Source organism: Salvia hispanica, chromosome 5 (genome assembly GCF_023119035.1).
Source record: "Salvia hispanica cultivar TCC Black 2014 chromosome 5, UniMelb_Shisp_WGS_1.0, whole genome shotgun sequence".
Classification (NCBI taxonomy): Eukaryota; Viridiplantae; Streptophyta; class Magnoliopsida; order Lamiales; family Lamiaceae; genus Salvia; species Salvia hispanica.
In genome coordinates this window covers 33,164,074-33,225,021 of record NC_062969.1, presented here as the reverse complement: position 1 = coordinate 33,225,021, position 60,948 = coordinate 33,164,074, and the positions used below count along the sequence as shown (strand labels likewise).

At 37.0% G+C, this 60,948-nt stretch overlaps 3 protein-coding genes and 1 pseudogene across 3 annotated transcripts; 3 read left to right on the top strand and 1 right to left on the bottom strand.

Moving 5' to 3' along the window:
• Window positions 1-10,351: 10,351 nt before the first annotated feature.
• Window positions 10,352-11,948, top strand: LOC125189880. Its single transcript, XM_048087105.1, has 3 exons — window positions 10,352-10,841; window positions 10,972-11,112; window positions 11,176-11,948. The coding sequence occupies exons 1-3, from the start codon at window positions 10,352-10,354 to the stop codon at window positions 11,946-11,948; spliced, it is 1,404 nt and encodes a 467-aa protein (XP_047943062.1).
• Window positions 11,949-34,984: 23,036 nt separating this feature from the next.
• LOC125189878 lies at window positions 34,985-43,584 on the top strand (annotated as a pseudogene).
• A 3,410-nt stretch (window positions 43,585-46,994) lies between these two features.
• Window positions 46,995-48,568, bottom strand: LOC125187655. The gene is made up of 2 exons (XM_048084283.1): window positions 48,487-48,568; window positions 46,995-47,576 (listed from the first exon to the last, which is right to left on the bottom strand). Exon 2 carries the CDS (start codon window positions 47,571-47,573, stop codon window positions 47,223-47,225), a length of 351 nt encoding a protein of 116 aa, XP_047940240.1. The 5' UTR covers window positions 47,574-47,576; window positions 48,487-48,568; the 3' UTR covers window positions 46,995-47,222.
• Window positions 48,569-51,086: 2,518 nt separating this feature from the next.
• LOC125189877 (DNA topoisomerase 2-binding protein 1) lies at window positions 51,087-56,118 on the top strand. The gene is given in 11 exon segments (XM_048087104.1): window positions 51,087-51,334; window positions 51,432-51,474; window positions 51,704-51,825; window positions 52,375-52,482; window positions 53,920-54,064; window positions 54,135-54,269; window positions 54,809-54,901; window positions 55,053-55,530; window positions 55,811-55,886; window positions 55,888-55,954; window positions 56,045-56,118. Coding segments are annotated over 11 exon segments (1,518 nt in total). The 5' UTR covers window positions 51,087-51,157.
• The last annotated feature ends 4,830 nt before the right edge of the window (window positions 56,119-60,948 follow it).

Below are 60,948 nucleotides of genomic sequence, written 5' to 3'. Positions count from 1 at the left end.
TTCATTGTCAAATAATGCAATAATTCACCATATATTCATAGTTTACTTATTAGTCTCTTATTCCATAATTAATTATAATTCATCGAGTTCATAATTCACATATTTACATATAATCACATAGAGCACATAAGGAAATTTAATTTTCACATAAAAGCACATAAGAGAATTAGGCCTTTTAAGTGTTGAGCATGCTACCTGGACTGCGTTTATATCCAAACCATTCCGATTGTCGTTTCTTCTTTCGCCGATCTTTTTTTTCCTATCCTATGCAAACATATGGGTTTAGCTACTTTATAGCATCATAACACACATAAGTTTATAAGGAAAGGATACTACTATAAACTAAACCCTTTCCTCTTTGCTTATTTAATATCCTAAATGTAAAGCAATTCCATGATTCATCATCTAACTTCTAATATATCACCTGCACTGGACTGATTTCTTGTTAACATGCTATACTCATTCAACAAGCTTTAGAGGCGTAACCCGATATTTTCATATACCCCAGGAAAGTCTAGTTTAAGAAGCAACAAGAAGAAAGTGAAAGTGAACCGCCCCAACGTACCATCCAAGTCTGGCTCCTAAAGGAGCCAGACCCAGAATTGAATTCCCCCAGTTGACCAAGTAAATTTTATATTTCAGTCATTTCATTTTTGTTTATTTTATATATATCCATGTTGCTTGTGCTGAGCATGTGTAATTGTTTTCTTGTGTGTTCTTGATACGATCATGGAGGTCGTGCGTCAAGGATTTCAGCTACAGCTGGATTCAACCGAAAACCGTCCTATTGAGATGATATCCGAAAGCTATGAAACTGCCACCATTGTCTTCGTCTTGGAAACGGCTTCGCGTGGGTATCTTGAACATCCCAATCGGAGTCCGAATGAGGGAGTTATGGCGGTTTTACGGAAGTCGCGGAGAGAAGGCCGGGAGCTTCGGGAAAAACGCCCGACCGGGCGTTTTGGGCCAACTTTATATTTTTGGACCCATAGTATAAATACCTCTTGATGTCATTTCTTTTCCTTAGGTTTTTGCTGAATTATATGCTTGAGAGCTTTGTTTCCTCTTGGAGAGGGTTTCTATCCAATTCCTAGATTTAGGTTGCTTGAATCCATCAATTGCTAGTTCAAGCATGGGATTTCCATCAATTGCTAGTTCAAGCATGGATCAAGTAGAGGTATGCTTTGAGGTTTGTGGTTCCCTTGAAGATCTAGCCATGGATGCATGTTAGTTATGTTGTAAGTGCCTTAGCTTGCTTCATCAATGACTATGTATCACAATTTCCACCCTATCCAATGTTATTTCCTTCTTGTTTATCTTAGCTTCCTTATTTCTTGTTGGGTTGCCCTTTATTGATAAAATAGAAAATCAATTCTCAAAAAAAAATACCTAGATCAAGCATCCAAATTGGGTAAATTCTTGGGAAATGGATCACAAAATACATGGATCCACATCATTTGGTATCTAGAGCCTAGTACCCACTAGGTGTTTGATCTTTTGTTGCTTTGGGTTGGGTTATTTTTCCTTTTGGTCTTTTGTTTTTGCTCTGTTTTGTTGGGATGATCGGATTGATCAATTGTACTTAGATTAAGCTGAAATTTGGTGTGTATGATCTATGTTATGTGACCTACGTACCTGCAAAATTTCATCAAAAAATTCCTTCGTTTGCCTAGTTAACCGTGGAGATTAACATCATTGCCCTGTTTTGGCATAGTTGGGGAAAACCATACAAAACATATCCAATCATCAAATCTGACTATATATGGCCATTTTTCCCTTGATCTAGACTTGTTTGGGAATCTATCCACCAAAATTCATCCAAATTGGGCGCGGGAATCAATACCAAAAAAAATCATAAAGATCAGCCAAATTTCAGCAAAAGTGTCACCCCTTGTTTGTTTTTCTTTGACTTGCATCTTGCTAATATGTGTTTATGGCTTTGTCTTCTTGATTTTGTTGACCAAGGAGTATACCTTGATTGATCCACCTCAAGCACTTAAATCTTGGAATTGGAGTTGTGAGTGTGAGTGAATCCACCTTTCTCACAATATTCTAAGCCTTTGTCGAGAGTTATTGGGGAGTGATTTGAGGGGGGTTTGGGACATCAAGGTTGAGTTCATCTTCTTAAATTCTACTTTCTTTTATTACTAACCTCTAGGACTAGTTCCTAGTGTTTGTTTGATTTGTAGGTACTTACTCTATGCCTCCTCGCACCCGGTCCAACAAAATGGCGGGGACAAGTGCGGAAGGGGAGGAAACAAGCATGACTCACCCTATACCCGATGGGGACCTTGTGAGCATGATGGCCCGAATGATGAAGGAATTCAAACAAGAGATGATGATCCAAATGGATGTGCGAGCAAAAGACTCCATTGCTCGATCAAAAGAATCCGAAGCCCGCATGCTTGCCGCCCAAAACACATTATTTGAGGAGTTCAACACCTTGAAGGGAGGCCGCACATCTAGGACTCCTACTTCTAGGGGTAACCATCTACCTAATGTTGCCCCGGAGGAGATGATGGAAGAAGTGGTGTATGAGGGATGGCAACGGGGGAATGATAGAAATAGAGTCAATCACATGGAGAATGATCGGTTTGGGGGAAGAAATGGTGCTCATGGCCATTTTAAAGGTGACTATGAATCAAGGTACCATGGAGATGGGCTTGATAGAGGATATAGTGGGAAACGAGCTCCCAAGTCTCATGGAGAGTGGCATTCTAAGAGGGTGAGAGATCATGTTAGCCATAACGGGTTTGAGAGGCCAATTGAAGAAGAAGTCTCATATAAAGCTCGATTGAGGCCTACCTACCCACATGGTGGTGTTGACACAAACCAAAGAGGTAACTCATCAAGTAATTTGACTACATCCTCTTCTTTCCATATCTCACATAAGTCTCTTGATGTATATGGAAATATCTCCTCTTCGATGAGCTTAATCCAAATTAGTAGAGAAAAAGAACGAGAGAGAGAGAAAAGGCTTGAGATTGAATGTGAGTCTAAAAAGCCAAGAGAGCGTGACAAAAGACAAGAGTGTGAGGTGCAAAAGTCAAGAGAGAGTGGTGGGGGTGAGAGAAAAGAAAAATATCAAATGAGAGAAAAACCACAAGCACAAGTGAGTAAAGGGTGCTTGTTAGATTCTAAGGTCAACCTTGGGTGGGCACCAAATGATCCTTTGCCTCTTGCCCTTGGTGAGGAAACTAAACCCTTACCCACTAACACTTCTTCTATGTCTTTTTGTGTTCATGAATTTGTAGGAAATTTAATTGAAGGCATGGAAGTGAGGCATCATGTTGTACATGGCTTGGAAACTACTCACCCGGAGAAGGAACAAGAGGAACGAGGGCAAGTGGATGAACTCCTTGCCCAAGGTTCAAGTGCACTATCCTTATCTCCTTGTGATGTTTCATTGAATGAGATTATATTAGAGAAGCCCCTTTGTGTTGATAAATTTGTTATTGATGTCTTGTGTAAAAAGTGGTCTCATGAGCTTGAAACTTTGAATGCTAAATCTACCTTTGCACCATATATTGATCCTTTCTTGGTAAAATCAAGCATTGAGAGACATGACATTTCTCTTGTGGCTTCTACCTTGAATGTTGGAGTGACTTCCTTGTATGCTAAGATGCCTAAGCTTTCATTTGTTGGTAATTTTGAGCTTCATGTGTATGTGGGTGAGGATAGTAAGACCAAGAAGAGTAACGTGGATAATGACTTTAGAACTTGGTGTTTGCTATGTCTTCATTGCAAAGTGGTTAAACCCTTCAATGGGATTGGAGTGTTCTATGGCCGTTTTGTGAAGGATTTTTCCACTCATATGTCTCTTGTTGATGGTGTTGTGATTAATGACATAAAATTGCATCGTTCTCATGTTTGTGGTATTATTTTAAAATTGTTGGAGCATTTGTGTGGGGGTAATTTGGAAACATTTCTCTTGATACTTGATGTTGCTTCTCATAAGTTCCCCATGCATGATGTTGTTCTTACTCTACATGTTGTGCATGAAGGTATATGGATGCATTGCTCATATATTTTTGATCATTTCTTGAAATTGTTGGGACAATTGAGTGAGATCCCTTGTAATAAACTTGGTTTGTTGGTTGAGACACTTTCTTGCAAACTTAATGTGAATTATCATAAACCTCCTCTATATCCTGACCTAGAGTTTGTCAATTTATGGAAGAGAACTTCTTATTTGAGCAAGAATGGTGTGTTAATGATTGAAAATGATTGTTCGTTGCATGAGCGTGAGAATAAGATTTTTGTGCTTAGGCCTCTCTTGATAACTTTCCATTTTGCACCATATGAGGACCCTTTCTTGTATATGCCTTGTCTTGATGAGAATGCCAAATCTTTTGTGAAGATGTTGAAGGACATGGGTATAGATAATGTGGAAATGTTTGAGGCAAAAAGAGTCAAATTGTGTGAAGCTTGTGTCTGGCATAATACTTGTTTTCATTGCATGACAATCAAGCCGTTTAGTGGGGTTGGTATCTTTTATTGTCATTTTGTCAAAGACTATGCATCACATGGTTTTGTTTGGGACTTCAATGTAAAAGATTGCCTGGGTATTTGTTTCAACATAGCTTATGTATTAGTTTTGAGCTTGTTAGAGTGTGTCCACCGTCGTGGTATGGTGACTTCTATTAGAGTCGTTAGTGGTCTTAATCTCTATCATCCTACATGGATATTTGATTTGATCTCGTGCTATTTTATAGGTGTACGGAATCCGGATTTGAGGGCAAATCCTTTCCAAGAAGGGGAGGATGATATGACCACGGGTGCTCGACGTCAAGGGTCCTCCCTTCGGCGTGAACCATGGGTTGATTGGGGCCCAAGGATGAAAGAGAAGACATGCCAAGGATCCAATAAAGCTAGAGGGCCTCCCGAGGATGCGAGGAATAGAGAAGGCTCGGATTTGAGGACAAATCCTTTCCAAGAAGGGGAGGATGATACGATCATGGAGGCCGTGCGTCAAGGATTTCAGCTACAGCTGGATTCAACCGAAAACCGTCCTATCGAGATGATATCCGAAAGCTATGAAACTGCCACCATTGTCTTTGTCTTGGAAACGGCTTCGCGTGGGTATCTTGCACATCCCAATCGGAGTCCGAATGAGGGAGTTATGGTGGTTTTACGGAAGTCGCGCAGAGAAGGCCGGGAGCTTCGGGAAAAACGCCCGACCGGGCGTTTTGTGGGCCAACTTTCTATTTTTGGACCCATAGTATAAATACCTCTTGATGTCATTTCTTTTCCTTAGGTTTTTGCTGAATTATATGCTTGAGAGCTTTGTTTCCTCTTGGAGAGGGTTTCTATCCAATTCCTAGATTTAGGTTGCTTGAATCCATCAATTGCTAGTTCAAGCATGGGATTTCCATCAATTGCTAGTTCAAGCATGGATCAAGTAGAGGTATGCTTTGAGGTTTGTGGTTCCCTTGAAGATCTAGCCATGGATGCATGTTAGTTATGTTGTAAGTGCCTTAGCTTGCTTCATCAATGACTATGTATCACAATTTCCACCCTATCCAATGTTATTTCCTTCTTGTTTATCTTAGCTTCCTTATTTCTTGTTGGGTTGCCCTTTATTGATAAAATAGAAAATCAATTCTCACAAAAAATACCTAGATCAAGCATCCAAATTGGGTAAATTCTTGGGAAATGGATCACAAAATACATGGATCCACATCAGTTCTCCCATTTAGCCCAATCTATGGTCTGAGTGTGAGAAGTTTATGTGTTCCTTCAGCATGTGTTTTCTCTGTGATAAGGTGGTTATCTCCCACTTAGCCCAATTCTTGGTCTAAGTGTGAAAAGTTTTTGTTTAGATTCCGTATGTTATTTCCTGTTTTATGTCTTTGTTTTCTCTCACTTAGCCCGTTGCTCGGTCTAAGTGTGAGAAGTTTTATTGTGTTTTTTTATTATGTGCACCAACTCCCTCATTTCCCCCCTTCACTAGGATAGCTTGGGAACAAGCTGGAGTGAAGTGGGAGGGGGTGGGAGAGTTAGTGCAGTGTGTGCTCAGCATGTGTTAGAGTCTCTAAGTCTAGGATTTAGTTTTCTTTTTAGGATCTATGTGTTAGCATGAACTGGTGATAATAATAAGGCAAGATTCTCTTAGTAAAAGTAATTGAGAATAGGATGCATGCAACTTTGAGACCTCTTTCTTTTAAAAGTTGAAATCGGTTGGAGGAGGCAAGAATGATAGAAGCTGCCTTAACTAACCTAATTGTGAAGCCCCACTACTGATGTAAGTTAAAAGTCTTAACATTGAGTGCTAACATGATAAAAGGGGTTGCTACCTGATGCTTAGAGAGAAGAATTTAGAAAGGAGATTAAAAAAAAAAGGTTTCATACCTAGAGGTATAAGCAGGACAAAGTCCAGAGGAGGAAAGAAAAAATAAATAAAAATAATCTAGAGGTATAAGCTGGACGAAGTCCAGGAAAAAGAGGCGAAGAAACAATTATCATTTGCTTTCCAGTTTACTTTTCGTACTTTCCGAGTCCTCGCTGTTCGAGGCTCGGCTCTGTTTCGTTATTGTCGTTGAATACTCCGTATTTTGGAATGGATGTCGCTACTTTTGTTTTGTTTACCTTATTGCTGTGTTGTGGGTTTGATTTACTGATTATTGTTGGTTGATTTGAGTTTGGAGTTGGATTGTGAGAAATTTGTTGTTGACTGGTTGAATCTACGTAAACTTGTGAGGATCGGTGATAAACATGGGATTTGGATGTTTTTAAGGCCTAGATTTGGCTCGTTTTAAATTTCAATCTTGCAAATTATGTTCTTAAATTGCATATATTATATATTTTCGTATTTTGATGTGTTTGTTGATAAATGATAGAAAAAGATAGAAAAAATGGTGCAAAAAGGCCAAGGTACACAGCCTCTGTTCGAGACCATCTGCCAACTAGTTTGAAGTCCAATCAGTGCTTAATACATAACATTCTCTTCATTTTCGAAAGATCTTCGCGTGGGTACCTTGAACATCTAAATCGGAGTTCTGTGGAGAAAGTTATGGCCATTTTACGAATGTTGCGCAGTGCAGTCAAAAGCTGGTGGAAATTTAGGCGGAAATTCACGGAAGAAAAGAAATTACTATATTGGGAAGCCAAATCTCTCCTATTTCTTGTAGGCCACGAAAATTATCAAAAATAAACTTTTTTCCATCCTATAAATACCTCTAACCTAATTCATAATCTTCATCTCAGAGCCTCCAATCCTCTCCATCCCTATACTTCTTCCATCCCATATTCCACATATTATTGTTCCATCTTCCATTGGAGCGGAACTCTGCAGATCCAGGCAAGAGAAGACTGAAGATTGCATAATTCAACCTTGGGTTTTGTGTTTTGTTTTGTTTTTCTTCATATCTAGTACTTTTTGTTGTTTTACTTGTCTATGAGTATTAAACATCTTTTGTAGAATTTTTGGTAACATGCTATGATTATAAGTTATTTATTCAATTGTTTTTCCTTGGTAGCTCTTGTAGTTATTTCGATTTCTCTTGTGCTTATACATTTGTTTGATTGGCCATCTTATGAATGCATGTGGATTTTACTACAAGAACTGAGAAGTGAGTAATCTAATTTGAAAGAGGAGAAATTGACGTCTTTGCCAATATAATCGAGAGATTTGAGCCTTTGAATGAAGCAAATTTATCTTAGGAGCTTTTAGGAGTTGTTGCCTTAGTTCTAGGAAGGACACTTCGGTTCTAGGTAGCAATCTACAAATTGTATGCTTCGAGAGAAGATATAATTTTACATCTGTGATAGCTTAGTAACTCTAGAAACCGTAATTCAAGGAAGTCTTTTGGATATTAGCTTTTTGATTGTGGTTCCTAAACTTCTACATTCTTCAGCATGTTTTATATATTATTTTTTATTTATTTTTTAATGTTTTTTTAGATATGTATTTATTTCTAGTTTAAAAATTCCAAACCCAAAAATCTCGTGTCTCTAAATAGTATATGATGCTTAGTATATGATAGACAGTTGCAATCTTATTCCATGTGTTCGATATCTCGGTACTGACCTTTAGCTATACTAGATCTACCTTGTATACTTGCAAGTATTTTTAGTGCTAATAAATAGTGCATCAATCGGAGATGGAAATGATGTTTGATTGTTGTGGATGGCTTGGATCCGGAGTGGATTAAGCGTCCCATGGATGGATCTACTGATTTCGCTTGATTTTGTTGTTTAAATTCTGCATTCTTGTTTGCCTCATCTAGTAGTCGCAGATCCGCATTAGTTTTACCTGTTCTTCGTTTCTATCGGTTTAATTTTGTTCACCTTGTTTCGATCTTCGTTTTGCTCTGTTTTTCACTGGTTGTTTCATGATAAAAGTTGGAGAAGTTGATGTCGCTGTTAGTTAGTCCTTAGGTTAGTTATTTTGCAGCTTTTCAGTCGTACTATGCCATTTTGGGGAATGGTCCCCACGTCTAAAGATCCAGTAATTGCCTTGCTTTATTCTGTTTATGCATGCTAAAGATCCCGTCTAGATCTAGCTGTTAAGATAAGTTCTTTAAATTCCAAAGTCTAGGATGTAAGTCTCAACCCCAAAAATTGCGTGGCAGCAGCCAAAAATAGTTTCCGGGTCTTTGAACATGTTTACTTACGCATCCATCTCTGTGGATTCGATCCCTACTTCCTTGTACTAATCTTTTAGCTAAAGCGGGTTGAGGGTTTTGAAGGGGGTTAAGGTAGTGATTGTGTGCCCAACGACAGATAGCTCAAGATTCTCTGAGTTCCTAGACCCAGCGTCTAGAGGATTTTCTGGATCGAGGGATTTTAATTTTGAACACTCTTTCGCTGACCATTAAACTCACAGCTCTTCAAATGGCGCCGTTGCGCTGGGGATGGATGGCGTAGTTTGTTTACGTGTTTGAGAATTTAGTGTATATAGTTTTAATTTCTGTTATTTGTTTTTCTTGACAGTTTATAAGCAAGGGCTCACGATTTGGGAACTGGAGTAACCCGTCTGGGTCGAGGGACGCTCAAGTCAGGTGGCAGGTTAAGGAATCAACATCCACAGTCACCACCAGATCAGGGTTTACGACAGTAGATCCATTTCCATTCGAATCAGAAAGTGAGAAGGAGTGGAACTCGTCACGAGAAGAGGACCCGAAGTCGTCTACAGAAACAGAGCACTCCGAAACCGAGGAGGAGGAAGACATAGATATAGCACACCTGGAGGATCCCGACCCGGAGATAGGTTCACTCACCGCGCATCTGGACAGTGAACCCGCCCATGCCATAGTCTCGAACCAGCGCCAGAGGACTATTGATATCAAGACAAATGTGTTGGGTGTTTTACCTACATTCTCTGGACGAAGGAATGAATGTCCTTACGAATTCCTAAACGAGTTTAGTAAGCTGTGAAGTATCCAAAAGCGACCCAACGATGCCACTGAGGAGGACTACCGCCTGCGTGCAGTCCCATTTACCCTTAAGGGGGAGGCTAATACTTGGCTGCTGAGGCTTCCACCAGACTCGATCAACACATGGAAGGATTTCAAACTGGAATTCCTGGACTATTTCTTCCCGTCCAACAAAACAAATGCCCTAAAGAAGGAGATTCAGGAATGCAAGCAGGATTACGATGAGTCCTTGAGTCAGTACTGGTCTCGTTTTAAGGGGCTGCTCGACGCCTACCCCAATCATAGGATGATGGAGGCTGAGACTTTTTACTTGTTCTATGAAGGAGCTAATCCTGAGTCGAAGGACTTAATGAATTCCTCGAGCGGTGGGAATTTTACAAAGAACAAGGCAAGTGAAGCACGTGAGATTTTGGGAAGGCTGATCGACGCAAAGAAGGCATACGACCACCCACGTATCATGAGGAGAGGTTCAGCTAACGCAATCAAGGAACAAGAAGGAGAAGGAGTTGGGGACATGATAGATCGGTTGGAGAAGGCACTTCTGAGTGCGATTAAGAAAAAGAATTCCCCGACCTCGCAGGAGAAAGAGAAACCGCCAGGTCCAGAGGAAAATCAACTCCAGCTCTGTTATGGTCCACCGTCCGATGGAGAGTTCCAAGCCCAGGTATATGCAGTGGGAAATTGGAATCAAAATAATCAGAATACAAGCTGGAATCAGTGGAGGATTAAGGAGGCACCATGGAGAGAACGCCACCATGGGGAAATAATCAGAATTTCCACACCAGAGGAACGCCACTGGAAATAATCAGAATTTCCAGCATACACACCAGGGAAATCAAGAGTCAGGGAGCCAGTTCGGCAACAATCAAGGAGGTTAGGGAAACAATCGCCCGAACTAGGGGAGTGGACCGAGCCACAATCAGGGGTCAAGTGCAAATCAATCGAACTATAAACCTTCGAGGAATCTGGATGATATGGTACATGACCTAGTCAGCTCTCAACAATACATGCAGAACAATATGCATACAAACAATGATGTGGTACACAAAATTGAAGATACACAACAGGAGCAGAAGTCTGCCATGGATATGTTGGCCAAGCAAATGTCGCAATTGGCCACGTCATTGAATGAGATGAGGGGACACGAGGGAAGGATACCAGCTTCAGTAAAACCACCTGATCTTGCAAATATTAGTCAGATAACTTTGAGGTCAGGACGGGGCTATGAAGGTCCGGTGATGAAAGAAGATGAGAGTACACCTCTTTTGACGAGCAAGGAAGGCAGGAAACTGACCCCTGACCTAGAGGATACTGAGATAAGGAATATCAGAGTGGAAGACGGTCTTCAAAAAGGGGACCTGGAGAAACCACTACCTCGAATGGCTGATCCATTTTTCTTAGACCAAGAGCCTGGAGTGGAGGTTGAGGAAGAAAGGAAAAAAGTCAGAGAATCGTCCGTCCCAGGTCCAGCAGGAACGTTGAAACGCATGAAGCCATTCCCTCATCGGGGGGGAAGCCAAAAAGAAGAAGGACGACACCGAAGACTTCATGGAGATTTTTGGCAAACTGGAGATCAACCTGCCCTTCCTACAAGCTTTGAAGCTTCCTATATTCAGTAAATTCATTAAGGAGTTCATAGCGGGAAAAACCAAGCCCGACGGGAAGATAGTAATTGGAGAAAATGTGTCGGTTGTGATACAGAAGAGGAGGATGCCATCAAAATGCACAGACCCAGGTATGTTCACTTTGCCCATTTCTCTGGGTGACATAAAAATTGAGCATGCGATGTGTGATCTAGGAGCCTCGATAAATGTGTTACCACTTTCGATATATAAGAAGTTGATAGAGGTAAGTCTGGTTGATACGAAAGTAGTAATTCAGTTAGCCGATAGAACATGCATTTCACCCGAAGGTGTGCTGGAGAATGTGATAGTAAAAGTGCATGATTTCCTGTACCCAGCTGATTTCCATGTAATAAAAATGAGTGATACTGAATCTGCTGAGTCTAGCGGAGTGCTTTCAGGAAGGCCATTCTTACGCACCGCTAAGACTATTATTGATGTGTTTGACGGTACTATATGCCTAGACTATCATAGAGAGAAATACACCTTTAACATTGATGAAGCTATGAAAAAACCATTGGATGTGGAAAATTTGCATGTTGTTGATGTTATTAACCCCCTGGTCCAGGAGTACCTTGAGATCGAATTAATGCAGGAACAGTTTAACAATTTGGAGCTGAGTCAGTCTGTTGACAAGGAGGTAGCAGGATGGTGTGAAACCCTATTAACTCGGAACCTGACAGACGAACAGATTAATGAAGCGATCATGGCATTTTGCAACCAACCACTGTCATTCGAGTCTACGGGGTCTATTCAAGTGAGGGGCCCAGACGAGGGAACTGACTTGGGTGAAATGGCAACAGGAGGTCTGGAGAAAAACCCCCTGCCCCAGGAAGCCATCACACCAAAGAAGGAGTTGAAGAAACTACCCGAGACCCTAAAGTATGCCTACCTTGGGGAAGATGAAACATTCCCAGTGATAATCAACAGCCACTTGACAGCGGAATAGGAGAATGATCTACTGGAAGTAATCCGGAGGAACAAAAAGGCCATAGGGTGGACGCTCTGCGACCTGGTGGGAATCAGCCCCGACCTTTGCATGCATCACATCCGACTGGAAGAGGGGGCAAAGGCGCGTAGAGACCCGCAGCGTAAGCTAAACCCAAACATGAGGGAAGAGGTTCTGAAGGAAGTTTTGAAGTTGCTATCCTTGGGGATTATTTACTCCATTCCAGACAGCGAATGGGTCAGCCCAGTTCACATGGTGCCAAAGAAGTTGGGAATGCAAGTTATTGAAAATGACAAGAATGAGTTGGTACCTACTAGATTGGTGACTGGATGGAGAATGTGCATTGATTACCGGAAGCTTAATGAAGCCACCAAAAAGGATCACTTTCCTTTACCTTTCATTGACCAGATGTTGGAAAGATTGGCTGGAAAGCAATATTTTTGCTTCCTAGACGGATACAGTGGATACTTCCAGATATATGTGGATCCTGAAGATCAGGAGAAGACAACCTTTACCTGCCCGTTTGGCACTTATGCGTATAGAAGAATGCCGTTTGGATTATGCAATGCACCGGGTACATTCCAGTGTTGTATGATGAGCATCTTCTCAGATCTGTTGGAGGTATGCATTGAAATTTTTATGGATGATTTCACGGTGTATGGGAATTCCTTCGATGCGTGCTTGGCCAATTTGGATCTGGTATTGAGAAGGTGTCAGGAGAAGAATTTAGTCCTAAACTTCGAGAAATGCCATTTTATAGTACCCGAAGGAATAGTCCTCGGTCATGTAGTCTCTGAGAGAGGGATTCAAGTGGATAAAGCCAAGGTGGATGTAATCTCGAAGCTGCCCTACCCCACGAATCAGAAGAAGGATAGAGGGTTCCTGGGTCATAAAGGCTTTTATAGGAGGTTCATCAAAGATTTCGCAAAAATTGTCCAACCGCTTACGCATCTCTTGCACAATGATGTGGAGTTTGATTTTGATGAAGGGTGTAAGAAGGCGTTCCAAATACTGAAGGATAGACTTGTTTTCCCCCCGATAATCCGCGCGCCAGACTGGAATTACCCCTTTGAAGTAATGTGCGATGCAAGTGATTTTCCAGTGGGAGCGGTCCTATGTCAGAGGATTGACGGGAAAAGCTATGTCATCTTTTATGCCTCGAAGATCCTCAACCAGGCTCAGAAGAACTATGATACCAGAGAAAAAGAAATGTTAGCAGTGGTATACTCATTCGAGAAATTTTGACCGTATCTATTAGGGTCGAAAGTAATAGTCTACACTGATCACGTTGTGATTAAGTATCTCCTGGCAAGAGGGAGTCTAAGCCAAGGTTGATTAGATGGTTGCTGTTGCTGCAAGAATTCGATTGGGAGGTAAAAGATAAGAAAGGGACGAAGAACAAAGTTGCAGATCATTTAAGCCGAATATTCCAAGGGGATACGGATGAAGCTATACCTGATGCCTTCCCCGAGGAACATCTTTATTATATATGGAAGTCTGCTAGACCTATTGACTGGGAAGCAGTGTTGACAGTAACAGGTCTAGGAACATCAGACAGGGGGAAGCGCCCGATGAAAGCATGGCCATGGTTTGCTGACTTGGCTAATTACTGTTGGGACTACCGCAGCGGAAGACACGGAAAACAAACAGGTCCCTAACGGATCTATTTAGGTGATTATGCATTCGACTCCAATTTCATGCAATAAACATAGATCTATAGATATAACATCAAATAAACACATAATCATGCAATTTGATGTAAATTCGATTGTTACCTCTTCTTGATCCATCATAGGATCGAAGTTGCTAGCTGCACCACCCGGAGATCCTTGGTTTATCGACCGTGAATCTTCCAACCTATTCCCTTGTCCTTGGTTATTCATCCGTGTGGGCGGATCTTGAACAACCAAAATAGTCTTGATGAGATCTAGGAGGAACACTACACCAAACTATCTATCTCGATTCAATTCTATGGATTTGAATGAACAAGACAAGATCAAACCAAAAACCCTAGCTCCCTATTTCTTGGAGGCTCGAAAATCGAGCCAAATGAGGGAGAGAGAGGCCACGCTAGTGGCGGCTAGGGTTAGGGTTGAGAGGTGTGACTTGTGGTATACTAGGGTTTCCACATCTTATCACTATTTATAATGGACTTGTTGAGCTAGGATGGGGATCCATGGAATGACTTAGATGTTGGGCTCACCCATTAGATAAATTTCTAATTAAATCAAATGACCCATGATTTAATATATTATCAATGGAATATTATTTTGTTCCACTAAAGAATAATATTGCACTCCCATATAAATCACCAAATTACAAATAACTTGGGTCTATTTTATTTTATAATATTTCCCGCGTTTAAGATTATCTTGATCCGTCAATTTAATTCTTTTGTCTACTATGTGACTAGAATTAAATTAATTCTCCAAAGAGTTTTTCTAGTTTGAAACTTTATTTATTATTCGTGGAATAAATTCCAACTGCGCAGTTTTCTGAATAATAAATTCCTTTTTCAAACACTTCTTGGGGATCACTCATTAGGGATTTAATCATACCACACTGGGTACGCGAATTCTATGAAATAATATTCCAATATATTCAATTACTACCACGCAAGATATCATGAACTTGAGTTACGTACAAACTCTCACATTGATAAGTCAAAGTGGCGTTTGATTGAATAAACAATATTGATATTAATATCATAGAGTAGAAAATACTAAACTTTCTGAAATATATTCTTACAGTAGATAGCAATAAAGAATACATTCCATATTAGATCCTTTCAGTGCTTTACCACACCGGTGTTACTAATCTCGTCTTAGGTAAGAGAGAATTATCACAAACACCGCAACCGTACCAATAGGTAGCCAAAGCCTATCTAGGATGTGAATACGTTTTTCTTCTTACTATATCTGGCCAAGTCCCCTATTGGAAAACTCATGAGAAGATTCATCGAATTTTCCTACTTGACCTTCTTAGTAAAAAGCCTTAGACTTGTTTATCATATTTCAATAATAAACCATTATATTATATTATTTATTCTCATAATTAGGTAAACAAGTGGACGTGGCGTTTCTCGTATACATGCACAAGCTGACTGTACAAAGGCATGTACGCTCGAAGCATCTTTTAGTATACAAACTCCAACAATTACTTAGTCACAGGAGAAATGTCAGGTTCCCAAGAAATTTCTCGGGCCCAGAAAATGAAGCTGAAGAGTGAAGCCAAATACTACTTCTGGGATGATCCCTACCTCTGGAGGATGTGCTCAGACCAGGTTATCCGACGATGCATCCCAGAGTGGGAACAGAAAGATGTCTTAAACCACTGCCATGCCTTAGCCTGTGGAGGTCATTTTGGACCTAGGAAAACTGCCAGGAAGGTTTTGGACAGTGGATTTTATTGGCCGACTCTGAACAAGGACTCTTTTGAATTGTGTCAAGTCTGTGAAAGATGTCAACTGACCGGGGGAATTTCTAGAAGAGATGAGATGCCGCAGAATCCAATAATAGTTTGTGAAATTTTCGATGTTTGGGGCATGGACTTTATGGGCCCTTTCCCATCTTCATATGGGAATACGTACATCTTGGTTGCAGTGGATTATGTATCCAAATGGATAGAAGCAAAGGCTACACCCACTTGTGAGTCAAAGGAGGTAGCTAAATTTCTGCGGACTAATTTTTTCAATTGGTATAGGGTGCCCAGAGCCATCATCTTGGACCAGGGAACGCACTTTTTTAACCGCACAATAGAAGCTTTTATGAGAAAATATGGTGTACATCATCGGCTATCTACACCATATCACCCCCAGTCGAATGGTCAAGCTGAAGTCTCGAACAGAGAAATCAAAAACATCTTGGAAAAGACGGTGAACACCACAAGGAAAGATTGGAGTAAGCACCTCGACAATGCTCTCTGGGCGTACAGGACTGCTTACAAAACACCGATCGGGATGTCACCGCATAGATTGGTGTTCGGGAAAATGTGCCATTTACCCGTGGAGGTGGAACATAAAGCTTACTGGGACATTAAAGATGAATATGAAGGCGTCGGCCTGTGAAGAAGAACGAAAGCTGCAGCTACAAGAATTGGAGGAGCTAAGACTGGAGGCATTCGACTCGGCCATGTGGTATAAAGAAAGAACCAAACTCTGGCATGGTAAGAACCTCCGGGTCAAGGAACTTCGAGTAGGGAAGAAAGTACTTCTTTTTCAATCGGCTGAAGCTAATGCCTGGTAAGTTGAAATCCAAGTGGATAGAGCCATACACGATCATTGGCCTTCGAGCAAATGGAGCAGTAGAGATTCAACGAAGCGCCCCAAACTCAGTTCCTTTCCTAGTCCATGGGCACAGAGTGAAGGTATACAGAGATAATGCAGATCTGCATGTGGTGGAAGAGACGCCACTACATGCATCTGCTATTATTTCTTAAAGTGGTCAGGCAAGTGGATATCCTCAATGAATTCCTAGGTCAGATAAAATGGGGAACGGAAGTTTATTTGTACACTGACCTAGGAAATCTTGAGGATACTCATTTGCTATGTAAATAGTTCAGTTGCTTTTTAACACAAGAAAATCCAAACAAATTAAAAAAATATTTAATCTTCCAAAAATATTTTCCGAAGCACCAAACTCCCTGGGGAAATTGTTTTGTCACTCATGATCTTTGACCCGAGAATTTGGTGTTTCATTTCTTTTGTTTTATGAGTTGCTAGGGGGAGGAAGAGTCTTGCAAATTGGAGGGAAGACGGTTGCTTTTGGAATTTCGCTTTTCGAGGAACGTACGGATGCTTACATCATATCGCAACCATTCGCCTGCCACTCTGAAAGGCCCAAAGACATTTTTCAAATCAGAAATCAACCGATCACTTCTCTCTCTACTCTCACAATTCTCTCTCTCTCAATAATTTCTCCCCAAAATTGTTTCAAACCCTAACCAAATCTACCCCAGAAATTGTGAGTTTTGCAGGTAACTATGAAGAAAGCACAGGATACCACCGTGAAGAAGGGAGACCCCATAGCCAAACTACCGTCCGGCGAGTCGTCCAGACAACCGCCGGCTCAACTGATTTTCTCAGCGCTCGATATACGCTCAGAATGGAACCCGATTTCTGTTCCAGACTCCTCTGCCGTCAAAAATCCCAAGGAGGAAGCATTCTTGAAAGAGGTGGAGGAGAAGTTCGGAAGTAAAGAGGAGGCCAAGAGACTTTTCTCCCGATTTTCGATGTTCCGTCAGCAATCGCAGGCAATTCCTGAAGAATCAGCGGCGCAACCACCGAGTTCAAACCTAGAGGATTCCAAAACCCTAGATCCGACACATGCAGAACATTGTAGAACAGGGAAATGGTGGCAGCGGAACCGGGGAGGAAAGCGTCAGTGGATTTGCGGATGAAATTGATAGGATGGCGGTGGATTACTCTTTGGATGGAGTCGCAAGGGAAGGTAACGCAACTGCTTTACAGTCGGTGGAGGGGGAAACCCCTGTGGTTATATTTGTGGAGGGGGAAACCCCTGTTTCTAAGAATGTGGAGGGAGAAACCCCGAGTTTGTATGTGGAGGGGGGAACCCCGTTTGATTTTGAGGGGGAAACCCCGACTTTGCTCGTTGAGGGGGAAACCCCAATTGTGTCTGAGGGAGAAATCCCTAACAAACCTGAGGAGGAGACTCCGAATAAATCTACGGGGGAAACCCCAATTATGTGTGCTGAGGGAGAAATCCCTAGGAATTCTGGAGGGGACGAGGTCCCCATTGTTGTTGTAGGACAGAGGCCCAGGGAGGACGGGCAGTTGGAAGTAGTAGATCTGGAGGAGGTGCCAGAGGACTCACCGGTAGATCTGCGGAAGTCAAGGAGAATAGCACGGAGAAGCATGCTAGATGAAATCGATGAAGGCAACCAGTCGAGGGAATCAGGGTTCCTGGCCCCAGGAGCAACGAGTGTGCAGGAGGGAGAAACTCCTGAGTCTGAGGAGGAAGTGGATGCCGCAGAAGAGCGTCGAATGGCCAAGGAGCGCGAGAGGAAAGGAAAGACAGCCATTACTCATCGGCCTAGGAAGTCACAGAGGCTCCTCTCAGTCAGGGAATCTCCTCGTGCGTTGCCCAAAGCTCCTAGACCTGGTAAAGCCGACAGTGAGACAGAGGAAGAGTCTGAAGAAGAAGAGGAGGTCCCCAACTATGAGCGAGAGGAGATCTGGACCACAAAGAAGCTCTTGGGAGCTACGGCTAAGTTCAACGACCCAAGGAGAACACAAACGCATAAGGATCGAAGTGCAGTAGGGAAACTGGCCAAATCGGGGAAGAGATATGACAGGGACTCTCTGAGGCAGATAGAATCCGAGGAAGAATTCCTTGGCCACATCAAGGGAATAGGCTTCGAGTGGCTCCTGAACCATAGCGAACAGGAGGTTCCAGTGGAAGCGGCCCGGGAATTTTTCTCCACTTTCCGATTCAAGGCAACTACCGATCCGGATGCGAACTCCATCTCCTTCCGTCTTTTCACCATCGAGCATACAATGAGTGTAAGGGAGTGGTCTCTTAGGATGGGGCTATTTACAAATCCTAAGGATGACGAGGGCATTTGGGATGATAGAGTATACGGCCCACCAAGAGACACCCCTGCATTTTCATCACAAACTGCCTGGGAATATTTGACACACGCTAGGAGTGGGACTTTCAAAACCAGCGTATCAAAAGGGATCCACATCACTGATCATCTCCTCCGTTTTGCCTAGAAATTCATTGGTTACAATCTGATGGGAACGGCCAGTTCCAGCATCACCACCACAGAGCTCTACTTTACATGGTGCATGTCTAAATGCATCAAAGTTCACCTTGGGTATTGGTTAGCCTAGGCCTGCCATCAGATGACTGCCAACCCTTCCCGCCACATGCACACCTGCCACATTCTAGGCGCCTACATAGAGCGCAACTTCGTTATGAAGAATGGGAAGACAGAGCCGAGTGTTACAATGTGCGAGCCCCTGGAGCTATTTAGCATGGAGTACTTTTTCAACAAGGAGCTCTTACACATGGAAGGGCAGGAGTTGTGCTTCTACAACATAGGGGCCAATGTGGACAAAGTAAAGCGTGAACCGGAGCTGGTGGAGGATGTGGTGACTGTGGACGTGGCAGAGCTACGGAAGGAGATGGCTGAGGTGAGAGAAGAAATTGGGGGAGTCAAGAAGGCGCTACAGGAGATTAAGGGGAGTCTGGATACCCTAGCTGGACGATCATCTGCCTAGAATGAAAAGATGACCGATGCGGTCAAGCTTATGAAGAGAATGGCAGAATGGTTGGGAGAGGTGCTTCCCTAGACCCAGCAGAAGCTGGACCCAGCAAAATGGTCCGGCAGCCCGGTCCGGGAAGTTCCTCCCAGCAGCAGCTTCCACCCCCCTCCAAGCCTTCGGTAGCCCCGCTTGTGTCTCCAGCCCTGGCGTCTATCTCTGTGAGAAAACCCCTGTCAAAACCCCCTGTAATGTCTGAAGAGGAAGTGTCGGTGTCGCCGGCGAAGAAGAAAGTGAAAGTGAACCGCCCCAACGTACCACCCAAGTCTGGCTCCCAAAGGAGCCAGACCCAGAATTGAATTCCCTCAGTTGACCAAGTAAATTTTATATTTCAGTCATTTCATTTTTTTTAATTTTATATATATCCATGTTGCTTGTGTTGAGCATGTGTAATTTTTTTCTTGTGTGTTCTCCCATTTAGCCCAATCTTTGGTCTAAGTGTGAGAAGTTTATGTGTTCCTTCAGCATGTGTTTTCTCTGTGATAAGGTGGTTATCTCCCACTTAGCCCAATTCTTGGTCTAAGTGTGAGAAGTTTTTGTTTAGATTCCGTATGTTATTTCCTGTTTTATGTCTTTGTTTTCTCCCACTTAGCCCGTTGCTCGGTCTAAGTGTGAGAAGTTTTATTGTGTTTTTTTTTATTATGTGCACCAACTCCCTCATTTCCCCCCTTCACTAGGATAGCTTGGGAACAAGCTGGAGTGAAGTGGGAGGGGGTGGGAGAGTTAGTGCAGTGTGTGCTCAGCATGTGTTAGAGTCTCTAAGTCTAGGAATTAGTTTTCTTTTTAGGATCTATGTGTTAGCATGAACTGGTGATAATAATAAGGCAAGATTCCCTTAGTAAAAGTAATTGAGAATAGGATGCATGCAACTTTGAGACCTCTTTCTTTTAAAAGTTGAAATCGGTTTGGAGGAGGCAAGAACGATAGAAGCTGCCTTAGCTGACCTAATTGTGAAGCCCCACTACTGATGTGAGTTAAAAGCCTTAACATTGAGTGCTAACATGATAAAAGGGGCTGCTACCTGATGCTTAGGGAGAAGAATTTAGAAAGGAGATAAAAAAAAAAAAAAAAGTTTCAAACCTGGAGGTATAAGCTGGACAAAGTCCAGAGGAGGAAAAGAGAAAAAAAAATAAAAAAAATAATCTGGAGGTATAAGCTGGACGAAGTCTAGGAAAAAAGAGAAAAAAATTAGGAAAGGAGGATAGAAGGAGAAAGTCTCAAAACCCGAAGCATCAGTGGCAGGAATTAACTAAGAGCGATCGATCCCAACATCCCTGGTGAGGAATGAGTGATCGAGCGAATCCAACAATTAGTAAGCTATAGGCCATCTGGACAAGCTGACAAACCGACTAGGTAGATAAAGGGAAGGGAAGGAATTGGAGTGTGTAGACTATTTGATTGACCTTAAGCTTGTGGGGACGACCGCTTAAAAATTTGAACTAGTTTATGCCTATGTGTTTTATTTTCTTAAGTGTTATTTTCTTTTCCTTTTTCTTTCGTATGTTAGTGTCTAGGTCTAGGAGTTTTCTTTGGTCAGGGAATAACCATGCATCGAAATGCGCCTTATTTCTCTCTTTTTTTTGTCTTTATACTTGAGGACAAGTATGGTTTAAGTGTGAGCAGTTTGATAAGGCTAATTTCATGCATTGGTTATGTGGTAAAATTCTGTGATTTCCTGGGTCTAACAAGGTTTTATAAGCCAGGTGTGTAGAGAAATCGCTAGCCTCAGGAAGAAGACGAAGATTGCCTGGGAGAAGAAGCTAACGGGAAAAATGAGCGAAAGAAGGAAGAGCTACTAGACTGAGGAGCATTAAATTGGAGGGTAAAATGGGGATCACAGAAGCAGTCTAGAAGCTCTATCCACTATAAATAAGAGCATGCGCTCAACATGAAGAGAACATGTTCCATCACTTTTTCGGCTCTTAGCTTAGTTTTACACTTCTCTACACACACTATCACGGAGAATTGGCACGGGGTTTCATGTTCTAGCTTGATTGTGGAGCAACACCATCTCTACAGAGGCGAAAAAATAATTATCATTTGCTTTCGAGTTTACTTTTCGTACTTTCCGAGTCCTCGTTGTTCGAGGCTCGGCTCTGTTTCGTTATTGTCGTTGAATACTTCGTATTTTGCAATGGATGTCGCTAACATGATAAAAGGGGTTGCTACCTGATGCTTAGGGAGAAGAATTTAGAAAGGAGATTAAAAAAAAAGGTTGCATACCTAGAGGTATAAGCAGGACAAAGTCCAGAGGAGGAAAGAAAAAATAAATAAAAATCATCTAGAGGTATAAGCTGGACGAAGTCCAGGAAAAAGAGGCGAAGAAACAATTATCATTTGCTTTCCAGTTTACTTTTCGTACTTTCCGAGTCCTCGTTGTTCGAGGCTCGGCTCTGTTTCGTTATTGTCGTTGAATACTTCGTATTTTGCAATGGATGTCGCTACTTTTGTTTCGTTTACCTTATTGTTGTGTTGTGGGTATGATTTGCTGATTATTGTTGGTTGATTTGAGTTTGGAGTTAGATTGTGAGAAATTTGTTGTTGATTGGTTGAATCTACGTAAACTTGTGAGGATCGGAGATGGAAATGATGTTTGAATGTTGTGGATGGTTTGGATCCGGAGTGGATTAAGCGTCCCATGGATGGATCTACTTATTTTCGCTTGATTTTGTTGCCTCGTCTAGTAGTCGTAGATCCGCATTAGTTTTACATGTTCTTCGTTTCTATCGGTTTAATTTCGTTCACCTTGTTTCGATCTTCGTTTTGCTCTGTTTTTCACTGGTTGTTTCATGATAAAAGTTGGAGAAGATGATGTCGTTGTTAGTTAGTCCTTAGGTTAGTTATTTTGCAGCTTTTCAGTCGTACTATGCCATTTTGGGGAATGGTCCCCACGTCTTATTCTTCCCAAGTCTAGGTTAGTTTAGGAAGTTGTTCGCTCGGTCCAGTAACTGTCTTGCTTAATTCTGGTTTATGCATGCTTTAAAGATCTCGTTTAGATCTAGCTGTTAGGATAAGTTCTTTAAATTCCCAAGTCTAGGAAGTAAGTCTCAACCCCAAAAATTGCGTGGCAGCAGCCAAAAATAGTTTCCGGGTCTTTGAACATGTTTACTTACGCTAAAGCAGGTTGAGGGTTTTGAAGGGTGGGTTAAGGTAGTGATTGTGTGTCCAACGACAGGTAGCTCAAGATTCTCTGAGTTCCTAGACCCAGCGTCTAGAGGATTTTCTAGATCGAGGGATTTTAATTTTGAACACTCTTTCGCTGACCATTAAACTCCCAGCTCTTCAATGTTCAATCCATTCAAACAAAGCTCAAACTATAATCAACGACACCCGAATGTTACGTAATCGTTAATTAATCGAACATAAATCCACATCTCACTCAAGTACCAAATGGACAGCCAATTTTTTTGACGCGAGAATAAGGTGTACGCGCATGGGGGGTGCCGAGAGGACCTCCTAGGGCGATAGGGGGGAGGATCCCCTCGCTGCCCGTTGCGCCTGCTTTTGGCCAACCAGGCGAGGGCGACGAGCAAAGGATGGAGGGGTCGGAAACTCCTCGGCATTCGGGGGAGGTCGTGGGATCCGCCGTTGCTGCCGCTGTATGTCGCCGGAATAGTTCAGCTTCTGCTTCTTCGGCCACCCAGCGTCGCACCCCGCCCGGAACTTCTCGGAGTCCGTCAGCACCAGATAGCATTCCCAGAAGGTGAACTCCTTCGATGTTGCTCTTGTACGAAATTAGAGAAAGAGAAAACTTGTTAAAACAAGTGGTGCAAATGAAAATGAAACTAAAATCGCGTATATATAGTTTTTCAAAAAAATTCAAAAAAATAAAACTAAAAATAGCGCTGGCCGATCGGCACGCCACAATGGCGGCCAGCGCATCAGTCAGCGGCCACAAATCAGTGTGCGCTCGGCTATTCTCTTGCCGAAAACGCGCTGGCCGATTCCAATGGTTCAGCTAGCCGACCAGCTAGCGACGCGAATCGGCTAGCCGGTGGGCTAGCCGCTATTGGAGATGCTCTTAGCCACTTGGCACCTTTATATTAAGCCATTTGTTATATAATTTCTCTAGAATTTTCTTTTTTTATCATTCTACTTAATTTTGCATCCATATGAACCCATATGTTTGGGAAAATAATTCGTTTCCTACTAAAGAAATAGGAAGAAAAATAGTTTAATTAATATGGGAAAACCAACATGCTCTTCTATAGTCAGTACTAAAGAGAAATTAATTCACATTTTTTCTTGCTTCTACCCACATTATACTTCAAATAATTAAGTTTAATAATACTTTAACTTTTATCAACATCAGGGACGGAAGCAGAAATATTAAGAAGTCGGTTCTGGAATTTAAAATAATACTCCATCCATTCTGCGGTAGTTGAGTCATTTACATTTCTGCACTCATTTTAGAAAAATAATAATAATTAAAGTGAAGAAAAAATAAACTAAGAGAAAGAATAATGTAGATAAGACTCTTTATCTACCTTATTCTGTCACCTACTTGACTCTCTCTTGAGTATCATTTTTGCAAAACGAGTGCAGAAAATGAAATGACTCAACTACCGCAGAACGAAGGGAGTAACAATAATAATTATTCATTTGTATAAATAATGTCTTACACTTTTTATGAAATGCTAGATAATGAACAAAAATTCAATAAATCTCCATTTTGAAAGTAATGATAAATTATAGTCACAAGTTACTACCTACATTTCTAACTTACTATTCCCAAAAATAGAATTAATAAACATCACAAATCATTATTATAATTACAAAAATGCAATCCTAAATTGAATAAATAAATAAAATATTCAGCTCTAATTTAGAATACCTAAATAATTGATTATTTAATCAAAGGGGAAGGCGCATTTGTATAGTTTTATTTAATGAAAAAATTGGATCGGTAAATTAGAATAACTAGAAGTACTGATCGAAAATGCTGACCAATGAATTGAATAGAATAAAATAGGAAAATTTATTGGATTGATTAGGTTGTACTGCTAACTGTCGTCTCTATAAGATTTGACATAATCTAGCTTTACTTTTTTGTAAGTTTTTCATGTTTCCCACTAAAACTTCTCCATTTCTCTTCTTCTTCATCGTGTATTTCCATTTCAATTTTTTCATAGACACATGCACACTTCACGGGCAACCATGGCGGAATACTGGTCCGGTGCCGGCCAAGCCCCCGCCGGAGCGGTGGCTTGGCCTACGCTAGGTCCGTCCCTGATCAACATCATTAATCATTTGAGCCTTTTTCGTTAATATATTGATCGCTGAACTTCGTTACACCTAAACCAGCAAATTCAATAACAATTGTTACATTCTTTATAATCTGACTCATATAATATTTTTCATAACTAATTCTAACTTCGGCGATTCTCACACCGAAAAATACTTTTTCATCCAGGGTAATTCCAGTAGCATTCACTCACTTAATCCGCGTCTAGTCTTTGAGGTTTCTAATTGGGTTTATGTTTGAATGGGCCTATGAAAGCGTCATGTCCATATTGTCGGAAATCCCCTTGGAACTCTGCGCCAATTTGTTCATCAAATACGCCGCCACATCTTCATTTTCCGGGCACGCGGTCTTTCTTGCACTATCCATTACCTGTTCTCGACTAAGATTCGAAGGTTTTTGAGGCGGAATTCGATTGTTTTGGATACAATTTTGCTAGGGTTTGCGATTAGGGATTTAGGAGTACTTTTTGGGGGCAAAAATGGCGCCAGGATTCGAAGTTGTTGGACTGCAAGGGAGTTGGTAATTGAAACTTTGGCGCCCATAGTTTAGCTTAAATGTAAAAATGAACCATCTTTCATAAACTATAAGAATTCTTAGAATGTGTTAGTAACTTTTATTGGTTTATATCATTCAAGTTTTTGGTATTCGTATTACTTGCTTCGATTCTAAGTGTTGGATAATGATTCATATTTGAGTGACATATTTTGTGATGATCTATTGACTTGCAATAGAATCGTGAGAGGAGGTTTACTTGTTAGAAGAGCTATACAAGTAAAACCAAACAAGAAAGACTGTGTGCCCGAAACACTTGTTCGAACATGCAAACAAACGAAATTGACGTAAAAACTTTAGATCTATCTAACTAGGCATAATGAAATCAAGCGCAACTGAAACACGAAATAAAACCAAAATAAACTTCATTGCATTCAAGAATAGAACCAAAAGATGTTTCAACTAAAGTAGTTAACTTAGACCAACTTCGAATGCAAGAATAGCAAGTACTTCAACTAGGAAATCACAAGATAAAGCGAGTAAAGATTGTTTTGGGCTCCGAAAAGCGATAGGACTGGAAAACTTCTAATTTACGGTGGCAACTGGTTGGAATAGAACGACGATTCCACATCCGGCAGGTCGCCGAAGGCTTTTCAAGTAAAATCCGGACTAAAGAGCGAGCTAGGAGAGTGATGGAGCTAGTATCCATAAATGTGTAACTTTTTTCTTCTTCATTTGATCTTCTATTTATAGGGTGGCCTACCTCAGACCCTAGGGCTTCTCTTCTTCTGAAATGACAATTCTGTCATTCCCAATAGTTGACCGTTTCTTAGCAATTTCCTTCCCTCTCCTGCTCAAGCACTGTGGCCTGCATCCTGGTCATTATTGCACCCATCTTGCGTCCTTTTTACTTGAATTTTCTTCAACCCCTTTCTTCCTGAATTTTATATCGTTACTGTATCAAAAGTTTTGGTGTACCAAATTACGGTATATCGAACTTTGGTATGGATAATATCGGGGTAGTTGCACCATATATACAAAATGTTTCAAGTATGTTTCAAATTAGTACAAAAAGTTTAAAATTAGCGTGCAACATACAAAAAGTTTAATTAGTGTTCAAGATTAGTACATTTCATCTATATTACTTTAACACCATTACTTTTCTTCTCGATTCCTTCCACCCCCTTCTCTCCAAGATTAGCCAGCCTGCAAGCGGCGTACAATCCCAGCAATGCAGTTTGCACAAAAGGGTAGGATTCCGGGATTCGTATCCAACGCAGGTGGCGGAGTGTGAGGAGAGCTGGGAGGTGTTTAGGAAGGTGCTGGGGATTGAGATGCTTATGGATCTGCTGGATAATGCGACCGGGTCGAGCTACCGAACGAAGGAGAACGCGGTAGCGGCACTGCTCAATCTTGTGCAGTGTGGAGGGGAGGAGGTGGCGAGGGATTAGAGGGGGAAGTTGGAGACCAGGGTGGTTGAGGGTATTTGCCATATTGTGCAAAGCGGGAGCGAGAAGGGAAAACCAAGGCTCTTGCCTTGTTGAAGATTCTCGATGCTTCTTATTGACCCTTTCATGATTGTCATTGTTTTTGTAGATAGTAATATATCTTATATTCTGAATTCAATTCGGGTTGAACATTCTTGTAAGATGGACTTCTTGTTCATTTGATCATTGTGAGTTGAAATTTGGATCTTTTTCTGCATGATGATCTTATATGACTATAGAGTTGACCGTTCATTCCGATTATCCTCCCAATTCGTCATTTTGATTGTATGATTATCCATTATAACTTGCGGGGATGAAGGAGAGGTGTGGGAAGGGAATGGGAGGGAATATAAGAGTTGGAAGAGATGGTGATGGTAGTGGGAGTTATGGAGGATATGATCTTGGATTTGCTTGAGATTGGGGGAAGGGCGGTGACACACAGTGGCAGTGGCAGTGGTAGTGGCAGTGGAGATAAGGGGGGGTGAAGTTGAGAAGAAAAGTTAACGGTGTTAACAATTTAGACGGAATGTACTAATTTTAAATACTAATTAAACTTTTTGTATGATATTCGTTAACTTTAAACTTTTTGTACTAATTTGAAACATTATTGAAACATTTTGTATGTATGGTGTAATTATCCTACCATTACTATATCGATATTTCGATATATTGTACTGAACTTCACATGTCGTATTGTACAGTATACCGAACTTCTATACACTATATTGTTATCTTGTAGTACCATTTCGCACAACTTTATACTGCCAAAAAATATAATTTCAAAACAGTAAAATAACATCAAAATACGTGACATCCCTAACCTGAAACATGCATCATTTTTGCATAATGTCATATTTTTATTTATCATTGCATATTTATCATTTTTGTGTAATTTGAGATTAAATTCGTCGACCTTTCGAAGTATAGGATCGAGGCATGCGAATTTTTCAGAATAAGGGATTTTTTTCTTTTTTTTATTATTTTTCCTTTCTTTTCTCTTATTATTTTTCTCCTAATATTTATCAATTGACTAAATTAGCCACTGAAATTCTAAAAAATAAACGACATAATTCTGGACAGAGGGATTCAAATTTCTGCGGCCTCTTCCCCCTCCTCTTTCCATTACTCAAAAACCGCCTCCGCCCTCCTCTAATGGTCCTCCTTTAGCTGCTCCATAAATTGAAATGTGGCTGAATACAAAAGAAAGTTTCACATGAAAATGATTCCACGATTAAAGGCAGTAATCAACCAATTAATGATTTAAATCATTGTGGAGATCAAATTCGTCGTTTCTGAAGGGATTTTAATTCGAGAAGTCAACCTTAATGCAAATATTTTTTTAAAAAAATCACTTTCCTATTCTTACTGGTGCAATTATTCAACTGATTACCATATATCATGGATCAGATTCATCTTCCTCACTCCCGCGGAGTGAGGGGAATGGTGGAGACCGGTCGGTAGTTAAAGGTAAAGAGGCAGCAGAAATTTTTAGTCCATCTCTAGCATAATTATTTTGATTTTTTTTGAATTTGGGTCCAAATTTAAAAAGGTAATATTGTCGATTGATAAAATATTAGAAGTAAAATAATAAGACAAAAGAAGAGAAAAAACATAAAAAAGTAAAATCCCTTATTTTGAAAAATTCACATGCCTTAATCCCATATTCCGAAAGGTCGAAAAATTTAATCCCAAATCACGAAATGTCAACGAATATATTCCTTTTTTTTGAAATCTCTCATTTTTATTGCTGAACGCAAACAAACACACTCAGTGTATGTAGACTAATCTATTTGGGGGTATCTGCAATGCAAGTAGTCGCATTGTTGATACTTTCTACTGTCTTCGACTCCTCTAATTTTCTAACCCTTCTAGTCTTAGTCCCCCCCGACCCCCACCCGTTCAATTACTTTTGTTTTGTCATTGAGAAACAAAGGTTTAGTCTTTTTATCTTCCAAATCACGTTTGACAATCTAATATCAACCACAAATGACACTCCACACTCCAAACTTAGGTAGCTTTCTCACACTAGAGTAATTCAAAATAAGTATCTGAAATAAATTAGTTTGCCCACCTTGCTTAATTACTTATCCCCTTCAAAATCACAATATTCTACCACAAATATTCTTAAGCATTGTGACATCTCAAAAGTTAAATGTACTCTTTGAAATCAATGAGCGGAGAATCAAAATACAGTTTATGGAAAAGAAAGGTTCTAAGATAAGTTTCTATAACACATTTATACTTGAGACATGAATGTCAAGTTAGTTAATGTTAGCTAATCGGATTGCCAATTCGTGCATGTTCATATCTAGTTGTTGTATTATGTCAAAAATTGTCCACACTGAGTATAAAGTCTAGCTTGACACACAACTAATGTTGTGACATTTTTGTAGTAACTAGTATTAACACCCGTGCTATGTACGGGAAAAGATTAATATATTTATGTATTAAAAAATATACTTCTCTCCTTGACTCTAATAGAAGCATTTCCTATTCGGCACAAAATTTCATACGCTTATATTTTGTGAGTTGAGTGGGTAAGGAATGAAGTAAGACACATGATAAATTAGAAATAATTATGTTTTCATTTCAGAAATGTACTTATTAATTAGAATAAGATATATCCAATTCATATACTAACACTTTATTAGATACATATAAAAAAAATGTTTCAAGAATTTAATTTAAGCGTATAAGAAAAAAAAGTAGAAAAAATTATATTTAATCACAAATTATAAATAATTGAAACAAATTATAAAATAAAATAATTGTGTACACATTTAAAAAAAATAGAGTAGGTAATCTTTCTAGATAAAGAAGATTGCCTATTCAACACAAATTTAAAATTTCATCCATCCCAACTAAGTTGTATAACTTCTTTAATTTTATTAATTTGTTAACTTTTGGAGTGATATAGTCAAACTTTGATTGAAAAAAAAAATCACACGTAGTTAATTCATTTTTTTTATGTATTTTAAATTTGTATAAAACTTATGTACTTTTAATAAATATTTGAGCTATTATGGCCATGTTTCGCTTTTGTGTTCATGTGTTTTGGTCGCTTCAAGAACAAACTCGGAGTTTTAACACTACCCGTATTAACACCTGTGCTATGCCAGGTCATATGATTTTCACTTAATGAATACAAATTTTAAATAATTCAACAGATACAAAATCTAATATCATTATGTACAGTTTAATAAATTGAACTTCCCCCTTCTCACTCTAAGTAAAGCATTTTCTATTCGGCAACAGAGTTGAGTGGTTAAAGAATAAAGTAAGATATACGATACAATAGAAATAATTATGTTTCCATTTTAGAAAATGTGTTAATTAGTATAAATCATATCCCATTTGTATAGTGATACCTTATTAGATATATATACTCCATCTAACCTTTAAAAATATGTGTACTTTTTATTTCGTCTATCCTATAAAAATATGGGCAAGTTGTCACGACTGCATTTTCTAAGGATAGAAAACACGGTTGATCGTGACTAGAGGAGGATTAAAGAAGCGGGGAAGAAAGGGGAAATAAACGAAACTCAACCAAAGCTCGAAATAATAGGGGCAATTCGAATAAAATCAGAGTCTCAACAGCTAACAACTCAAAGGAATACAATATCTCATCAATAAATGAACTCGAAAGAAACAACATTTAGCGGAAGCATTCGAGAGAAGAATCATATTATGTATGAAGACATAATATATTCGGAATATTTAAAAGCAAACACAAATCTTCACCAGCTCTCTCAACACCCACCGCGCTCGTCACAGCTCAACCTGCACATTTTTAAAAAGAATGCAGGGCTGAGTACTTGATGCACTCAGTGGACTCATGCCGAAAACATTTTACCAAAAAGTATTTATCATGCCACCATTGAGTGTCCTCGGGGTTCTAACTTTAAAAATGTCCGAGACACTAAAATCATTTCCATAGTAAAATTCGACTGATCAGTCATTTTCCCATAGATGTCTACCATATCTGATTCATTGATGACAAGGAATGTGGCCACATTCCAAGTCACTAGACCGGCCGACCCAAAAGACGGCTCACGATCCCCATTGGTGTACACTAGCTTGAGTAGGGACTCACTCCCTAGTCAGACCCGAATTCGATTATCCATAGATGGCAAAAGCCACATCAGATAGGTTCCATATATAAAACAAAACACGACATGACAAATATTCATTTTCATATAAAAATATACTTAGGGCATTACCCTTATTTAAAAAGAAAGCCCAAATCCTCACTTGTCAATCCTTTCCGTTCTCAAATAGCATGCAAAAATCGCCCTTTTTAAAAGAACATAATATGCAAAAATTAGACTTTAGGAAAATACATTCAATTAAACGAAGCATGCATCCTACGAGATGTTAAACCTTACCCTTCGATCTTAGTTAGAAGATTCTGATCCCTTCTCAAAAATAAATGCTCTTCTTCCCCAAAAAGAATCAACTATCTCTCTCTCGATTGTGTGCAACGACTTCCATCTCTCCCTCTTCCTCTCTTCTTCTCTCTCTCAGCAATTTGATCGTCGCAGTGCACTCTCCACAGCGCCGCTGATGGCGGCGCCGGTCACCGCTGCTGCCCCTGAAGCCTCGCCCGCGAGCTCCCGCCACCGCCGGCCTCTTGCCGACGCAGCTGCCAGCCTCTCCTCGATCCAAGCCCATTGTCATCCTCTCTCCGTCTTCGTTCTCTCTTTCTACCGTCATACATCGCCATCTTCCTTCCTCAGTTTTCAGTTTCTCTGTCGGTCAGAATGCAGCATCGTTGCTGTCACGATTTCCATCGCCGGCAGCCCGCGCTCCTTACTCTTTTCCTCGGTTATACGCAGCGCCGCTACTGTCAAAAAGCTGCCGGCGTCGTCACTGCCGGGTCAGCCACTGCACTCTCGAGAGTTTCATCAGCCCACTGCTTCTATCCATGCGAGCCGTCGCTGCCTTGGTGTAATTCTCCGTCATCGTAGCCGCTGTCCGTCATGAGCAGCCGTGACTGCTGTTGCTGACAATAGCCGCTGCTGCTGTCCGCTGCTGTTCGGCCCGTCGCTATCGCTCCGTCGGATCCACGCCGCCGTCCTCGCTGCTGGAACTTGCGCAACCTCCTTCTCAACACGGCAACACCCCCGCCCCATCTCTCTTTTCTAACTCTCTCGATGGTTTTCTTTAGGGTTTTTGAGAGAAAGATGTAACTTGTGAAATTGGTTTTGCCTGTGAACGTGGAGAGATATATATGTGGATGTCCACTCTTGAGATATGGCCGAGATTTACTCATATAGTTGGCATCAATTGTGATAACCGAAAAGGAAGTGCCGAAGGACTCTAAATTGGTGAAATAAAAAGCTGTTTTGGTTTCTCCATAATTTGGGCTTCAAAAAAATAAATAGATTGTGGTAGTAGAATAAGAATAATTGTTATAGGTCTAAAATGATATAATCCTTCTACCCACAAACGAAACAAAGGCAAAAGGTTTCAGGTACACAAACGATGTGAATACGAGAATAAATAAAAAGGTAAAAAAAGTCCGGGTGTTACACAAGTCCATTTATGAAAAGTTGTTTCCAACTAATTATTTATATGCATCAATTTATTTACAACTTATATCACTATAGCCTACAATTACAACTCACTAAACACTAATAATATTGTGGGGTCCACTGTCCAACAACACTACTTTAACTACTCTCCTCATCCTCTCTCTTACTATACAATCGTGTATTAATTCCCGTGTCATTTCAATTGTCCATACTTTTTATGAGACGGGAGGAGTATAAAAAATGTTTCAAATTTATACATGAGTACTACTCATTTAAGCACGTAAGAAAAAAAAAAGTTAGAAAAAATATAAATATGATCACAATAACATAGTACTCCTCCAACCCACCAATCGGCAAATCATTATACACAATTTTAATTACAATATGAGTGGAATATAATAAAATAAAACAAATGACAATAGAGAGATGTATGCATACTGATCTAAGAGAAACTTCACAATGTGGAATTTTGAATGGAACCACCAACGTCGGCTACACAAAAATAAATTAATATTAGTAGGATTGAAGAAAACGAAATATAATTAATCAATTTGTAATTTAAATAAGAAATATTAAAATTAATTTATAAATAATTCAAATATAGAACAGATCACCAATATCCCAAAAGGCTATAAATAAAAATAAATTGATAAATATTTAAAACAAATATACTAAAAATATTAAATCAATAACTTAATATATATTAATTGTATATTTAAATTTTTTTTATCATCAATACAATTTTATATTTTTAATTGAGTGAAAGTGAAAGATCGGGTACCATTTATGTAGTTCACTCTTTTTAATTAAAAAAATTAAAATAAATTTGAATTTAGTATAACTCCAACATTTTGAGTATATATTAAGATTATGAATTTTTTGAATCCATATAATTTAGTAAAGTAAATTCGTACACTGCAATCCAATTTTTGAACTCATAAATTAATAAATTAAATTAATGTCAGTAAAATAGTAAATCAAAATAAAACATGAGTTACCATAAACTAAACCCTACGGCCATGCTCGGTTGACGGGAAAGTAAAGTTGGAAAGGAAAATGATTCCTGGAAAAATGAATCCCGGGAATATGATTCCTAATACTTTACTTTCCAGTGTTTGGAAAATCTCAAGATTTTATATTCGATTTAAACACCAAACTAAAAATAAAATATTTATTATTTTTTATTTAAAGAAATAATAATATAAAATATTTAATAAATTATTAGTTACAAATGATAATAATTATATTATTATATTTATTATTACGATGGATAGTTTAAAATTTAAATATGGATCATCCATCATAATATATAATAATATAATTGTCACACCTCAACCCTTATGACTTATACACTTACTATAAATAAATTCAAAATTTAAAATAATCAATCCACACTCAAGTACATAAAATGCACATATTATATAATTTCAAAACCCAACACTTATCAATTCCATATTTCAAACCATTTTAAACTGAAGTGGAACCCTCTCACCACTCTATATACTACACATGTCACAATAATTGTCATTATAGTTACATGGAGAAGTGTAATAATAAATGATTATAATAATAAATATTATTATTATTATTATTAAATAAATTTTATAATTTAAATTTCACTACGATTTTATTGATTAATTATTAATTTATGAAATAATAGTAATAATTATTTATTATTATTATTATATCATTTATATTTTAATTATTTAATAAATTATTAATTATTATTATGTTAATAATAATTATATATAAATATTAATATAGTTATAATTATGATAAATTTAATTATAGTTATTTTTTATACTGAAATTAAGTATGATTTATAATTTTAAATTATTTTTAAAATATTGTATTTAAAAATAATAATAATAATAATAATAATATATTGCATTATATATGTAAGAATTCTAAAACTGGGAAAGAGAATACCTAAGAAAAGCTAGGATTCTGAATCCTGGAAAGTTGTACTACCTTTCCTTATTCCGGCATTCTGATTACTTTGCTAGTTTGATTAAAAACCAAAACATTAAAATGTAAGGAATCAAATTATTTTCCTTTACAGAATCCTGGCAACCAAACATGGCCATAAAAAAGCTCTTCTCTCCTAGTCACCACGCCGCCACGCTCCACCGCTCGCTTCGCTGGTTTCCTTCCAACCTGCTACCTCCTACCTCCATCTCCCAATCGGCGCCTCCACTCTCTCTCTCTCAATCAGCCGAACTCGCCATGCCTACGGCTCTGCTCGTCGCTCCACCACTTGCTTCGCCGGGTTCCTTCTATCCTGCTTCACCTTCCCCGACGTCTTGTATGCTCCGGCAGTTTTTTCTTTGGCAAGAAAATATTGTGCTTTTATTTTTTTCTTTTTAGGCACAGATCTGCCAGAATAGAGTTTATTGAGTTGAAGTATTGCGATTTGTTTTTGGGTTGGTATATATAGAGATTTTGTTTCTAGTTTGGAAGATTGTCCTTTAGGCCTTGTCTATACTCGAGATTGCAAGGCTGCTAGCTTTGGAAACAGGAAAGGCTTCTTGTTTGTTGTGTATTCACGGTCCCTTTTTAGCTACATGAATTTACCAAAGAACCATCTCACATGTACTCCCTCCGTTCCCCATTAGCAGTCACAGTTTGACCGGGCACGGGTTTTAAGAAATGTAAAGAAAAATTGGTTGAAAAAGTTAGTGGAATGTGGGGCCCACTTTTTTATATTGGTTTTATAATAAAATGTGAGTGAAGTGAGTTAGAATGGAACGTAGGACCTATTACCATTTATGGTAAAAATGAAATGTGACTCTTAATTGGGGACGGACCGAAATGGAAAAGTGTGACTCTTAATCGGGGACGGAGGGAGTATATGTTTTCCCACCTAAAAGGGCATCACAGTAATTTTAATCAACTCTCCCTTTTAGCCGTATAGGTATAGATTAACATCTCATGTTGTGACATTTTTGTAATTTTTAGAAATCTAAGGGGGCCAATTAGCACATTCCAAATCCCCCATCATACTACAATTTCCACTGGTGGCCATGGCTCCGAGAATTTGCAAATCTCAATGGTCGCCACTCTCTCTCTTCATCTCAATCGCTTCGCCTCTATCTGTCCACACTATTCCCCTCTCTTCTTCCTCAATAGGTCGCTCACTTGCTCGATTAGCCTGCCCTCTCACAACACCCGCGCCATATTCAGCCCTACTCACCGCAATCCACCTAGGTTCTTTTGTGTTTCAGCCTCTGCTTCTCAAGGTACAATCCCATTCCCTCAAAATCGGCATTTTGTCTGCTCAACGCATGTTTAGAACTTCAATTACGAAACTTATAGAGCTCTAATTGTGAAATGCAACTATTGTCTATTTAGAATTTAGTTCAGGTTTCACCTAATTCGGATACCAAAACATGTTCAAGGCATAGAATTGGTTTCCAAAGCAAGTCAAGCAGTAACTTCTTTAGAATATGATTTGATGGAACTTTTAGCGTATTATATTAGGTTAAGCTAGTATAAAACAAGTTCAACTCGCAGTCAAGCAGTAAATACTTTATGAGATATTATTCCCTTTATTTTGTATCCTACTCTGTAGTACTCCTTCAGCATTAATAGAGACGTTTCATTTTCTGCACTCGTTTAATATAGTTAAAGTGTATAAAGAGTAAAGTAAGAGAGAAAATAATGTAGACATGTTCTCTCTCTTACTTTATTCTTTCAACACTTTAACTATTTATTACTACCTCAGTCTCCAATAAGAGTAACATTTGGCCTGGGGCACGGATTTTAAGAAATGTAAAGAAAAATGGGTTGAATAAGTTAGTGGCATGTGGGTCCCACTTATATATAGGTTTTATAATAAAATGTGAGTGGAATAAGTTGGTGGAATGTGGGGCCTACTTACCATTTATGGTAAAAGAGAAATGTGTCTCTTATTGTGGGATGGAGGTAGAATTATTTTTTCCCAAAACGAGTGCAGAAAATTAAATGCCTCTATTAACATGGTATGGAGGGAGTATTTATCAAGATTGATATTGTAACTTGGTCTTCTATTTCTAGTGTTTTTTTTCTCACAGCTTTAGTAATATTTCATTCACAAACTAGGTTGATATTTTGATTCTCTTATCTAAACTTGGATGCAAATTTTATAGTCTGAGTTCAGATGTATTTGGGCAAAGTGCTGAAGAAGTATTTTTCTCTGTAATGTTATTTGCAGAATCGAATAATCACAGGGATGGATCAGATGAAATATATGAGGTGATTGTAGTTGGTGGTGGGCATGCAGGATGTGAAGCTGCACTTGCATCTGCTCGTCTAGGAGCAAAAACACTTCTTCTCACTCTGAACATTGACCGAATTGCATGGCAGGTTATTATCAAGTCCCACCGTTTTTCTGACTGTTGAATATTTATCATCACTTGTTTTTGAACTAATTCGTTGTATCATGTGCTGTCTGCCATTCAATTTTGACTATGTATTCTCAAATGTTAGCTTTGATATATATATTCCAGTTGAGTTCTTGAATTCAATTAGCATTTATTATTAGTATTCTGTTTTCAAGAAGTTATGTTGCTTATTATCCCAAAGTGATGTGTCTAAGAATAATGTGAGCCATCCACCCAATAATGCGACCGCTCACCCTAAACTCTGACCCATTCCCAACCCACTTACACAGAATTTAAGTATAATTTTGCAACTTTTTCAGCCTCTACTCTCACCCTACCACTCTGAAAAAATTATTTGTACCCTAGGCAATTTTTTTCGCTCTCATCATTTTGAAATGGTATATTAGGGGAAGGTTTTCTCATCATTGTTGGACAAAAGTTTTATTATGTGTTAGGTCAACTAATGTCAGGTGTAGTTGTGAGGGATACAAACTTCAAAGGTTGTATTTGTCATTTTCAAAGAAGATGAGAAGTCTTGCACTCAAGACTTTGATAATTATTTATTGTTAAAACAAGAATAAACATGGGACAGCAAAGATTTTTCATTTGTTCACCTGATGTTACTGATGAGTGACATCTTTGAGCCAGTAGTAAGCCTGAGATATGCAGCTCCTGCAGAGCAGTCAGCGGTATTTATATTTATAAATAGAGGCACATTAAGATACTTCTTAGGCGTCTGGATTGCATTAACAATACTGTCCATGCACATTGCATGTAGCTCTAAAACTATTTATGGTTACCAAAAAAATGAGAAAAAAACATTGTTAAGGTCAAACAGGTTTATTTTAACAATGCAGCGCTATTGGGTGCAATGGTAAGACTAAGTATAGTTGAATACAGCCCTGATATTAAGGTCAAACATGTAAATAAACGACGCTATTGGGTGCAATGGTAAATAAACATATCATTGTTCATGGTATCTTTTTGAGGGAAAATGATCTTATATTTGCTTGAGATTCACATTATTTTTGCCCTAAGTTGAGTTGAATACAGCCCTGCAATCCAGCTGTTGGTGGACCTGCAAAGTCTCAACTTGTACATGAAGTGCACTTGGTGGTGAAATGGGAAAAGTAGCAGATAGGTAAACAATTGGACCTTTAATATTAGTATTGTTTTAACATTAAATTGACCATGATCATTGTGTGATGCTCTTGTTGTACGTGATGTTCAAGTAGAATACAAAACGTGTGTGCGTGTGTTGGTAGTTAGCCTAGTGATAGAGTAGTTAATGCCTAAGGCCAAAGGTCTCGGGTTCGAGTCCACCGTGACGTTTCCTTTAAATTTATGTTCATTTAACAATTAAAAAAGAATACCAAACGTAAAATGCATATCAGTTGATTGGCATGGCGTTCTTCCACTTCCTTTTAGCTATGCCATCCTATTTTGGTTTATGAAGATCGGTGTGAATTGTTTTCTTCTGATTAGTTTGTAAGGGAAATGACTTCCTAATTAGTGTATTATGTTTCATAATTCTTTCGCATTTGGTAATTGTCAAATCCACTTGGAGGAAGGCTGGAAGGAAGCCAATAGTTATGTTTTCAAATGCTGAAGTTTCTATTATACTGAAATGAATGCCTGGCATTGAATGAGGAATAAAAGGCCTCCGTGTGAAGTTATGAACTTTCTTGATCAGAAATATTTAACAGACTAGTCAATGAGAGAAAATAAATGAGTACTTAGAGCACTGAGGTGTGATTGAGTAGGCATGCTTTATCTGGTTAGTGCCACAACATCATGCACTGAACTAATTGGACATAAGATATGCCTGACTGATGTAATGAGTAATGAATAAGTTTCTTCAATATGATGAGTTGATGACAATAAGAAGATATCAAAAGAAATAAGATTTAATACAGGGTGTTCCTATTTCACATGTGTGTTTCTGTTTGGTAGACAATGCTCCCTATCTCGTTTGCAGCTTGTTTATTATATGTAAATGAGTGGATATGATGTCTATATTTCAGGTGTTACTTGCAAAAGCGTATATTGAATCTCTCAAAGGGTCCTGCTGTCAGAGCATTACGTGCTCAAACTGATAAACGGGAATATGCTTTTGAAATGAAGAAGATTGTGGAAAGGCAAGTTCATCCATCCTTCCATGATGAGAGATATAAATGAAGTGCACTTATGAGTAAACTTGACTTATTTCATCTGTGGTTCACTAATTGCGCTGTAGTAGATATTGCTTCGTCTGTATGTCATTTACGTTGAAATTTTTGCTGAAGAATTATTATAATGCTGTAATATAAGGGTAGAGCTTCGTGTTTGATCTGAGATGTCACTGTTATTTGTTGCTTTCATTTTCTAACTATCGGTTCATATGCTCAGTACTCCTCACCTTTCCATTAGAGAAGCAATGGTGACGGATGTATTGGTAGGGAAGAATGACAGCGTAGAAGGCGTTCAGACATTCTTTGGCATGAAGTTTTATGCACCTTCAGTTGTTCTCACTACTGGCACCTTCATGAGTGGGAAAATCTGGGTTGGCAGAACTTCTATGCCTGCAGGAAGAGCTGGGGAATCAGCTTCACATGGCCTTACAGAAAATCTACAGAAGCTTGGATTTGAGACAGACCTGTTAAAAACTGGAACACCTGCACGGGTAGATTCTCGCACAGTGGATTTCTCCGGAATGGAGCCTCAACATGGAGATGAAGAGGTTATGCAACTAAATTTCATATATAGGTTCAATAGTTCAATGGGATGTAGCTTCTACTGTTTATTTGGTAAACTGTTTACATTTTATGGCCAATGCGACGTGGGTTCGTATCTAAACTTGTATACCTTTACACTATAATGCAGTTGGCTTAAGAAAAAGACAGCAACTGCAGAAGACAGATGTAGGCAGTTGGGTTATTTAAATATCTTAGTTCGTTCATATATTCCTAATTTTGGACCACTGATGTTATATATTGACAAATCTTCCTAGTGTCTTATCTCTAGTTTTATTAATAATGGATTGATATTCAAAATTCTGGTTGCATGTTAGGGTTGAATCACCTTCAGGTCTTGTTTACCTGATATTACCGTACGTAACTTAGGTTGGCCCCAGACTTCATGGCCACCCAGCTTAATTCTCATGTTGTTAAGTCCAATGCCTAAAAAGTTCAGCTTTTTTTTCATATTTTAAAATTAAGCTATAACTATGTAATGGTGAATATGGCAATTGTCTGTATGACTCAGCAGTTGAATTTGGACCAAAAATGATAACTCTAACCACAATGTCATAATAGCTGTTTGTTATATTCTGTCTCTGACTCTCTGTTGGTTTGAGCTTAATTATCAGCTAAAGCTTCCAGAATCTTATTGGGTGGCTGTGCTCGTAATAGATACTTTAGGTATTTAAAACTCTTTTTAATGATCAACAGGTAAGCTGGTTTAGCTTTGATCCTGATTACCATATTGAAAGGGAACAGATGTGCTGCTATCTGACACGTACTACAAAGGAAACTCATCAATTAATAAAAGATAACTTGCATGAGACCCCAACCTATGGAGGATGGGTGGAAGCTAAGGGACCTCGATACTGCCCCTCTATTGAAGACAAGGTGAGGATGATGTAGATACCTTTAGATAGATGTATCTCTGCTTCTTTTCTTTGCCATTCAGAAATTGTGTGCATGCCAGTTATAGATAAATGTGATACAGAATGCATGAACCTGCTTATTAGATTTCTTTCATATTGTATCTATATTTTCCTTAAGTTGTTGTGTAACATCTTTCTAGATTGTCAGATTTCAGGACAAGGAGTCTCACCAAATATTTCTTGAACCAGAGGGTCGGACAGTGCCTGAACTGTATGTACAGGTTATTAGGTTCCAATTCTTCGTTTTTTTACATACAAGTATATGGGCTTCTTAAACTTCTTAAGAAAGGTAAGCAGTAATGTATAGAGACATATAGAAGACAAGAATATGCTGTATATTCATTATTCAGAATGCGAGTCTCCCATATAATAGGGAGTGGAGAGATAGATTTTCATCTAGGTTAAATCTATTCCTCAAATAACAATTAGGAAATCCTAGATATACTAATGAACTGTAGGAACCAATATATATGATAATGGTTTTCTTTTTTAAGATAAGAATAATGACAGGATCTACTATCGCTTTTTGCATGTCCTTGGAAATTTATAGTAGGTACAAAATCTCCCACTTTGTGACCTATATTTGCCATTATGAACGCCAATCGTAAAGAATATTTCTATTGGAACATCTTTCAGAGAGATGATCCACTAATCGACGGAAGAATAAGTAATTTGACTCATTCACATCCAGATCATGGATGCATGGAATCCATACTTTTGCAAATCTGAATTGAAGGATGGTATAGAATTGGTCTGTTTTCATCATTATATCCATAGTTAGTGCGTTCATCATGAGCAGTTCCAGCTCCATATCAAGGTCACAATCAATAATTCAATATTGTCACTACTCAGTAGCATTAAACTATATCGACAAGTATTGATAAAATGCTAATAGATATGCGTGAGAAAATGATAATGTACCTAGGAACTACTCACGCTTTTGTTTTTGCTATTTCTGCAACTTTTTGCTGAACCTGTTTTTTGTTTAGAACACTTGTCTATCTTATCTTGAAAACTGTTCAATGCTGAGGCCTGCTTACGCTGTGGAGTATGATTACTTGCCAGCACATCAGTGTTTTAGGTCCCTCATGACAAAAAAAATTGAAGGACTATTTTTCTCGGGCCAAATAAATGTTACAACTGGCTACGAAGAAGCTGCTGCGCAGGTATTTTACAATTAATACGATGTTGATGTGCCTGTTCGCCATCTATAAAGGATTATATAATTTTCAGTACCTTATCTGACAGGGCATCATTTCCGGAATAAATGCTGCGAGACATTCAGATGGTAAATCTTTAATTGTCCTGGAGAGAGAAAGCAGTTATATAGGAACTTTGATTGACGATTTGGTGACGAAGGACCTCCGGGAACCGTATCGGGTGTTGACAATCCCGTCCACTATCATTTTCTACAGACCACCTCCTTACAAAGAATGAAAATGAATTTATAAGGATGATAATCCCTAAGAACCAGCTTGAGCTCAATATATCAAGCCCTCTATCGTGTAATTAATCTTTCTCATTCATTAGTCATTAACTAACTACCGGAAATAGATTGTTGATTATATAGCCATGCTTCTTCTCCTAACTGAACAACAATCAGTTACTCTAGCTTCAACTGGTCTCTCATTTGCATTCACATCTTTGGGAGAGTGGTATTTGCATGGCTAGCTCCGACACTAATTTTTACTGTTGAATAGTGGCGTATATTTATTATTTACTTGATTGTTTGAACTATTTATTATTTATTTTTTTGCTACAAATTTTCAGCCGCTCTGAACATCGCTTGCTGTTGCGATCTGATAATGCTGATAGCCGCCTCACACCCCTTGGACGAGATATTGGTTTGATAGATGATGTGCGTTGGAAGATCTACCAGGACAAGCAGGCTCGAATCTTGGAAGAGAAAAATCGACTCAAGACAGTCAGAGTTTCAGGTTGGTCTTTATGCTTTTATTCCCGAGTATCCACAGACATTGTATGATGATTGTAAAGTTGATACCTTGTCGAAAAATAGATAAAAGAAGGTCCTTCATCTCTTGACAATGGCTTGTTTATGCACACACCATTATGTAGAGATCTCTCTATCCACAACTCTACATACTTTGTTGTCATTCATGAATCATGATCAATATTTGTTTTGCTGATTGTCTTGAAATTTATACGTGGTTGGAATCTATAGGAGAGGACATTCCGAGAAGCCATAAACAACTTGCTAGATGCAAAACCACCAGTTCTTGGAATTAATCCTTTCACAACTTACAAACTCAAACACCTCAGCCAAGAATCTTCCGTTGCATAACTTCTGAATGTTTAAGTAGTAGAAAATTTTGAATTTTGCTAATATTTGTGGAGGGAATGATGACAAATAGTATTTTTAAATTAACTTAAAGGTTATATTCTGTAAAATTGGCATGGTGACTATAAATACTGTACCCTTTATGTGTGCTTTCAGGCGGAGATCTTGCTGCTGAAAGTCACGGAGGTTTCTTCTCAGCCTGTGAAGGAATCATCTACACTGGAAAGCCTCCTTAAGAAGCCCCACGTACAATACAAATTGTTTGACAAGCATGGATATGGAAATGCTCTATTATCTAGGATGGAAAAGGAATGCGTAGAGATAGATATTAAGTACGAAGGCAACAAACCCAACTGCGGCAGGTAGAAAACTGAAGCATGATAAATTATATTTTAACACTTAGCGAGCTTGTTTCTCTCTATATTGTCTTTCCAGGAGATCTTTTATAGTCTATATATATATGATTTCACTGAATTAGAAAATCTGATTTTCTTTTGTTAATTGACTTTGTAGATGGCTCAACAACAGCACAGACGCCTCCCTGAGGACCTTGACTATCATGATATGACAACTTTGTCACATGAAGCACGTGAGAAACTGTCGAAGGTATTTTCCTTATTGATTGTAGTTATGCTATTTCTACTTACAAATTAATAGTTCACATTTTCCCCCTGTTCTTCAAGGCACAGACAAATAGGCAATGAACAGCATATGCATAAATGGCTTTTTTGCTTTTTCCTTAATGGTTTTGGGTAGGATATATATTGATGCTCAATTAAATTGCTTCCTCGATACCACGTAACTAGAATTTTGCACGTCCAAGATTGTTACGATTACAGATTAGATGAAACCAACAATAGAAGTGTGAATGGTTGTTTGTTTTACCACCAGATGACTTGTTCCTTCCCCTCCGAATAAAGGATAAACTAGTTGGTCAGCTATCAATTCTGGAAGGTGAGGCCGCAAACAATTGGGCAGGCTAGTAGAGTAGGTGGAGTAAGCCCTGCTGACATCACTGCACTTCTAATAATCCTAGAATCAAACCGGAGGAAGGCTCAGGAACGAACGCAACATCAAATAATCACCTCTACTCTGGCTGGCGAGAAGCAAGAAATGTCGGAGGCACACTAAACTATTCAATGTTAAAATCATAGTATCTTGTAAATGACAAGTCTGGTTTTGATCGGGTAAAAGTAATTCTTGAAGAGCTTTTGCACCTCTGCCTCTGTGCATTTTCATGAGGCCATATTATTTGTATAGTGGTAACGTTTATTTTCTTTGTCACTACATATATTATTTATCGTTTATTTGTTAAAATATGGGATCTTTATTGCCAAGTCCAAAATTTCGAAATCAAAGTGTCAAATCAATCTTATGATTCTATGCATCTATCTATACATCTATCTATAAATATATAAAAGGCGAGTTTTAGACATAATTTTGAATATTCATAAATTTTTGGCATACTTTTAAATATTTATTAATTATGAAGGAGTATTAGATAATTTCTTCTTGAACGTTACTAATATGGATGAAAGTTATGTAACCTCCGCCATCCACAATTGATAATAAAGTTTCAATTTTTAATGCAGTCAAGTAATTGAAAAGTTATGTAAAATAAATCGTGAGATGGTACTTGAAATTGCTCTCATTTTCTTTCACAAAAATATTATACACATAATTAATACAGTAAATAATTGAATGCTCAATAATTATTATGCATTTAGTGCCCAAAATTGGTGTAAAGTGTGCGTTACTTGAGGTACAATGAGGCTATCATATAAATTTTAAATTTAATAGTATTAACCTATTTGTCCGATTTGTCGATTTTAATATTAGGGAAGTTATAAGGATTATAAATTTAAATTGTTAGTGGAGAAAGTGAAAGTTTTTGAAAGAGTCTCCTATAATTCTATTTTTTGGACTATAAATATAGGAGATTTGATAGCTTATATAATCCACTCATTCGCTACCTGTTTTTCCATTCCTCTCTATATGATTATTTTCCCTTTGTGTATTACTATTGAATTTTATTTTGAGCCATCATTTCGCTCTCTCAGCTGTTTTGTGGTTGGAGATTTTTTTTTCTCTTTAGTTTACTGATCTCTATTTCCATTAGTTTATGCATTCAATTTTTTATTATTTTTATGTTAATATATTTGTTGTTGTTGAGGACAAGGAAGACGACAACGAAGAAGGTGATGAAGCCAGAGATGATGTGAAAAGAAAAGGTTTGAGATATTTGCGTTTGATAATTGTACTTTTTATTTGTATATTAGATACTTATTTAATATTGATAGTATTTTAGTATTGAAGTATGTATGTCGTAATGATGATATTTTTCTTTGTTGTAGAGACATAAGTATCGAAATTAACAAATATTTTCATGATGGTTTACTTTAAAATTTCTACAATTTCATATCTAAAATTATTTAACATATTGTTATTATAGAGTACTATATTTTTTTTATTTTTAAATCTTATTTAATGATGTTTATTTTTTATTTTATTTAGTTTATTCGCAATGTCCAATTAATAGAACAAAAATATTATGTGTCGCGCATACCGCGTGGGCTAACACTAGTACATATATAAAAGACGAGTTTCAAGACGTTTTGAATAATTATTTTATGCAAAGGATGTAAATGCAATTAAGAAAAATTATTAAATAGCCTTTCATTTTGAACCCACTTAATTTATGTAACTGTCACTATTTTTAGGTATTTCTTAAATGATTTTGGCTAAACAATATGGTGTGGGAGTTTTAAAATAAATTCAGCCTAAAATTTGTAACTGGCATAATTATTTTTAAAATAAATTTGTGAATGTTATACGCAATATGGTTTCTTCATATGTTTGACTTTATTATCATATTATATTATATTTATATTTATTATCATATAAGCAAGGTATAAATGGTTACACTAATTAAGGAGTAATTAGTATTATCATTATCATATTTATATTTATTATCATTATATATAAATGGTTACACTAATTAAGGAGTAATATTATAAGTGCTAATATAATTTCATCACAATAAACACCGTTGACCGATTACATTTAATATTAAATAATATAATAAATATATACTCCACAAATTAGCCGTTACTGTTAGCTGTTTAGAAGAATTGTATAGTATAGTAATAGTATATTTTATTAATTAATTAATGGAATAAAGTCAAAAACATTGTTTAGTCCACAAATTGTTAGTATTACATAATTAATGGAATTAGCGTTACACTAATTTGTAACCGCCGCATCATTAGAAACGTACTAAAAATTATTGAAATAGATTCTTTATATATTTTGACTATAAATATATGTCATTCATAAGCTTATTACTCACTTTCTCATAGCTTCTCCCGTTAAACTTCTCAATAGAATTTGAAATTTGTAATCTACAATCTAGCATAACTTCCTCAATCATCAAAGTTCTATGTGTTTTTTGTTTTGAAATGACCAAACTCGGAGACAAGTCAAATGTCGTCAGCTTAGAATGCATTTTCCAAGACCGCATGGTAGGTGTTTTGTCATTTCTAATCTTATCAGTTTCTAACTTTGTTTTGCTATATCACAGTGTATTTCATTGCTTTTATATGATTCTGATGGATCTTGCTATAACGCAGGATATTGAGAAGTTCAATATTGTCGGGATGTTGCCAGCGTATATAGGAGAAACGATGGAACTTAAAACGTTTTTAGTAGATAATTTTATGCGTGATTGAATTTGTTGTTCATACCTATTTTAATTTGAAAATTGTACACTCTTTGAGTTAGGTATCATAAGATCTTTAGACTGATTTCGAGATTACTCATATTTGTTAGGATCCTATTTTAGAATATTGGTGATGCTTTATGTATATGTTTTTTTGGATATTATTAAATTAATAGTCAAGAAATTCAAATGTGTTATAAAGTTAATATTTATTACTCTCTACGTTCAACAAAAATATGCACTTTTGGTTAGATATGAGTTTTAATCCACAATTGATCAAGTAAGAGAGAAATAAAAAGAAAAAGTTAATAAAGTATTATTAGTGGAGAATGAGTCTCATCTTATTAGAAGACATTTAAAATTAAAAAATGTATATTTTTGTGAGACAGAAGAAGTAGTGCAATTTTTATACAATTTCTCATTCAGCAACAATTTATCATAAGCGGTTCGAACTTTTTGACATCTTAATTAAATATGTGTATAGATTTCTAAAGTTACTTCATTTATGTTTTTGGAATTGAATTTAAATTGTGCTTGGTTGATTTCTAAAGTTGCGTTATTAGGTTTTTGGAATTGTACATTTAAATTGGTTTATATATTTGTGATTTGTAATCCTTAAATAATTTAATAATATCTGATTTTAAGTAATTAATTCAAAATATGAATTCACAGTGATGAAATTAGTGAGTCGTGCATCGCACGGGTGTGATACTAGTTCTCCTTAAAAGGAAGGATTAAGAGAATCCCGAAGTTCAATTTATAGTGAAAATCATTCTTCTTGGTGTTAGCATATACAGTAGATACATTGCAAAGAAATGCAAAACTTAGCCCATCTAATGTGAATTACCAGTTTACAATACCTTCTTAAACTTTCATTGTCAGCTATAATTTACAAACCACCATTATCCAGCAACCCTCAGCTTATGATGGATGTGTTGCATAAAAATGAAATTTACATTCATCATAAGACAATGGAAAAAGCAAATGTTCTAGTTTTGCATTCAACCGCAAACAAAAAGCCAGAATCATTATTTTCCACCTCATCGTTCATGTCTAAGAGCTCAAATAATACTCTTTAACTACCATATACTGGAAATGTTGCTCATATGATCCAACAACAGAGTGAAAGTGTAGGTAATTACCAGAATCTCCGAACTAGAACTGCAAATCATAAGTTTCCAGAAGAATATTTAGCTTACACTGACTATTGGGTAGCTTTATCAACAGATGGCGGCTTGGGTTGCGATGAACCATATTTTACTGATCTCTCTACAACTTCAGCAGAAGTAGACGCCTCCTCACGCTGTTTGCGGATCTTCTCTTGAAGAGATCGAACTCTGTCTTCAGTTTTGCGCAGAGCTCTCCACCTGTAGGTCAGCCATAAACCAAAACCTCCGTATACAAGAATATAAGAGCCCCATACATAGGGGTAAGCCTCGACATCTTCTTTGGTTTTCCTATACCGCTCTTTAATTTTCTGTAACCACCCAACAGGCACAGGTTGCTCATTTTCTGTTCCAGTTAACTGCTCTTTTGCTTTTGGGTTGGTTGTCATCTCCTGGTTCAGTGTGCCATAAATATTACTCCTAATACTGATCACTTTATTTTCACAATATCATTTAATCCCATAAAAAAAATACACTCACTCATCCCAAATGGCAACTATTCCATGTAAAAAACAAGACTAACAACAACAGCATGCTGACAAGAAAATCAAATACACAAGTCCAAAAACGTTGGAATTCTCTTTTCAAGTAAAAGGACAAATCCCAGATTATCAAGAATACACCAAACACAGAGTCATATTATCCCTCCCCAAAAAAAATAGAAACATTTTCCTTGGTTCGTCCCCTAAAAATAGAAACTTTCTATTTAAGGAAATTTCTCTCTCTCTCTCTCTCTCTAATGACGTGGGACCCATTTTCCACTAACACACTTTTCTTTCTATATGTGATAAAGTTTACCAATCTTGCATTAAAACCTGTGTCGTTTCTAAAGTTTGTATTTTTAGAAGACGGAGGGAGTATCATTTATAAATTCCAAAAGAAACTTGAGAAATTCAATTAATCTCGTCATCTTTCCCCCACCCCCTCACAAAAAAAAAGCTTCTATTATAGGGGTGATATCAATGGACATGACGATCCACACTTTCCAAATCAACACATTTTAAGCAGCATAGAAGCTACGTAGCTGGGAAAAAAAACAAAAAAAAAAAACCAACAAACTCAAACAATTACGTATCTGAGCTAAATATATAAGGAGTGGGAAAATTAATGCAATAAACCCTAAGCCCTTATTCTTAATGCTAAATCCTAAATCCTAGCAATAAAAAGTGGAGTCCAGATTTCCGTAATCGAAGTGAAGGCAAAGATCTATTTCATGGGTGATGTATATTTGATCAGCCGAAAAACGAACAAGAGAAAAATGTAATGCAAGCGAGAGAGGAGAGGAGAGGGGGTTTGGTTTACCTGGATTGAATTTCGGATTTCAGAAGCAAAAAACCCTGCAACAATTTGGGTTTTAGTTTTGTGTTTAAAACTCTTCAAGTGATTTAAGTTATTTTCTATTTTAATAAAAAAATAAAATATTGAATCACTCTTACTTTATCTCATCATCATCGTATTTCTTTCGGTCCGGATCACCTAATGCATTCCCTATCCATTTCTTCCTCCACCCCTCACAAACATATTATATTATATTGGGGTCCACTCTCATGTATGTGAGGGGTGGAGGAGGAAATGGATTATGGAATGCATTAGATGATCTGGAAAGATTTCTTTCTAACACAATTTCTTAATTTTCATGTTAAAATTTTTTGATCCAACTTAATTGGAGACAAAAGAAGTGGAGTAGTAATTTTTTTGTAGAGTAAAGACCAAAATTGATCCTGAACATATGCTCATTTTATAATTTTGGTCATATATTTTATCTTTTGAATTTTTGCATCCTGAATATTTCAACTCGGATCACAGTTGGTCATATACTAATAATTTCGTCAATTTTTAAACGATTTTAGTCCGATTTTAATGGTTTTAATAATAGTCTCATTCGAGTTAAAACCGGGTTAAAATCGTTTAAAAATTGACGGAATTGTTAGTGTAGAATCAATTGTGATCCGAGTTGAAATGTTCAGGATGCAAAAATTCAAAAGATAAAGTATATAACCAAAATCATAAAATGAACATATGTTCAGTACAAGTTTTGATCTTTATTCTTTTTTGTATCATTTCCAAAATCTCTATTTCTAAGAGGATTAGCAATGGAAGGGCCCTCCCATTCCACATCAGCATTTGCCAAAGGGTCTATCTTCCTGCAATGGAAGGGCCCTCCTAGAGGCCCTCCCATTCCATTTCATTTCTACTTCATTACTATTTTGTTTTAATTTTTTGCACATATAGATTTGATATGATATCAAATTAAATAAATTTAAATGCCAAAAATCATATAAATTTAAATTTAAATTTAGATGAAAACTTAAATATGTGACAACTTATTTATTTAAAAATACTAAAAAACTGATACTATTGTTTATTTAATAAATTTATTGACCCACTATAAGCCCAATTAGAATTAATAAAAGAAGTTTAAATACAAATAAGGGTTATATTTTTTCTTTCTCACTCACAGTCGCTCTTCTTCTTCCTTCGAGTATTTCTTCTTCCTCTATCTCTCTTTCCCTACTTAATCACAGCAAAAAAAAATAAAAATAAAAAAAATGAGAGGGCCTTCGATCGGCCCTTCCGAGGAAGGGCCGATCGAAGGCCATTCTCATTGGCATAGGCCGATATATCGGCCAATTGGGGGAGAGGTGGGGAGGGTGATCGACGGCCCGTTCACCACCATGGTTGGCCGATGAGGCCGATGGGGAAGGCCCTCCCATCGGCCAACCATTGCTAATGCTTTAAGGAATTGAGCAAATAGGAAATACTCCCTCTGTCCCCAAAAAATATGGACATTAGGTTCGGCACGAGTTTTAATATAATATTGGTAAACTAAGAGAGAAGTAGAGAGAAAAAATAATTAAATTTAAAGTATTGTCAGTGGAGAATGAGTCTCACCCTATTAGAGAAAAAAGACTTTTCAAAATTAGAAAGTGCATATTTTTATAGGACAGACTAAAAAGGAAAGAGTGCATCGGGTAGACTCTCTGTGTTCTTGAACAGTAGGTGATTTCATATAATTTTATTTTGTATAATAAATGGAAAAAATTAAAGTAAGAGAGAATATAAGAGAAAATAATTACTCCATATTCTTTGAAAATACTCCCTCCGTTCCCTCATAGTTGAGGCGGAACTTTTCGGCACGAAGTTTAAGAAATGAATGTTGAGTGTGTTAAATAAATAGATAAAAAAGTAAGAAAGAGAAAAAGGTAGAGAGAATAAAGTAAAATGTGAATAAAGTAGAGGGAATAAAGTAAGAGAGAGTAAAGTATGCAAGATGAAAAAGTTATTAGGCAAAACACATTCTTAGGTCCTTATACTTTAGTCAAAATGTTCATTAGGTCCTTGTACAATTTTTTCGTTTCAATAAGTCCTTATACTTTTCACAATATTTTTATCAAGTCCTCGTACAATTTTTCGTTTTAGTAGGTCCTTATACTTTTATCATTATTTTCATTAGGTCCTTGTACAATCTTTTATTTTAGGGACTTTTTTACATTTATCTTGGATAATAATCTAAATTTAATTAAACTTAATGAACTTTTTAATATTCCATTATTTAACTTAGCATAGTCTATAAAGATAAAAGTAAAAGATATTTTAAAATAAAAAATTGTATAAGGACCTAATAAAAGTTATAATCAAAGTATAAGGACTTACTAAAACGAAAAAATTGTACGAGGATGTGATGAAATTTATGAGAAAGGTATAAGGACCTATTAAAACGAAAAAATTGTACGAGGACCTAATGAACATTTTGATTAAAGTATAAGGACCTAAGAATGTGTTTTGCCAAGTTATTATATATGAAAATGACTCAACTATGAGGGAACTGACTCACGGAGGGAGTAATATAATCAAGCTAGAATGAACAAAGATATGGCCATTTCCCGCGCTCAATTATTAATAAAAATGAAAGAGTAGAAATCCCTATTTCTCCCGATTACAGAAACCTAATTCTCAACACGCAGGGAAATTCATGGCGGCAAAAGTGTTTACTGGCGCGAATGTGTGCCTGTCGCCGAGTCTGGTTCCACCTGAGGTCTTCGACGCGCTGCACGACGTGTTGAACTTCAACGGCGCCCAGGTTTTCCTCAGCTGCGATCCCTCCCGCAATGGACCCAACGACTATCACGTCATCGCCTCGCCCGACCATGTACGTAACTTTATCTGCTTTAACGGAAATTTGAACTGTAGTTGCTTTGGAAATTAACTGAGTTCATTTTTTTTGTTGTTGTAATGTAATTTTGCAGGAGAAATTTGAGTATCTTCGATCCAAGGACTGTAATTTGCTCGGTATGTTTGTACGCTTATGAAACAAATTTGAATCATATGTTTAAAAATGTTTTTGGGTAATTGTTGTGTATAGAAAGCTAAGCTTCAGTGTTGTAAAAACAATTACAAAGCGATTTTTATCAGAAAAGAGAAACTCATAGTAGGTGATGCAGTAAACCGATTTTCATGCTTAACATCTTAGGTTAATTTGCAGTTCTTTTTAATTTAGCTGGATCTTGGTTACTACCAGGTCCTCAGTGTGTGTTGTTCTGTGCGAAAGAGCACCGGAAGCTACCTAGTCAGGGGTACACTTGCTGCATTGCATTTGATGGTGTAAATATAGTTACATCTGGTTTTGACAAGGATGTAAAGGTACAGTGCCACTTAGCTCCTCCCTGTGTAGAGTAAAATAAGGGTTATTAGCATCCCTTCTTTTATTCTTTATTGAACATTAACTGAACTGTGTGTATGTCCGTCTTGTTGTCTACAATCAATTGTATTTTATAATTTACAACATTGTTTTTGTGAATTGTTACGAGTCTTGATATATCTGTGTGTTTCACGAGTGCTTAGAAGATTATGCTCTCCTTGTGGACGTATATCTCATGCTTAGCATACCAAATTATGTAACATGTTCTGCAGCTGTACAGCCATCTTGACTTTCTATATTACCTATAATCTTGAATTTTCACATACCTCATCTTTTTGATTACTTGCAAGCTATTTTTAAAACTGTTTTAGAATTGCATGTGCTGGAAACATTTTTTAGGAGTTTACATTTCATTGTTATCACATTCATCAAGGGCAGTGTAACTCGCCATCTCAAGTTTTTTCCTATTATTATATAGTACTTTCAATATCTATTTCACATATTATACATGTTGCACATGATGAATTTTAGTTTATTGAAATTACTTGTAGGACGCCATTCGAAAGAAGGTCAATGCTATGGGAGGACAGGTGACGGAAAAAACATCGTCAGATGTCAGTTTCATAATTGTGAAGGATGTCCTAGTCCAAAAATACAAGGTTTCCTTTTACTTTTTATTTTTCTAGTCCTGGAACTCACTGTGAACCTATTAGTAACTTGTATATGAGGTTTAGGATACGACTGTAGTTAGCTAACTTCATTGACTTGATGTTTGCAGTTTAAGTCTTGGTAATGGATATAAAATGTAATATAAGGACCCAAGATACAACCTTATCATTAAAATCATGAATTGAACCCAAAGACAAGAGTTTTAGTTGTGTTTAATTATTTCATGAGATTTTGTTCAATATTGAATATGATTTAGTTATTTTGTTTGATAGTTTGTTATGAGTATATAATGTTCTGCTTTCTTTAATCTTCTGATAGGGGAATAGGTCTAATTCATATGCTTCATTGTGATGCATCATTAATCCATCAGTGTTGTTAGGACTTAGGAGTGTAGGGAGCGGAGCGATGGGGTGCACTAATAGCCGAATTCTGTTTATATCTTTACCTTTAACATACTAATCAACCTTTAACATACTAATCAATTGAGTATATTGTTTGAATGTTTTTGAAAATATAAATATGCTTATTTATACAAATCAATTAGGTAATATGTAATTTGAGCATGTATTTTGGTGTGAAAGTGCAATTTTTTAATGTTATTTTTTATACTATTTATGTACTTATGTCTAATTATGGTTAAAGATAGTTAACTAAGTATATAAAGATATTTCAGAAAATAAAAAAAAAAACTGGGTGAAAAACAATGAATTCACCTAGGGGAAAGAACAAAAAGTTCAAACAAGTTAAAGTAAAAGCAGCCATGCAGTGCTCCACATCGATTTTAGAAACCAAGAGGTTGCACCTGTATGAAAAGTCACACCCATAGTCCCTCCAATCACCCTGGCTGCCCTAGTTGTCTCGGCTGCAATCCCCTCGGTCACTCCAGTCGCCCTGACCGCCCCAGTTGAACAAAAGAAACTCCTAAGAGGCGTTTGTCAGATAACCAGCCCTTCTATACTTCCTGTTCTATACTTGAAGGGGGAGGGGGCAGATTTAGAAGCAAAGTATTAAAGGGCAGTTTAGTAGGGAAGATAACTTATCTATCTTGGAGTTATATGACCAAAAATTACCTAAAATATGTGTTCTTATAATCTTATCATGTTTTGCTTATTTATCTTCCCTACGAAATTGCGCCCCTAAAGGCCTAAACAGATTCCTAGTTTTGTTGGAACTGTTTGCCCCAGGCTGAAATTCGATTGAGCTATTATATGTTTTGAACTTGATGTCAGGTTCTGTTGCCACTGTCCTAAGAACAGGAAGGGACAAATAAAGACAGTGAGAAAAATAAGATAAGGAAAAACTGAACAGAGAGAGTGAGAGGAATTTAAAAGAGAATCTAAGCAGAGAGTGAAGTAAATGTCCATAGTTTGATCAGTTAAGTCTTCTAACTTGTTCTATTTCTTTTTCTCCTTGCAATTGTTTCGCAGTGGGCTCTAACCCAAGCGAGAAAACCAATAGTCACAACCGAATGGTTGGAGCAATGTTGGAAAGAACACCGTGTCGTTCCTCACGAACCTTACAGAGTTCCTCCTTTTTCTGGATTGACGATATGTGTCAGTGGAATTCCCATAGGTTGAAAATTTTGTTTCCTTTTCTTCTGTAGCTACAAAAAAGGTGACAAGGTCTTTTTATTTGATTATAGATGAATGTAAGGAAATCGAGAAGCTTGTTGTGCAAAATGGCGGGATATATTCTTCTGAGCTGACAAAAAGATGCTCTCATTTGATATGCAATATATCCTATCAACTTACCCACTTGTTTGGTGTTTGCTACTTCAGTATTACCTAGCCTAGTATGAGGTCAAAATCTGAATTTCAGTTATATCGTGATTCCTTGTCAGTCTCTGAGATTTCACTCTTCCTATAGTATTCCTTTGGCATATTTTTTCTTTCTTTCTAGCTTCTTTCTGAATGTATCTGTAGTTCCATTGAAATCGAATTTGCATGTGGTATATGGTAGTAGTTTATCTTTTAAGTTATTATAGTTTGTTAGGAGTCTTTAATTCTTGTTTATATTTTAAATAATTATAGTTTGATAGGAGTCTTTTATTCATGTTTATCTTTTAGATTATTATAGTTGTCTCATATTTATGATTTGGTTTTGTTAGGAGTTCTGGCTATTTTTATTTTCCTCGAGGTTTGACAGGGAAGGGAGAAAAGTAGTTTGGATTGGTAAAAGGCAAAGGCCTCGCAAGAGGAGGTTGTTTTCCGATTCAAACCTTTAAAGTCTTTTAGTCTTTTAGGACTCTTGAACATTTATATTTACCTTACACCCAGCATATGATCTTCAATATTGGCGTCCTTAATTTTTCATAAGCTCCTGAAGGTGACAAGTATATGGTTGCAAAAAGATGGCGTATCATATACATAGTTAACAGGAAATGGTTTCATCAGTCTATTGCCAGAAGAGGTACAATCATGCATAGTTCATCGCCGCATTTCTGAATCGGTTTTCAGTGTTTAATCTGTCTACTGGAGTATCTTTCCAATGGATCCTGTCACTAATTTTGCATTCCTATCATTATTTTCTTGGGTTTTCACTTGGTCAAATGGATCTATAGCATGTCTTATGGAAGACTCCTTCCCAGTTCAACAATCATCTTCCGGTAGTACTGTAAAGACATTGGAGCATCACAGTCAAGGCAAAGGCACCAGAAATTCGCAGCCTATCTCATCATCTAACCCCTCTGTCTCAGAATCAGACACCAATCTTTCTGCTCAGGATATGGAACCTGATGTGGAGAATCTCCTGACAAACATCCTATGCACATCTTCTGAGGTTCCCCACATATCTAAAAGGGGAAATGATGTACCTACTGAAAAACAGAAAAATGTTCCTGATTTTACTCGATGTGTTGCTGATGATTCTGAAAGTGAGGATGGTGATCTATACTTGTCTGAGTGCAGAATTTTACTTTTAGGCTTCGAGGCTTCTGAATTGCGGAAGCTAGTCAGTATGGTTCGGCAGGGCGGGGGCTCTCGTTATATGTCCGTCAGGGAGAATTTGACTCACGTGGTAGTTGGAAATCCATCAGAAAAGTAAGATATTTTAAGCAGATTATAATACATCAGTCTAGAACATGATGGTAATGTATTGTTGACATGGCGCGCCATCTTATGATTTTTGGAATGAGTAAGGTGATCTTTGTATCATATTAGCTTTGCTTTCGTCGTCTTTTAATACTGGACTTGTAGTCACCTGGAGCAGAACTCACCTTATTGTGATTGACATACCAGCAATATTTATCAATTAGATATAGTGCATGGCCTATTATTCAACTTGGTAACTAATTCTTATCGTGGTAAATGGTTGGTGCAGAGAGATGAAGGAAATAAGGAGCCTTTCAGCTTTTGGAGTTGTTAGTATTGTCAAAGCATCATGGCTTGAAGAATGCATCATCAAGAAAGAAAGAGGTCCCTGTCTCTCAGGGTCACATTGCTTATGATTTACTTGTTCCAAAAGGTCCCATCTGCTTTCTGAACTGTGTTTAGATTAATACAATATTTTCATTCTTTTGTCAGTTTTGACATCCACCCTTTACCCTATTTACAGATTTTGTAGTTTTTAATGGGACAACTGCAGCTAACACCACAAGTTTGAAACTGAGGAATCCCTCTGCTCGTTGACAATGGAGTCGTTGAGAAGAAGAATATTCAATCAGATACTATGGTTATACCAGTAGATCACATATTCATCAGTCATCACTGTGCCTGTTAGAAACTCTCCAGTTATAATACATCGAATTCTTTCATGTTTGAAGGTTGGAAAGAAGACAGGAAGGTGAAGGTGCAAAGCAGAATACAGATTGAACATTGCATCAAACATCTATGAGCTCTTCCGTTTTTCAAGCATTTTTCCTAAAGAATAAGAAAGCTGATTTGTTTATTGATTTTAAAATATATTAAGCCTTCTAAAATATAGTAAGTTGTAATCAATTGCTAACTAATTATCAATCTAAAATTGAGACTAATTTGTAATCATTAGATTGGAACATTTAATAGTTAAAATAATACTAAGTAGATTATATTTTAGATTTAAATAATTATTAATTAAATTTAAAGGGTATTAATGTTAATTCTTATATATGGTTATTATAATAGACTAGTACTTTCCCCTCCTCAAAATCATTTCAAAACTTAATGTCAATTCTTATATTAGAGGACCCAACTATAACTAATATCTAAATAACACCTTCACTTTCCTTTTTTATAGAGCAAAGTCCATTTGCGTCCTTGAAATAACGCTTTTTTCTATTCCATCTACACAATGAGAAAAATTTAGTGGTCAATGGTCATGGTATTTTGGCAAATTGACTATGTCCTATCATTGCTATCAACACATTTTTGACAAATAAAAGTATACTATAATACTCCGTATTATACTTTCCAATTAGATATATTCCGTCTCACAAAAATATAGATATATGCACGACTGGTAAGATAGAAAAGAGATAGAAAGAAAAAGTAATTATAGTATTGTTAATGGATAATGGCCCACCTTATTAGAGAGAAAAAATTGCCAAAAATAGATGGTGATATTTTTATGGAACGTCCCAAAATAAAAAATATTCTTATTTTTATGGGACGGAGGGAGTATAAATTATGGAAAAATATTTAATTTTTCCAATAAAGAAAGCATTACATTTAATTATAAAATTATGCCAAATTTATTGCTATCATATACGCATAATCTTCAAATAAATAATGTAAAGATAATCACGTTACGGGAGTCATTTAAATTTTGATAAGATTTTTTTCATTTTCTTCATTATTAATTAAATATTGTTAACAGTAAACACTATAAATTAAATTTACTATGAATGATTATATATTATATTAAAATAATATGTAATCAATAATAATAAGATTATCTAAAATTTAATAATTTTGTTCCGTTAAATCCTCTTGAATATACTATGAAAATTTTAAGTTATAATCTTACTCCCTCCGTCCCAAGGTATTAGACCAACTTTCCCTTCTGGGATGTCCCAACATATTAGACTCATTTCCTTTTTTAACAAAAAGCATCTATCTTATTTTATCCTCCACCTACTTTTTTCTCTCTTCTCTCCCCTACTTTTTCCCTCTCTCATACTTTACTCTCTCCACTTTAACTATTTAAATATCAATTCCTTAAATCATGTGCCCAAAAGAAGTGAGTCTAATACTCTGGGACGGAGGGAGTATCTTTTATTTATGTATTTGTATTATATTATACTATACATCAAGGAATAGAGAGGAGTGTTATATTGATAACTCAATACTTAATTGCTCCCTACAATTAAATAATAGTCATTTGATATTCAAATCAAGGGTCTAGATCATCAGCCTCGAAATGTCAATACGATCAACAAAAAAACGTCAATAAAGGTATTAAGATCAATTTACAACAAATTAGTTGTAACTAATTTTTGAAAAATATTCCATAACTTTAATACGCATATAACTTTCTCGATTTAAATTATTTTTTTATCAAATTAATGATAATTTCATAAGGATTCTAACGAGAACTCACTTGCATATGTTTCGATGTCAAAATTTGAAAAAAAATTCAAAAATTTTCATAAATTTCGTTAACAGCTTTATATCAATACACGACATATAATATGTCAATACAATGCTTGTACAATGTCAATCTGAAATTGTATTGACATTGCCATGCCTTTGTGTTGATGTATTTCATACACTGTATTGACATTGTATTTATAAACCCTAAATTTGATAGTTGCTATTATCTTTTTAATATTAAAAACTGAAAAACGAAATTACACATGACAAATTGTAGACCATAAGATTTCTAAAATTCTATAATCTTAAATTAGTTGTAGTTAGCAATTGATTACTCCCCACAAGAAATAATATGATTTTATTATTCACTTGAAGATTATGCGTATAATTATAAATTTGGCATTAGTTTCCATAAATGTAATGCTTCGTTTTTTCGAAAAATTAAATATATTTTTATAATTTATTTATCTAGTTGGAAGTGAAATTTTATACTATACTAGTATCACGCCTGTGCTATGCACAGATTAATATATTTTAATACATTAATTTTCAATTTTAAATTAATTAAACAAAATTAGAATCAATATTAACAATGAACAATATGAGTAACAATTTTAGTTATATGAGAATAAAAAATCTATACAAATCAACATTGAAGCATAACTCGTTTGTCATATTTAAAGCCGTCCGCCTCACCTAATAAAATAAGAAACAAAATCAATAATCAATATGTATTAAAATGATTATCCATAGAACAAAGCATAAGATGTGATACACTAAATGAACATTTTACCACCATTGTCGGGGTGCTGCTGCATTTGGTGCTGGTCGACGCCGCCAGAGTACAACAATGATACGAACTGATTTGGTGGTTGTGTGGGATCTGGAAAACTCGTTCTACTTCTTTTGGTGATCTCAGTAGCATCCAATTCTGAAGAGAGAATTTTTTTAATCAAGAATCGATTTTTTTTCCTCATTGGAACCAATCAAATCCAAATGAAAACGAAAATCATAAGAATTAAAATTTAAAACCAATACTAACAAAATAGAATTAAGAGATTATTGACATGAAAATATTTTAAATTTGAATAGGTTTTTATGAAAGTAATTAAAAAATAGATAAGGATTATGTATAAGTATAATAAAAAAAATAAAATCAATATACTATATTACATAACACTATTTCAATATATATTATGCGAATAAATTTTGTTTGTGCAAATTATAGGAATAGATGTATAGATGTGAAAAGCCAATATATGGATTAGTTTGTTATGCCTTCAATGAAATGAAACTGTCGTGATTTAATTTGTTATTTAATATTCCTAAATTAAGAAATTGTATTACTAATGCTTACCCCACAAACTTAGGCCGCCTCTCTGAAATATGGCTTCCAATCCCCATCCGTCTCTTGATCTGGGTTTCCGCTTGCTGCCATTTCAAAAGAGTTAGCAAGGCGTAGTTGAAGATGGATTTAGATTAGGGCAAGACAAATTGTATCTGACCTTGATCTCATTTGCCATCTAAGGAGTAAGGTTTATATGTTGACCCAGAACGTGCACCTAATAGATGTTTTATGGTTTTTTGTTTGCGTGTGTAGGATACATAGAACTACTTTAGCGCGTTCAATCTACCAGATTGTCACCCTACCATTGGATGCATAATAGAAATTGAGTGCATAGGCATGCTATAATAACATTTTAAGTTGCTTGGTTTTTGGGGTGTTTAGGGAAATGAAAGGGGAGTTTTGGAGGTATTTAGAGAAATGCCCTGTTAAAATAGAGCAAGATCAATTATATTATAAAATCGGCTTGACATTAATTTTAATTACTAAATAAAGGGTAATTATTTTGGCATATGGTGAAACAATGAGCCAACTTTTTTTTTGATTTAATTGTAATAGTAAATATTAATTTGATATTCATAGGACAATTATTGCAACTGTTTTCTTCATTGGGCCAATTTAAATGTCTTTAAGCACACGTTTTTTTTTTGTTTTTTTTTATTTTTTTACTATGGTAGTGCTCCTGAATGTTGGAAATTAGTGTGTTCAAAAGGAAATAACAGGTTCCCTAGGTCCAGCAAATCCATTAGATCACGCGGTCTAGGAACTCGTTGGTCGCAGGAAATCCCGGTCGTCGGACACACAGAGCACTTCTTTCAAAAACCCTCAACCACTTTACTAAACCTAGTATAGGGAAGTAGGGATCGATCCCACAGAGAAGGATGCGTAATACTCATGTTCAAGGATTTGGGTGTGTTTTTGGTGTTGGCTGCTGCCACGCATTTTTTGGGTTGAGGAAAACAAATTAAACTTGACTTGGGAATCTTTAAAACTCCTAAGCTAACAGCTAGACCTAGGTGAAATTATAAGAGAACGTTGCAAAGGAAATTAACTGCTCAACACTTGATCTAAGAAAACTACTTTACTTACTAGACCTAGGAAACAAACTGACTGTGGGGACCATGACTGAAAAAGCAGAGTACGTACGAAAAGCTGGCAGAATAACTAACTCTAGTACTAACTAACAGCGACATCATCTTCTACAACCAAATTGCGTAAAACTCATAAGAAAATCAACATGAACGAAATCAAAACAGAGCAAACTAATTTTAAGTCAAATCAATGCATAATCAACGAAGAACTGAACAGATCTGCAGACGCTAGACGAAGCAAAACAGAAAACAAGAAGAAAACTCAAATCCATCTAACAACTTTCTTTTCTCACTTCGAATCCAACCTCAGACGCTAAATCCACTCCGGATCCAAGCGTCCAACACGAACTCCAACCAACAGAAACACTTCATCACTTCAGATTCGAACAACAACCTCCAAACAGTCAATAAACCACAGATCTATCACCAAATTCCCATATCAAACACCACAATATCAAAATAAAACAGAGATCGACATAATACTTGTAAAAATAAACTTCCAGCAGAGAGATC

Coding starts and splice junctions, on each gene's coding strand:
- LOC125189880 (XM_048087105.1), top strand. CDS start 10,352: ATGGTACATGACCTAGTCAGCTCTCAACAATACATGCAGAACAATATG. Junction 10,842..10,971: donor CAGAGAATCGTCCGTCCCAG/GTCCAGCAGGAA, acceptor CCTTCCTACAAG/CTTTGAAGCTTCCTATATTC. Junction 11,113..11,175: donor ATCAAAATGCACAGACCCAG/GTATGTTCACTT, acceptor TGTGTGATCTAG/GAGCCTCGATAAATGTGTTA.
- LOC125187655 (XM_048084283.1), bottom strand. CDS start 47,573: ATGACAACCAACCCAAAAGCAAAAGAGCAGTTAACTGGAACAGAAAAT.